This window comes from Sprattus sprattus, assembly GCF_963457725.1.
Source record: "Sprattus sprattus genome assembly, chromosome: 10".
Taxonomy (NCBI): Eukaryota; Metazoa; Chordata; class Actinopteri; order Clupeiformes; family Clupeidae; genus Sprattus; species Sprattus sprattus.
In genome coordinates this window covers 30,623,171-30,695,259 of record NC_137908.1, presented here as the reverse complement: position 1 = coordinate 30,695,259, position 72,089 = coordinate 30,623,171, and the positions used below count along the sequence as shown (strand labels likewise).

General features: G+C 40.6%; 4 protein-coding genes across 5 annotated transcripts in view; 2 read left to right on the top strand and 2 right to left on the bottom strand.

The window, feature by feature from the left end:
• Positions 1–1,496, bottom strand: part of LOC308371340 (red-sensitive opsin-1) — a gene marked incomplete at both ends in the record, with an annotated part of 1,766 nt that extends 270 nt beyond the window's left edge. Inside the window, 5 exons of the mRNA XM_080846201.1 lie at positions 1–156; positions 244–409; positions 506–674; positions 863–1,159; positions 1,394–1,496. The exon at positions 1–156 is cut by the window's left edge and continues 84 nt beyond it. Of these exons, the coding sequence (XP_080702327.1) occupies positions 1–156; positions 244–409; positions 506–674; positions 863–1,159; positions 1,394–1,496 (891 nt within the window). The remainder of the gene's footprint in view (positions 157–243; positions 410–505; positions 675–862; positions 1,160–1,393) is intronic.
• A 1,531-nt stretch (positions 1,497–3,027) lies between these two features.
• LOC308370883 (red-sensitive opsin) lies at positions 3,028–4,664 on the bottom strand (the record flags this gene model as incomplete). The annotated part of the gene is made up of 6 exons (XM_080845616.1): positions 3,028–3,126; positions 3,223–3,462; positions 3,548–3,713; positions 3,808–3,976; positions 4,112–4,408; positions 4,562–4,664. 6 exons carry the CDS (start codon positions 4,662–4,664, stop codon positions 3,028–3,030), a joined length of 1,074 nt encoding a protein of 357 aa, XP_080701742.1.
• Positions 4,665–17,983: 13,319 nt separating this feature from the next.
• LOC308371566 (methyl-CpG-binding protein 2-like) lies at positions 17,984–25,468 on the top strand. 2 transcript variants are annotated; one of them, XM_080846523.1, is made up of 3 exons: positions 17,984–18,016; positions 21,560–21,925; positions 24,167–25,468. In XM_080846523.1, the coding sequence occupies exons 1-3, from the start codon at positions 17,985–17,987 to the stop codon at positions 25,365–25,367; spliced, it is 1,599 nt and encodes a 532-aa protein (XP_080702649.1). In that variant the 5' UTR covers position 17,984; the 3' UTR covers positions 25,368–25,468. The 2 variants fall into 2 exon arrangements, with proteins under 2 accessions (XP_080702649.1, XP_080702648.1); XM_080846522.1 differs by having other exon boundaries at positions 17,984–18,199.
• Positions 25,469–31,958: 6,490 nt separating this feature from the next.
• On the top strand, positions 31,959–63,210 carry hcfc1a (host cell factor C1a). The gene is made up of 28 exons (XM_080846798.1): positions 31,959–32,121; positions 33,441–33,641; positions 38,444–38,592; positions 38,925–39,085; positions 39,251–39,459; positions 42,602–42,686; positions 42,797–42,903; positions 43,056–43,235; positions 43,468–43,815; positions 43,919–44,070; positions 44,239–44,415; positions 46,658–46,882; positions 47,675–47,776; positions 48,256–48,478; positions 48,742–48,881; positions 49,036–49,174; positions 49,416–49,630; positions 49,789–50,638; positions 55,289–55,422; positions 55,535–55,711; positions 56,044–56,314; positions 56,703–57,002; positions 57,206–57,309; positions 58,068–58,205; positions 58,435–58,620; positions 59,197–59,494; positions 60,599–60,659; positions 60,817–63,210. Exons 2-28 carry the CDS (start codon positions 33,446–33,448, stop codon positions 60,851–60,853), a joined length of 5,364 nt encoding a protein of 1,787 aa, XP_080702924.1. The 5' UTR covers positions 31,959–32,121; positions 33,441–33,445; the 3' UTR covers positions 60,854–63,210.
• Positions 63,211–72,089: the final 8,879 nt, after the last annotated feature.

Sequence of the window (72,089 nt, the reverse complement as noted above, 5' to 3'; positions counted from 1 at the left end):
ATGGAATGCATATCCTGGGTTAGCTGCAGCGAAGCAGGCAAAGCATGTGTATGGTCCCCAGCAGACAATGTAAGCAATGATCATGATGACCACCATCCTGGACACCTCTTTCTCAGCCTTCTGTGTTGACTCAGAGTCTTTCTGCTGTGCGGCTACCTGTGGGCAATCAGAGAAAAAAAAAATGTTTTATCACAGTACATTTTTTTTGTTAAAATGGTTGTACAAGGATATTGCATAACCCACAGCGCGAATGGCCAGCCAGACAGCAATGTAGCAGAGGATGATGATTGACAGGGGGAGGAAGCAGCAGGTGGTCATCAGAACAATCATGTAGGACTGGACTCCTGGGTCTTCACTTCCACTGAACACATCAGGTCCACAGGAAGTCTTCAGTCCATGAGGCCAATACCTATAAAGAACAGGCAAAGCAGAGATTATGGTTAAATTGTGAGACGCAGAAAGTTCAAATCATGTCCAATTGCAGAGTAATGATATATTCACATACCTGCTCCAGCCAAAGATGGGAGGAGCGCACCAGACTGCTGCCCACACCCATGAGAATATAATTCCTCCACTGGCCCACTTGGCATCGAACTTGACATTTCCGAAGGGTTTGCACACAACCACCCATCTCTCCCAAGAGATGATAGTCAGGGACCACAGAGCAGCGATACCTGTTGAAAGAACCAATCATGATTAAGACTCCCTGACACATAGAAAGCTTGCAGAAAGAATTGTATTGTGGACTAGAAAATAGTAATTAGCTGTTGTGCATCAGATGTAATTCGATGTATAAACAATCCAATTCAATTCAATTTTATTTATATAGCGCCATAACAAGTCAATTGTCACAGTCCCTTACCGCAGACAGACACAGTGTAGCCCTCGAAAACGCACATAGGGTGTCCCAGGATGAAGTAGCCAAAGAACTGGTTAATCACACTAATGGTGCTGGCTAAAACTGTCTCCCCAAGATCAGCAATAGCCAGATTGACCAAAATCCAGTTGAGAGGGTGGCGGAGCTTCTTGAACTTTGCTGTGGCCACTATCACCAAGCCGTTAGTGAATATAGAGAGAACGACCACAATAAACATCCAAAATGTGGCAAGGTTGTAGCACCACCTTGGGGCAATTTGGTAATTGGGCCCCTCAAAAGGATCTGTTAAAAAAAGAGAAAATACAAAAATCCCACAGTCATATTAATTCAATGTACACTTGACTTGACTTGACTTGATAATGGTACTGATCACTGTCTGGCAAAGTGCTCTGAGCATCTGAATTCAGTGGTCCCTTATTTGTTTTCTGCCAAGAATTCTGATTGAAAGCCAATCATTATTTGTTTAATCATTTTGTATTGTCTAGTTGTGTACTATAGATTAAAGTTGTCCCAAACCTTTAGTGTTGTTGCTGTTGGTGTATGTGAAGGAAGACTCTCTGGTCGTGTCATCGCCTCGTCTTCTGGCAGCGTAAATAGAATTTCCCCACTCTTCTGCCATGTTGAAAGAAGGTATGTATTCACTTCTGTAAAGTACTGTTTGTTGTTCGTCTTCAACTTTACTGTGTCTCCCTGCCTGTGGATGTCCTGCGTCCTCCCAGTTACCGGATTGCTTGTTGGTGTGGGCTAGGTGGCCAACAAACTCAGGTAGCTCTCTTCATGGCATTTTATAGTCGTCAGGTATGGGTCACCCAGATTGACCCGTCAGAAGCCAAGCCTGGGTTTTCACAAAGCGTTACTATTCCACGAATGTCATCCCCCCCCCCCCCCCCCCCTCACCTCACACACACTCACACACACACACACACACACACACAAACTCATGAGCATACTTCCGAAGGCAGTGCCAAGACTTTGCGGTGATATAAGGTTAATCTTGCTTGGATTAGCGGCTCCTTTTGTAGCACCTTTTAGAGGAAATTGCTTCCCCATGTCATGCCAGTGAGAAGAGATTGCAATTGACTTGTCTCAGTAACTTGAGGTTAAGTTGTTTATCTTCGCAACAAATGTCCAAACTGTTCTAAATAGGGCATTACGATGAAGCATTCAGGCAGCCATGATGACTTTTTAACATTGTCTCTTCTTTCTATAAGAGTGAGTGAGGTATGAATTATACCAATGTGATGGATGTCTTGTTTTTTTCCAAAACATAGCTGATTCATTTGAAAATACTGGTAAATGTAAGTGTCTTTGGAAAAAACACCTGCTAAAGGACTAAATGTAACTGTAGATATTGTTCCAAATTGAAAACTGTATTCAATATGAAAACATAGCAAGGTATGATTCCCATAAGAGCTTGAGCATTCACTGTTTAGTTAAATGTGATTACTCAATACTTCTCACAGAACCCTCATAGAATACAAGACAAGTGGTTGTTTTTAATTTGCTGCATGATTTTATTTTCATCAAAAGAAAAATACAGAACCATTTAAATACTGTAGAAATTGTCATCTATGTAATATATTTTTTTTTATTTTTTTTTCTTGCAAATGGCTATTTTAAAAGGATTTATGATCTTTCCGCTAAAAGTTGTAAATGCACAAACACTCACAAAACCTTTTACGTTACAAAGGTTGCAAGCAAGCTTTTCAGTGTTTGTTAAATGAGCATTTTCTTTTCAGAACTGTGAGGCCTTCTTGTCCCACATCTCTGTGAAGGAATAGGGACTCCGATCTTTGGTTGCCTCTTCATGTCACCTTTACAGATATGATGTTGTATGCACCTTTTCTGCATACATTTGATGATGGTAATGCACACTTACGTCCTGTGTCCTTGTTGTGACTGCTGGCTTTAGTAGGACTTGCAGATGACTGAAATCTCAAAAGGCCAATCCATAGAAATGATTGCGGTTTTGAGAGGGTGATGCATTTACACACACTGAACATCATCCATTCTTCTCAATGGACAGCATTTCAGTAAAACAAACAAAAAATATCTTAGACATGGAATACACACTGTACAAAAAGTCCCATTTGATTCCCTTTTCCAGGGGCTCAAGAATTTGATCCAAGCAATGGGGTGAGTTGGAGAATTTATGCTGGTGCCACGGAAGAGACTTCTGTTTTGGATGTGGAAGTTTCAGATCCATCCTCAGCCGCCTTGCCAAAGAGCTGCAGGATACATGTGCGGAACTGAAAGGTAGAAGTAATAAAGTTTGGGTTAGGGTTAGAGAACATTGTAAAACATTGAAATAAAAATGTAGCTTCTTGTGGTTGAACACAGCTCACCTGTCGGTTCATGAAGACATAGATAATAGGGTTGTAGATGGTGGCGCTCTTGGCAAAGTAGGCAGGCATGGCTGCAGCCAAAGGATGGAATGCATATCCTGGGTTAGCTGCAGCGAAGCAGGCAAAGACTGTGTATGGTCCCCAGCAGACACAGTAAGCAATGATCATGACGACCACCATCCTGGACACCTCTTTCTCGGCCTTCTGTGTTGACTCAGAGTCTTTCTGCTGTGCGGCTACCTGTGGGCAATCAGAGAAAAAAATAATGTTTTTTCACAGTAAAAAATGTGTTGAAATGGTTGTTCAAGGATATTGCATAACCTACAGCGCGAATGGCCAGCCAGACAGCAATGTAGCAGAGGATGATGATTGCCAGGGGGAGGAAGCAGCAGGTGACCATCAGAACAATCATGTAGGACTTGACTCCTGGGTCTTCACTTCCACTGAACACATCAGGTCCACAGGAAGTCTTCAGACCATGAGGCCAATACCTATAAAGAACAGGCAAAGCAGAGATTATGGTATAATTGTGAGACACAGAAATCAAATCATGTCCAATTGCAGAGTAATGATATATTCACATACCTGCTCCAGCCAAAGATGGGAGGTGCGCACCAGACCGCTGCCCACACCCATGAGAACACAATTCCTCCAGTGGCCCACTTGGCATCGAACTTGACATTTCCGAAGGGTTTGCACACAACCACCCATCTCTCCCAAGAGATGATAGTCAGGGACCACAGAGCAGCGATACCTGTTGAAAGAATCAATCATGATTAAGACTCCCTGACACATAAAAGGTTGCAGAAAGAATTGTATTGTGGACTAGTAAATAGCAATTAGTTGTTGTGCGTCAGATGTAATCCAATGTACAAACACAGTCCCTTACCGCAGGTAGAAACAGTGTAGCCCTCGAAAACGCACATAGGGTGTCCCAGGATGAAGTAGCCAAAGAACTGGTTAATCACACTAATGGTGCTGGCTAAAACTGTCTCCCCAAGATCAGCAATAGCCAGATTGACCAAAATCCAGTTGAGAGGGTGGCGGAGCTTCTTGAACTTTGCTGTGGCCACTATCACCAAGCCGTTAGTGAATACAGAGAGAATGACCACAACGATCATCCAACATGTAGAGAGATTGTAGCACCACCGTGGCGCAATGTGGTAGTTGGGTCCCTCAAATGGATCTTTGAAAACAGAAGACAATAAACATTCTGAATTCTACTATTGTTTGTTGACTGTTTGATTCAAACTGTCACAGGAGTATGTCCTAGCAGAGAAGTTGCAGAAAGGCCTAGCCATAATGACATGCAATTAGGTACAAATTGTGTGGAACTTACCTCTAGTGTTATTAGAATTTGTGTAGGTGAACATTGCCTCCCTGGTGGAGTCATCTCCCCTTCGCCTTGCAGCAAAAGCCGCTTCGCCCCACTGCTCCGCCATGCTTTCAGGTTGTTTTCCTGCTTGTTTCTGGTGAGTCTAATGTATTTGCTTTGCTAATAGTCCAGTAGTCCTCTTCTGTAGACTGCTCTCTGAAGAATGTGCTGCTGGAGAAGCCTATGGATTTCAAATGTGCAAGATGCTACTTTTATACATTGCATGAGGTCACTTATGGCTTATGGGCAGGTCATGAAAGATGCTTTAAGGGGGGGAAATTGGGTATGGTGTACAGATTCTCAGGCCAATTTAATCTCTAAGTCTCTTAGGCCATCAGAGGCCTTTCATGTGTGTCCCCATTGCCTAGCATTACATTGCCTCTTTTTTTATGTCATCCGGCCTACCTGATTTACCCCATGAGCCGATTTTAAGAACTAACCTACTGTCACTTCTGCTACTTCTGCTGGTATGTTCTCAAACTTTAAAGTTACTTCTACAGGGAGCTGCAAAATAATGGCTGTTGTGATCCTGAAAGTTCATAATTCTCTTGCAATATTTCTCCAGTGGGGACTTCATTAGTTGTGTAGTATTGGCAAGCAACATTCAAGGAGGATACAGCTGACCTCATTAGTTTAGGCTCACAAACATTCATCACATGGGCAGAAATCAAACATACACTCAATACTATATACACTGCAATGATTTGTACTCTCTTTGGACTATTGCTCTGCTAAATAAAACCATACTTGTAGAATAGGCCTTAGAGGCCTACTTGCAAATCACTTGAGCTAAGAGACAGGTATTCATAAAATGTTATGAAAACTTTACTTAGTTTTAAAATCATAAGTTGGAGGCAAAACATGAAATGCAAAATATTTTTTTACAATACAATTTTACAATAAAAATAATAATATAGAGCACAATGTCCTTTGCAGTATCATGTACTCCTATGGAGTGCATAATTGCACATAAACATACAGGTATCTAAAAAAAAACATTGTATGCATTTGGCCTTGTTTTGCAATGCTATGATCTTTGATGTTGTGTTTTGTTATATACGTGGGTTAACTACAGGCAGTTCTAATTGACCAAATCAGCTTATTTAGACTACCGGGGTTCGAGATGCCTAGCCCACAAGAGTCTAATTGAACCTGACAGGGATGCTGTTGCCCTCATCTTAAGCCTGTGGATTGATAGTTCGTTTTAGGGAAAGCAGGATTTATCCAAAAACCCTGATGGGGTTAGTCATAATCTCCCAGTGTAGAGTACTGTGTTGATTTGTACTTGTCTGTCCTTCCATTTCTTTTAATGTCGTGCAAAAGGACACTACCACTGCAAGACGATGGATCCACACGTCCTGGAGATGGAATCCAGGCAATCAGTGAGAACAGTCTGTACATTTTTCCATGACTTACTTAAAATTGAGCGAGACTCTGACAGTACCTCAGTAATCGATAGTGTTATAGTGGGGTTCTAATTGTGCGGTGGTCTTTGTATAACACATTTCCCTTCAAGATCTTTAGCTCAACAGCAACTGAATCATTCCACTGCATGTCTGCATATTTCTCCACAGACTATCAGTTGCTCAGAGTTGGTTATAACTTTATTGATCCGTGAAAAGGGTGTTAGACATAATTTATGCCATTCATTCTATTTGAAAGTGTAATTGGTGTCTGACTCTTGGTAAAAATGATTTAATATATATTTTTTTAAATGTTTAAGTGTACAATATTAATCAGTTTCAGAGATATACATTTTTTTCCTAACAGGACTGGTAATTAATGTATGTGTATGTGTCTGTGTGTGTCAAGGTTCTTTCCCATGTTGATGTAAACAGATGTTGATGTAATAGGTTTCCATATCACTTCTACCTCCCAAACTGCCCTCTCATCTGACCTTTCTGCGGGAGTATGTCTGGAATTCCGCTAGTTCTGAACTATTCATGATTGCCGAAAGTTCACTACTAGCAGAACTCGGATTTGCACCCGAATCTCAGCTATTTATACTGCCCTCCACGGGGCACTGGACACCTGGTATGTTCTGACATGATGCTTTCAAAAGGCTCTATGTTTCGGCCTCATGCTTAATGTTATGATACTCAAACCATGCTATTTGTGTGGAGGGAACAAGGACATATTTTGTATGTGAAAAGTACCTTGTTTTCTTGACACAATTTTTTGGTTTTAATACCTTAGAGTTTAACACAATTGCAATGAATCCACGGATGATGACTGTCTATGAATATTTCTGCCATTCATGCAGTTAATACATGTGTTTCAGGTGCTGGAAAATAATTGCACTGCATATGGATTCAGAACAATTTAACACTGGCATGGTAAGTAACCCCTTAGAATGTGAGTGGTTGTTGAATGTTACATTAGTTGATTTAATGCTGCTGCGTGATTGTGTACTTGATCTATTTGACTATAATTACTGTAGTAATGGATTGATTCACTATTAGAAACATATAAAAAAAACATTAGTGCCTATAGGGAATTAAAATTTTGAAAGAGTGACTTAGTAATTTAATTTAATTATTTATGTGAGCAGCAAATCCTTACAATTACATACTATACATGAAGGTGGTCATTTTTGACCAGTGTAAGTAGTGCACTTCAGGAATGAAAGCTGCAGACTTTCCTTAGTCAGTTACAGTGTATAAATTACAGCGGGTCCAAGAATAATTAAGTTAAAGGTTACAATTACAGCAATTTGTAGCAATTACGAAACCTATTAGACCAAGACTGGGAGTATTCCAATGCTGCTGCAATGCTAGCAACAGTATGCATTTCATTGTTTTCCTTTTGGAAAGAACATTTTATCCAGTATATCACTTTTGGAATCTTTTGGACTCCAGTCTTGTTTTAATCAAACATTTAATCTTTACATTCTAGGCTATGGCAGTATTCTCGTTAATCCATACTTGCTGACTCTAATAAGACTAAACCTTCTATCTCACATAGTTTTCAAATATTTGTGAAGCCTGGAACGTTATTCTAATTAAAGGCCATCTGTGTTTCTTTGTTTACTCTTCAGTGAGTACTAGTGATAAGACATTATTTGAGTGAACACAAACAATGTTTATTGCTTATTATACGGCTCCTCAGAATGTACCAAAAAGATAATCACCTCCGAACTATAAATGATCCCTTACTTTAATAACCAAAGGCTCTGTTGTTCATTCATTTATACTCTTTGTCTCTTTAATCCAGACTTCCTTCTACTGTTCCAGTGTTCAAGAAACCCTAAAGATGCAACTATCTACATATTAACAATAAATTAGCCTTGTACATATCTATATTGTCTATATTATTCTTTTTTTATTTGAACCTTTTATAAAACTTTAATTTGCATGTTATATTACTGTTATTAGTAGATATGATATTGATGTCAAATTATTGTTTTAATAATTTAAAGATTATTCAAATGTATGTGCTGTCTGATGGACTACTTTTGTAATAAAGGTTAAAAGTTTTGAATGATTAAGTTTATTTAGATTCCAACTTAGAATGATGGGCACATTGGTATCAAGCAAATAAAAAATAATATACAGCTCACAACACATTTAATTAGTGAGAGAATGTATCATCTGTTCTTCATTAAAACAATGAATGGTTATGGATGAATACATTATACCTATGTATTCAGGGAAGTGTCATTAGGAATGGGAGCAACTCAGATTTGATACAAAATATTGTTTGTTCTATACCTGTAAACTATAATTTATTTCTAACAAACATTGAACTGTAAAGAAGGAAAAGGAAAACAATGGAGCCACCAATTTTATGATATTGTGTTGACTGGGTGCAGCAAGGGCTAGTCTTCAATTTATAATGGGATTATTAGTTTACCATGTGTGCTTTGATTAAGAGACAGGCCTGACTGACCCTTTAGTATGGGATTAATAGCCTACCATGTGTTATCTGATTTAGAGAGAGTGAATTGTGTTACCTTTAAAATATTATAACTGAACAATTTACGTTTACTCTTATTTATACACTGAACGTTCTGATATGTGAAGAAGACTGCATTTCCACCATTTGTCCAGGAGGGGTGAGCATTGTCATGAATACGCACATCAAAGTTTCACCTCTCAGTTTGTAAAACATCAATAGCTTACTGTGAGGGTAATTGAAGTCATGAAGGGTACCTTCAATAAAATATATGCAGTGGTGGACAGTAACGAAGTACATGTAATTCGTTACTGTACTTAAGTAACATTTCCATGTATCTGTACTTTACTCAAGTACATTTATTTGGTAAGACTTTATACTTTTACTTCACTACATTTAAAGCGAAAATTATTACTTTTCACTTCTTTACATTTACAGAAACACTCGTTCCTTACTCGTTCCTTTTTTATTTTTAATAAAATACCAAAAGGTCAAAGTGTATCGCGACTATAACCAATCAGCGGCAGCGCCCAGCTCGCGATTATCTGCTGAAATTAACAACAGGTGTAGTCCTGATTGAAGAATTGCAAAGTCACGCTGGAGCTGGAAGCACAAGGTGGTGTACGTGCTTGTGGTCATTGAGAGTTCTTACTAAAGATTATTAATATTATTTATCAGGTAAATGGCTGAGGAGCTGACTGCAGCATCATCAGATGAAACAGAAGTTGGTGCCCAACACACCTGGCCTTATTTAGCCGAATTGTTTAAATTAATCGGAAAGAAAAAAGAGTCCTATTACTTCAAGTGTCGCCTCTGCATTAAGAACACTACCCTGTCGGCATTCTGGAACTCGCCATCAAATTTAAAAAAGCACATCGAGGTAAATTCGCCATTACATGACTACTACTAACAGAGTGGTTATAAATATGCCCCGGTTGATTATATTACATTGAAATACATTACATTAACAGGTGCTTTTATCCAATATGCTAGCACCCAAATTATCTGTGGAGATGCTAAGTGCCAGATTAATACAGCCTCCCTCACCAAACGTTAACCGGGGACACAGTCGAATTCATGGCCAAGCGAAGTGAACTTCGCAATTCATTCCTATGAGGAAGAAGGCAAGCACATATGAGCGAAGCGACATTATTCGGCCAAGTTTAATATTAGTTTAAAACAAGTTTAATATTATGAGTTCAGTTTGTTGGTTGGGCTGCTAGTTCTCGAGTTCTCGAGCTAACTTGGCTCTAGAGTTTAAACAGTGGTGAATGTGATTGGTATTTGTTATTTCAGGAATTCTTGAGTCCGTGAGATAAAACTCATTGTAATTCTTAAAATGTGTTTAAAAAATGTGAAATAATTAGATCAAACAATAAAACAAGAACTTATGTATACCACAAAACGTTAATTAATGTTTTTTACAAATATTTTATTATTTTACATCACCTAGTGTGCTGCCTGAACCTAAAAATACCCCAGTCCGAAAGGAAGATTCATGACTTTACAATACTTAAATAATAGTTTTAAATAAAATGAAACAAACACAATAGCTACTATGATCATGTATTTTAAGTAATTATTCAAACTGTATTGAAATTTACTACTTAAAAAATATATTTATGTACTTTTTACGTGATTGAAATTGTGTCCAGAGTTTCTGTCAACACCATAAGATTTTTCTAAAAATGCAAAAAATCAGGCATTATATTGGCCAACTCACTCTAAGGACCCCTTTTCCACTTCCTGTTTGGTGGACATGCCATGAGGCCACTGCTCTGGCTAGTAAATATTTCAAATTTTTTCCTGAATTATCTTCTTTTATAAAACCAGCTATGTCACAACCATAGAGTGTCAACACCGTGGACGATAAAATTCAAGGTTTATGTGATTTTATTAAGAAATAAAAGTTTAATCTAACTTTATTGTTGAGGCCACATGCAGCTAGTGAAAAACAAGATGGCTTCTGCAAAGAAATCACATGTTATGATGGAAAATAGAAGATTTCGTCAACACCGTAATACTCCATTTGACTCCATTTGACTCCATTAGACGTCAACACCATAAGACATTTTGTCTTATGGTGTTGACGACTTACCTTATGGTGTTGACAAAAATGGAGTTAAATGTACCATTTGCCCATTTAATTACATTTTATACATTACTATTGTAGTGTCATTACTTCCTATTTTAATAATATATCTTCTGTGTATTTAACATTTCATGAATATCATAATTTCTGTTTCGTGCGTCAACTCCATAAGATGAGTTTTCTCTTAATTTTTGTTGTTAAAAAGACATTTTATTACATTGTCTCAGATTATCTCAATAAAAACACTGCATTTCCTAAATAAATTTGTAATACCTGTATTTCTGACTCTCATTGTTTGTTTTTGAGAATAAAACATACATTTGTAAATGTATATTTCCCTAGTTATAATAATCGGCAGCTTGATCATATAAATATTTTAAAGTAAATGTATTTGTTTAAAAACATGGATAGAATAACACAACTTAAAATAACCTCCAAAAGTCAAAATACTGCTATGAGTTTATTCAAAATACATTTTTTTAATGTTTCTTGGTGTCTTATGGTGTTGACAAAATCCCAGGCTTGTCCGGCAAACATGACAAAATGGTTAAAAATGTTAAATCTGGGAGATTGTATTTCAACAGCATCAAAAGGCCAACACCTGGGACAACTATGATATATAAATATATTTAGGAAAAATCAACTTTTTATTTTTAGAAATTAAAAACCCATTTCGTCCCTTGTCTCAAGAATCCCTGATTTGTAAAAACTTCCATTTTACTTTTGAATCTCTGATTTTTAGGTCATGAATGAATGCTATTGACTACTCTGTTTATGACAAGTGAAATTAATGGAAAATAAAATAATGAAACTTGAAGGAATGCTTTTTGTGTTGTTGCTTCAAAAACACTTGGTCTTACTTAAAGATAATATAGTTTTGAGTATTTTGGGTTTGATTAGGCAAATGTAAAGCATTGTTTACCTGTTCAAGTAGGGTTTTTGATGTGACAGTTAAAAAAAATAAAATACTTTTACTTTTAATACTTAAGTATTTTTGAAGGCAGATACTTTTGTACTTCTACTCAAGTAAAAAAATGAGGTGAATACTTTTACTTTTACTTGAGTAATATTCAATGCAATGTAACTGTACTTTTACTCAAGTACACAATTGGTTTACTTCGTCCACCACTGGTTTCCAGGGTAGACTGTGCCTGGCATTTTGGTTTGCTCTAAACTAGTGATTGTAAACAGTGTGAAAAAAAGACAAAAAAGAAATACAAAGCAAGCATAAACACAAATATTCATGAAAGTTAAAAAATTAGTATTAAGCAGCATGATTTAAGAATTTAGATAGACAACCACAGTCCCGACCAGAAGTCACTATACAGCACCTGTATAGCAACCCACATATAGGGTGACCCATCGCACATTGCTAATTTTGAACTGAGGACAGTCCAAGGTGAATACACACTAACACTTTTTCTCACTGTCTGTCCGACTACAGTCTGAATTCCCTTTTTGTTCTCTGTGTGCGAGTCCTTCCTTGTTGCACTGATACAAAACATCACATTAATTCTGTCAAGGCATCACTTCCTCAACTATCAAAGCTTAAGCACAAACATAGACATAAGATGTGTATTTAAAACACAGATACTTTTCAACCAAGCTTAAAGTTCTGCTGTTAAAACTGAAGCACTGTGAGATCAGTTTTATACATGATGCAAAGTTTTAAACTTATGGTAATGGGTGGATGGTTGTGTATATGTAGGGTTAAATATTACATGCACATGCAGGCCCTTCTACATGCAACATCATGAACTTTGACGTAAATGTGGTCTAGGAGTTGTTCCGACTACAACATAATAGTCATTGAACAGATCTTATTGTGTAATATGAATGATCATTTGTTCAGCAAAGGAGTTCAGCATCACCTGATCATAACAATCTTGGCCTTCTCAGCCTTCTTGCATGCAGAGTGAGAGGGAAGATCAAAGCTCTGATTTGGTAGTAGAGACTTGTCTCAACCATTCTTAAGCGACTACTTCATTATCCATTTCAATATGTATTTTGACATATTTTTATCAGTTAAGCTTGTCACAGAGTTAAATACATGTCAGAAGGTTTCTGAAACAAAACTTGTTTCTATCTCTTGGAAAAATGCATTCATATCACCAAAGAATATATTTGCTAAAGAGAGATAAGAAAAGAGTAGAACAGAAGAACAAAGACTTGAGGTCTTGCATATAGTTGTCAATCAAGTATATACTGTAAATTCAGTTGAGTTTACTGTAAATAAGACAATAAAGAAAGAAGACCACATGTTATATTTGCATTTGTATTCATCCCTATTGTTAACTTTCACAGAATCTCTGCTGTGTAAAATACATAAAGCAGAACAAAATGCATATGCCCCTTTTTCATCATGTTTATCACGTCAATGATTCTAATGTGCTGTGCCTAAGAAGGGACATATGTGCTCAATGACTTCAGGCCCTTGAGTGGCTGCTGCTCCATTTCCTTAGATGCCAGGCTCCACACACACTGCAGTTTGTCAGGAGAAGGTGGGTGCATAAGATATCATCCTCTATCCCCTCCAACGGGCCTGCACTCATCTGGACAAGGGAAATGGCACTGTAAGAACCATGTTTTTTTTTATTTGTATTATTTCTCCAGGGCCTTCAACTCTATATAGCCCTTCTTCCCATAGTTCCCCCTATTCACCCTCCCATCACTGATAGAAAAGCTGACAAGGATGCAACTGGACCCACACCTTGTGACCTGGATCACAGATGACCTCAGCAGACCACAGTATGTCTGGATGAAGGAATGCACATCAGAGACTGTGGTTAGCAGCACAGGGGCATCACAAGGGACTGTACTTTCCCCTGTCCTCTTCACCCGACACACATTGGTCTTTCAGTTTAACTTGGAGACATGGACATGCAAAAGTGCCTCTGCCATTGTGGGGTGTATCAGGGATGGACAGGAAGGGGAGTCTTGGTGGTAGGCTTTGTTGCATGGTGATGGTCAAACCAACGGCAGCGCCTTACAAAGACCAAGACCAAGGAGATGGTGGTGGACCATTGGGGGTCTGTGCCATTCTCACAACCAGTCCCCATTGGCAGGTTGCTGTCACAGCACTGCTCATCAAACAGACTTAAGAGGTAATTTGTCCCCAGGGTCAATGGGCTCTTCAGCTGTTCCCAATGGGGGCAGATGCGACGAGCACTGGGTCTGATGCTATGCTCTTTGTTTTTTTCTCTATTTTACTGGATATCTCAGCCCTGCACTTCAAGTCACTTTTTTACTGTTATTGCATACTGGCAATCATAGATATGCTTGGCATCTTTTATCCAAAGCGATTTACAAGGAATTTTGCATTTATAGATCAGGAGCAGTTTAGGGGTTCACACTTATACACTTGGTAAGGAGGAGTGGGAAATCGAACTAGCAACCTTCCAACCTCTCGATTACTAAACGACTCCTCTACCTTAAGTCTGCTGTCTCTGTCTCTCATCACAAGGTCTTTGCAATGGTGTTCTCAGCTACGTTGATGACATCAGATACTTAAAAAATATGAGTTATCAGGCAATGTTTACTCAAACAAATACATTCCAATACAATTAAAACGTCTACACTTGCTCAGAAAACGAATACATTTAAAGTTGGGTCAACTAAATACCAGGTTTTAAGTACTAAATACATAATGTTAATAAGTTAGTACAGTTTGGGTTTACAGTGTGGATGCCTACATTTCCTTCAGTATCTATCTATCTCTCTTTTTATCTCTTTCTATCTATCTATCTATCTATCTATCTGTTGTGACAGGTAAGACGAGACTTAGATATATATTTGGCCTGTGCTGCCCTTTTATAGTCAGCAGCCCCACTAACTTTCTTGACGTGCTTTCCTCTTCTATTTTCTCTCTATTTTATAATCTGTCTCTCACCTTTAACTTCTTACCTTATTTCCCCTACTCTGTCAGGGAACTCTACACACACACACGCAAGCACGAATGATTTCCAACCATCTCTTCAGGAACAAATCTTATAAGACCTTGAGTGGTGATCTCTTTAGCTGCCCAGGGCTCAGGGAGCATCTAAGAGGGGTACGGGAGGTGAACTGGCAGTGTGGTGCGTCATTTACTGAAGCTGACTGAATAACCTGCTATACATTAGATATGCTTGGCATCTTTCTTTGACTGAGAATTGCATGTCTATCAATTAAAATAAAATATAAATGAAAATGGCTGCATTTGATGTGTTTTTGTATTCGTTTACTGCAGACATGTGTGTGGACATATTGCCTCCACATGAGCCAAACCCCTGTAATTACCTTAAAGAAGGAGTAAACATACATTGTGTAAGGAATATTGGAACGGAAAGCGCTGGGGTCAAGCCCAGATTGTGACTGGATGACACACTTTCCAGATATACACTTCCCGGATGAGACTCCCGGATGAAAGAGGATGACAGTGACATACAGTAGAATATCATTACAAGAGGATGCTAAGTGCTTCTTATGCTCTTCCGAGACACAAAGTGTTTAATAAAATATGTACTAGGTCACACTACAATTCCTACGTTCCTAATTACGTAACTCTCCTGTGTTGCATTTCTGCATCAGGAAATACTTTTCAAACACGGGCATGTGTGAATTAAACGTTGCACTTGTGTGAATTACTTGTAGCAAACTGATCCCAGGTAAGCCTTCTTTGTATGTTTGTGTGTCAAAATATTTAATTATTACAGACACAATAAACCAATTCTGGATATAGTAATAGGAATGCTTTTTTTCTGCTAAGCCTGTGTTCACCACATCCCTAAAAGAAGCTGAAAATACACACACATACTCATAACTGATATTGACTCTGACACTAACATAGACTAGGTCACACATGCCAGTCATTTTAAAACACATTTGGCTTAAGCGTGAAGTTCAATATGTATTTATCCTGATCATATTTAATTGTTATTTGTATAGGCCTTTATAGCCTTAAATTGTTTTAATTGTAACGGTAGCCAGCGGGTACAATGCGGTTAAGTAAGTACACCTCACTCCCCAACGCTTTAAGAGAGCGACGGACACTAGTACCCGTGGGTTCTAGCCTCCTTGCTAGCACACCCGCTTTCCATGCCCAAGATTTCAAGCTCGAGTCCGGTGTGGGACAGTACTTGTCCACACAATGCAGGTCACATAATGACACAAGTGCAATTGCTGATCACCCTTCATGTTACTGTACGGTGACATTGTAACCACAAATTTATGTGTAGTGTAACTCAGTGCGACATTTCACATAACAATGAATCATACAGCCGCGGAAAAAATTAAGAGACCACTTCAAAATTATCAGTTTCTCTGGTTTTACTATTTATTGGTATGTGTTAAAGTAAAATGTACATTTTTGTTTTTTTCTATAACCTACTGGCAACATTCCTACCAAATTTCAAATAAAAATATTGTCATTTAGATCATTTATTTGCAGAAAAATGACAATTGGTCAAAATAGCAAAAAAGATGCAGTGTCTTCAGATCTCGAATAATGCAAAGAAAACAAGCTCATATTCATTTTTAAGCTACACAATACTAATGCTTTAACTTAGGAAGAGTTCAGAAATCAATATTTGGTGGAATAACCTTGATTTAAAATCACAACTTTCATGTGTCTTGGCATGCTCTCCACCAGTCTTTCACATTGCCGTTGGGTGACTTTATGCTACTCCTGGCGCAAGAATTCAAGCAGCTCGGCTTCTTTTCATGGCTTGTGACCATCCATCTTCCTCTTGATCACATTTCAGAGGTTTTTTATGGGATTCAGGTCTCGAAATTGGGCTGGCCATGACAGGGTCCTGATCTGGTGGTACTCCATCCACACCTTTACTGGCCTGGCTGTGTGGCATGAAGCATTGCCCTACTGGAAAAAACACTTCTCAGAGTTGGGGAACATTGTCAGAGCAAAAGGAAGCAAGTTTTTCTTCCGGGACAGCGTTGTACTTTGCCTGGCTGAGGTTTGTAAAAGACCATAAGGATTGAACCAAAGCGGACTGGAGGGTCTCCTAGTTCGTCTTCTCTGATGAGTCCAATTTTCAGCTTTGCCCAACACATGGTCGTCTGATGGTTAGACGGAGACCTGGAGAGGCCTACAAGCCACAGAGTCTTGCACCTACTGTGAAATTGGACTCATCAGAGAAGAAGATTAGTATTGTGTAGTTTAAAAATGAATATGAGCTTGTTTTCTTTGCATTATTCGAGATCTGAAGACACTGCATCTTTTTTGCTATTTTGACCAATTGTCATTTTTCTGCAAATAAATGATCTAAATGACAATATTTTTATTTGAAATTTGGTAGGAATGTTGCCAGTAGGTTATAGAATAAAACAAAAATGTACATTTTACTTTAACACATTCCAATAAATAGTAAAACCAGAGAAACTGATAATTTTGAAGTGGTCTCTTAATTTTTTCCACGGCTGTATATATCTAGAAAACGGCTATTTATACACAGGGTTAAGGTTCATATAAGTACACTATATCAATGACTGTGTTATTACGCACTGAGTATTGGTTTGTTACGCTTTACTTAATGGTATAAATGCAATAATACAAGGGCAGCATAATATGAAGTGATATCAGGGGAGTCTTCTCAATACAAACTCTCCAGCTCTCAGCCTCTTAAACTTGAGGAGTGGGTGGGAGGACCGTGCTCTCCAGCTCTCAGCCTCTTAAACTTGATGAAGAGGAGTGGGTGGGAGGAAGATTCTTGACCCGTTCTGTCTGTACCTGGTCAGACGGACAGATACTGGACAGAGACATCGCCCCAGAAAGTTCCGCTCTGTGTATAGGCAAGCTTATTTGATGACAATGGCCCTTACAGACTACAAGCTTTAAAGTGTGATATAGGCCTACACAGACACATTGTCGCTTTTGGCCTCATTTATGTTTTCCCCTTTAGTTACAGCTTGCATTAGTTTGCATTAGTTGCAAACAGTTTTAAGCAGTACATGCTGAGGTCAATGGCCATAAAGGCTGTACTGCCACCTGGTGTGCGTGTACCCCAGTCGCTGTCGTTCACTACAGTGAAGTACATTCTACAGTGCGGAGTGTCCTCATTTAGGTAAATAATAGTGGATTTTAGCAGCTGGGGAGTGTGTTTGCTTACTAGGATTGATTTGAAAAATTCAGTTTGATGATATGGTCAAGGACATAGAATTGGTAGGCGTGAAATAAACGTTCCCAAGGGTAAGCCATCAGTGGTGCAATCACACACTGTCCTTGATGTGTGTACACCCAGCAAGATATTTGAGACAGCATTGATGCCAAGTTTCTGCCCTTAGTTATCAATTTCACATTTCTCGCGGGAGTTGTGTGCAGATCTCGCACAACACCAAAACACACAGTATTGGTGGGCGGGACCCGCTGTGTGAATTCCATATTATTTATATAATTAGTGAGTGAAAAAAATGGCCGCCGCGGACAGCGGAGGGAGAAGGCTGTAAGTCTTTATTTAAAATATTAGCCTTGACATGTATCACTCTCGTTTGTCTGTGAGGGTGGAATTCTGTGATGTATAAATGGTCTGTTCTTGTTCTCTGAAAGGCGGAGAGAATAGGCTACGTCATAAGCAGTGTATTTTGCGGTTCATTTGCAAGACTTGTGCGCTCAGCGGAGGTGAGAGGTGCGTATGAGTTTGTGTGCATGTGTCAGTTTCTCGAGGGTCGTGTCAGTTACCACATTAGTTGTTGTACACAGTGCAGGAAAGTATCCTAAACGAGGCATAAACGACCTACTTCGGGTGACTTGACGAAAGGACACATGCTTACACTCTTGGCATCAAGGAAGCCCATCCCCTCGTCTTGCAGATATTGAAAATATGCTAACCACATCAGTCAATAGCCAACGTAATCAGAAAACATATTTAGATACAAACATCTCAGTGTAACGTTGTCCAACGAGTAGCCTATGTTTTACGCCTTAGTTTGTGTTTAGGTTTACTGTTTTGGATAGTTGTTTTTTAATGTGTGTTTTGTCAATGACATACTCTGCATCTTATAATGTTTGGCACTAAAACAATAATCAACGGTCCCTCGGAAGCAACGTCCATATAATTTTCTTTTCAACATAAATTGCAGACTGTCCATTATTTTGCACCATAAACCTCAGCTAGTTGTAGCCTATGTCGTGCGTAGTGTAGCCCATACGCTGTGGATGTAGGGGTGCAAAGAGAGCATGCTTTTCTAAAACGTGTTCTGAGGAGTAAGAATTATCCTTGAGTGAATCAAATCACGCAAATCGTCCATCGTCCGTGCGGTGAAACATTAGCTCCAAACAGTCCTCAGCAGTAAACACACTTTCGACAAGATGACTGCAGGTCTGTATTGGTAGATTATACCGCGCTATGCTACCAACTCTGCCCCATCAACGCTGTTCTTAAAGTACGCCACTGTCAGGATAGCATGCTATCATTCGCAGTAAGGACATGCCTGGTTAATTAAACCAATATAAGTGACTCTTAGGTCGGGAATAGGCTTAACGCTTTCTAATTGGACGGGTGCTGATATATTACCTAATTTCCGATTTGAAACAATATTGACATTGAGTTTGATAAAAAAAAATTATAGGCCTAGGCAGAGACATAACAATCTGTTTGAATGTAGTCTTAAATTACCAAGGCCATGGTCTTGATCAGCCAACATATCACTATATTTCGTCCTAGTCTAGCCTCAGTAATTTTGAGGCATTTAAAAGGCTTATCAACAACAACTTTTTGGGCAACAACAACTTTTTATTTGGGTCTGATTTTGTGGGAATAAATATAACTGTGGCTCTCTTCCACACAGTTCTTGAACATTTTTATATTCTACATGAATGTTTTTACTGGGGTTGTCAGTGAAAACATATTCAAAGATTTCTTTGGAAAAAAATAAAGATGTGGCCATGACATCATGCCTTGTGTCCAGAAGAAGGATGTTGTGGACCATCCCTGTTTGTAAGAAAGAAAAAAAATCTGGAAAAGTGCTCTTCTGTTGTCCCCTAGAATGAGCCTTGTTCTTCCTTTGTAGTTTATTCTTTGGAAATAGGGATGTAGAATAGTTCAGATACGAATTAGGAACAACATTTAGGAACAGCTTAACTTAGATTCCTAGCATAGTTTCATGTGCATTTATATTGCCCTCAAACTACAAGGCTGTGTGTGATGTTGAGGATGTGAATGTTAAGGGTGCATTGTGACACTGCTGAAGGATAGGACTTTTTGTTACTGGTTGAATTTGAATAAACAATAATTTTGTATCTAACCTTTATTTTTCTACAAAATATATTTCTGTTGGTTTGTGTACTCATCCAAGTTAATTTCACTACACTATCTGACTTAAAGCATGCTACATGTGTGGTGGAATTCCACAGGGCATGTGTTTGTGAAAATTAAGTCTTTGTTTGCATTATTTATTATAGTTTTCAGCACGAGGAAGATGAACGATTGAAACAATGTATGGCAGATTGACTCATGCCGGGAAATTGGTTCTCATCTTTATCTGTAGAAATTCAAATTAAATGCTAACTGCAGAGATGATCAGACGCAAGACCAATTTGGATGAGATTTGGATTTCTTTTATGTGCTGATACAATCAAAAATCCTTTCTCCAAGGATCCAGACATTACTGTATGTTTTGTCTCATTCAATTTATGATTATGTTGTCTTGGATTACCAGGGATGTGTACAGTTTATTTAGGTAAAGATTATTAAAATGTGTTTGCAATGGTTTAGGTTATCATTCTCCTGGTAAATTGAGGAATGAGCTACTGCTTATAAAATTGGGTTGCCTCTTCTCTCCATGTTATATTCGTACACAAATACATGTATGTCACCCACAAATGTCAAATAAAATTTGTTTTATTTTGTGTTGATCTGCATATTCCTGCTGTAATATATGTAAATGTTGGATCAATGGATTTAATTAAAATTATATTATTCACCAGGTATAAAAGTTAAAGTTATGAATGTAACCATGTTTCAGTGACTTGGCCACAGTCAGACAGACAAAACTCAGCCTGCTTTTCCCTTGGGATGAGCTTGTGTAATCTACCAGTGTTGTCACCGTGTGACCTTGTGGTGTTTATGAGGTCCTTGTAGCTTTGTATCTCCCAGAAGTTTGACACAGACCTGAAAAATGATGGATACAATGAATTCCCATTTTTTTGGAACAGAACAGATGCCACATATGCCCACAACGACACATATACTAGGTGATCAGCAATGGTAGACCCTGTGAAATTGTCTTAGAACAATAATTCCGTTATTTAAACAATTTGAAAAAAAAAAAAAACTTACAAGGTGCCTCAGCAGAAAATGAATATGCATATTGGCAGTGCAGGAGATATACATATTGACAGTAGCTGACTTGGGCAGTATTGAGGTATGAATACTGTCTAACAGAAACTGAGCTTGTAAAATTGCTATATAGTACAGGATGAAATCCCTGCTTGGCAAGGGGTGCCACTTTCAAAGCATGAATGTTTATGATGGCTGAGGCCATCTGAGTCATCCTAGAGGTTGAACTGCAGGTGGTTGTGGCCACAAATAACACTTTTAATTGAATAGGGGGTCTTGGTCATTTGGTATGCCTTTCTGGATAGGCAGGTCTGGCTGCAGAAGAAGTAGAAAATGTATCCCCATCACGCAAAGGTGAGGTGGGGGTCTGAGAATGGGCTAGAAATTCATGCCCAGTCAATTTTCACTGTGATTTCACTGACCCTGCAAGCTATTTGCAGCCAAAGGTGGCTTTGTGCTCATCTTCCTGCACAACTAGGTGAAAGATTGAAGCTATTATTTTTGCCCCAGTCAAGTAGACCTCAGTGAACTATGCACTCAAAGGTACACAAATACCTAAAGTGACAGGTAGAGAGCCACCAGAAACTCTATAAAAGCTTCTACAGAACCTACACAGATGCTTTCATGTTTCTGGGGAATATTTACCAAGTACCATTTCCCTCTTATTGCAATGACAGTGAACCTTGTATCTTATGACTCTTATGACAGAGAGAAGAAGAGACCAGATCTGGATCAAAAGGTCAGTGTCCCTCCCCCAAAGGAGAAACTCAGCTTGGACCATTGGGATGATGGGCAGTTGAAGTCAGCCTTGTCCTCACAACCACCGCCACATGTCAAGCAGACATGGGTCGACCAGGATGACCCGGCTGGGCCTTGGAGACTTGAGGAGCCACAGGAAGCAAAGGACATCTCTTCCCACTTTAAGTCCACAGTCTCCCCCCAGAAAAGGGAGAATGCCATGAGAGACCGGGGGCCTCTCTATGATGACCCAACACTTCCACAGGGCTGGACCCGCAAACTGAAGCAGCGCAAGTCGGGCCGCTCAGCGGGGAAGTACGACGTCTACCTGATCAAGTGAGTCATCAGAGAACGTCATCAGCGTTTTGGGTGAACTTACCACCTCTATTGCTATGTAATATGAGGAAATCAGAGAATACATTCAGGTGGATTTGGCTGTTACCTTTTCTGTGTATGTTTTGTTCAACATTTAAAAATAGCTCTGTCAGCTTGTCTCACTTACAATGAAAGTGTTTAGTCAAAAAGCTTTTATGTCCCGACACATAAGGAAGTCCTTGTCAGAGAATTTACAAATCCAGTGCCACCTGAATTGTTTTGCAGCTTCTCGAGGTCTGTAGTGAATTTGGTCCTCTCGATCCTAATGGCCAGAGACACCTCACAGATCTTTGCCTGTAACATGAGGGCACTAGTCAGAGCCATATGCAGTGACAATTTTCACTGATGTCAAAGACAGTGGGTTGAGAGGTCACATGTTCCTTATTTTACAGAAATGTTCCTATTTGGAGTTTTTAATCTTCTATTTATTCTATCCTGAGCCCCATTTAATTTCAGATTAAGGCCTTAAAAAAACAGAATGCAGTTATCCATTTTCCTTCTTTGAATATGTTTTCCAAGCTGTGTTACTGTCATGGGCATATAATTAGGCAGGCAATTTATTTTTCTACTTCATTCCATCCACATGGTGAATTAGGTAGTACTCCGAGGCAATTCATTTTTCTTGCCTAATGACTTGTTTCAGTTGTCTGCCATATTCAGACAATCTCACTGCCTAGACAGATGAAAAGTAAAATCTCTGCCACACTTGGGGCCTGATTTACTAACATTGCGACCGCAGCTTAATCTGCGCCTTTGCCAGGCACACATTAACGCACGGTGTTTCCCCGCATTTTTCGTGGTATTTATCAAACCAGATCCGCCCTGGGCAATCATTATTTAGCGCACCGTTAAAAGACGGGAGAAATCGCCTGCAAGTTACTGCCACCATGGAGATTCGAGGAAGAAAAAACTAAGGTTCAGCGAAGAGGAGATAGATATATTGGTTCACGTTCGCTCAATCACTGAACCTGATTCAATGTGCACGCGTTATATTGTTGTTCTGCCCGTCATCACCTACAGCGACATGGGTTCACTACAATATATCCGGAAGATAAAACTGTCATGGACAGATCCAGGGTATTTGGATACCACGTTAGTAATGGTCATGTTGGCATCACATATGACCTGGACATTCATTGAATATGTGTGCTTTTTGTTTCGGTAAATGTGTTCGTGGATTGAAGGTGGGACTGTTTGCATGTGGGTGCAATCAATGGCTCCAATAACGTTCGGAAAGTTTAATTTCAGCTATCGTAGTGGGGAAATGCATATTGACCAGTGCGCCGTAGCAATGCATCGAGTACCTGGGTGAATATTTGGCTGAGTGAAGGCTGAGATATAACAACTGCAGATGCTATAACGGTTTGAAATTATCCGGAGGCCAATATTTGCAAATGTTGCCAGGAGTTTAACAACTGATGGAATGGAATGTGATCGCCGGGTGGAGGGTTCGTCTCTGATCTGGTCCAGTAATTGAAGAATTGCGTGGCTGGTTAACCTGTACCGTCTAATGATTTGTGGTTCGCTTAACTGAAAAAGTGTTATACGAGTTGAAAAAATTATTTCTGTGAGCTGTCTCTGTCTTCTTTCTTCGCCTTGCTCTTATAACTGCTGCCATATCAATGTTTTCAGACTCAATGGAAATGCGCTTCCTGTTTAAGACGTGCTTTTATGAGGCGGAGAATTAGCCCGCAAATTAGAGACGCATGCTCTCCAGGCAGTTTTAGTAAATACCACGTAATACATCATTAGGCACACTTAACTTCTCTCCTCCCATATATTTCCGCTTCACGCCCAAGTTTCCACCCACGTTTCCGTGCCCTCCCACCTGTTTGCGGTTCACACCCACAAAGCGTTAATATGCGCCTCTACTCAAATGCACCTCCTTTGTAAATACCGTTTTATGTTTACGACCGCTATTTTACATCTGAAATGGGCGCAATCCTGTTAGTAAATCAGGCCCTTGGTGTCTTCCTTCAATTATATGACACAGGAACAACTCCAGCTAGCATTTCTTATCAGTACATCGTTTGTAGAATGCTACATCTAATTCTACTTCTGCTACAAGCTGGGGTAATGTTTGTCTTAGTTTTTTTCCAGCATCTGGTCAGGCTAATGTTTTACACAAATGTGGTGACTTAGATTTATTTATTGAAGATTTGTGGCTTACAACCTCAAGTGTTTTTTCCCCTTGTCTTTCAGCTCAGAGGGAAAAGCATTTCGTTCCAAAGTTGAACTCATTGCCTACTTCCAGAAGATCGGAGAGACCGACACAGAGCCCAATGACTTTGACTTCACAGTGACAGGCCGTGGCTGCCCATCTCGGAGAGAGAAGAGGCCTCTGAAAAAGCCCAAGGTGGTGAAGCCTGTTGGCAGGAGGAGAGGGCGTCCGAAAGGGAGTGGCAAACGTAGGCACACCGAGGGCGTGGCTGTAAAACGTGTGGTAGAAGAAAGCCCTGGGAAGCTTTTAGTCAAGATGCCATTAAAGGCTCTCAAAGCTCAAGCTGATGGACCTGCTGGGCTTGCCCAAGTGCCCGTTGCCAAAAAACGCTGTGGACGCAAGAAGAAAATGGAGCCGGATGTACAGGCGGCCCCAAAGAAAAGGGGACGTAAACCCAGAGGAACCATGCCATCAGGGAAATTCAGCAGTCCCAGTATCAGTGTGACACTCCCGGTGACTGTACACATCACTGATGTAAGGCTGAAGGCAGTCAAGGGCAGTTCAGCGAAGTCACTGCAAGAGACAGCTCTGCCCATTAAAAAGCGCAAAATTATGGAGGACCAGACAAACTCCGCAGGACCTGTGTTTTCAGAGAGCAGGAAGAGCGACAAGCTGGTTTTAGGCACAGAGGTCAATATGAATGTACTTACCCAGGAACAAAAGGTGTTACACACTGACACTCAGACCGAGAAACCAAAATCTTCCATGTCCGTGGCAGGTAGGGGTTACATCCCCTGTGTTACTCCTTCTAACAAGTTGAGCGAAAACAACCAAACAGCCCAGCAGCATAAACACCAATATCATCCCGCTCCCCACAATCAACGCTACACTCCTCCTACTCCCGTACCTCCCGTCTCTGTTCACCCAGCCCATACTCAGTGGGCTGGCAAGAGCAGTGAACCCCAAGACTTGAGCAGACCAAGGCCCTACCAGCCCCAGCAGCAGCCACTGGCAAACAGGCAGGCATTCAGACAGGACCATGAGCCCCACCGATTGTTGAGTTCCCAGAATCAAGCTGCAGCCGCCGTTGCCACAGAGCCCAAAACTAAGCACAGAACCGGAGGGAGGGTCGAGGAAGAGGAGGAGGAGATAAAGAATGCAGCCGCTGCTTCGGCAGTGCCCCATCCAAGCCAGGAAGAGACAGTAGAGTCCAGGACCTCAGTCACTGAGCGACTGAGCTGACTCTGACAGTCCAGAAGGAGGTGAGAGAGATGAGGGATGATGCACAGGCATTGTTACAAACTGTATATGGTAGATACATACAGTCATGGACAAAAATATTGGCACCCCTGCACTTCTGTCATATAATGCACCACTACTCCCAGAAAAGTGTTGCAGTTACAAAAGTTTTTGTATTCACATGTTTATTTACTTAGTTTGCATTGGAAAAACACAACAAATCTGAGAAATAATGCCAAATCTGACTTTATTCCACATAAAACTCAAAAAAGGGCCGGACAAAATTATTGGCACCCTCAACTTTATAATGGGTAGAACACCCTTAAAAATAAAGAAATACAAATATCTGAAATCAATTGCTTCCTGTAACCATTAATGAGGTGTCTTACACCTCTCTACTGGAATTTCGGACCACTCTTCTTTTGCCAACTGCTCCAGGTCTCTCACATTTGAAGGGTGCCTTCTCCCAACTACTGATTTGAGATCATGCCCCAGTTGTGCTATGGGATTAAGATCTGGACTCATCTCGGACACTTCAGAACTCTCCAGTGCTTTGTCTTAACCATTTCTGGGTACTTTTTGAAGTGTGCTATGGGTCATTGTCCTGCTGGAAGACCCATGTCCTCTGACGGAGACCCAGCATTCTGACACTGGGCCCTACATTGCGTCCAAAAATGATTTGGTAGTCCTCAGATTTCCTGATGCTATGCACACAGTCAACGCATCAAGTTCCAGAAGCAGCAAAGCAACCCCAAAACATCGGTCCAGCTCCACCATATAAGCCTGTAGGGACCGTGTTCTTTTCTTTGAAGGCCTTATTTCGTTGTCTATAAACTGCTTTACCAAAAAGCTCTACTTTGGTCTCATCTATCTACAGGACGTTCTCCCAGAATGATTTTGGCTTCCCCAAGAAAGTTTTGTCAAACTCAAGTCTAGCTTTTTTATGTCTCTGTGTCAGCAGTGGGGTCCTCTGGGTCTCCTACCATAGCATCCCATTTCATTCAAATGGCGACGGATAGTGCAAGCTGACACCGTTGTACCCTTTGTCTGCAGGGTAGCTTGAATTTATTTGGAAGTTGTTCTAGGTTATTTATCCACCATTCAAACAATCTTTTGTTGCATTCTGTCAACAATTTTTCTCTTCCTTCCACATCCAGGGAGGTTAGTGACAATGCCATGGGCTGTAAACTTGTTGATGACACTGCGCACAGTGGACACAGGAACATTAAGATCTCTGGAGATGGACTTATAGCCTTGAGATTGTCCATGCTTTTCTACAATTTTGGTTCTCAAATCCTTAGACAATTCTTTGCTTTTCTTTCTTTTCCCCATGCTCAGTGCGGTATACACAGACACACAACACAAAGGTTGAGTCAACTTTGCTCCATTTTAACTGATTGCAAATGTGATTTCTATATTACCAGCATCTGTGGCTCGCCATAGGTGAGTTTAAATGAAGATTAAAGGAGCATTTCATGCTTAAAATTCAATTATTTCTTAAGGGTGCCAATCATTTTGTCCGACCCTTTTTGGAGTTTTATGTGGAATAAAGTCAGATTTGGCTTTATTTGTCAGATTTTTGTGTTTTTCCAATGCAAACTAAGTAAATTAACATGTGAATACAAAAGCATTTGTAATTGCAACACTTTTCTGGGAGTATTGGTGCATTATCTGACAGAAGTGCAGGGGTGCCAATATTTTTGTCCATGACTATGTATGTTTATGTGTGTGCATATCTGTAGTGACAAAATCAACAGGCAGCTTTCCCCTTGTGGTTTAGGCTAATAGAACCATAAGTAGTAAGCACTATACATTTACGTTAATGGCTTTGTTAATGTTTGCGCTTTAAAATCAACAATAGTCTTAACCCTTGAAAATTTCAAAGTGCTTTTAAACCCCCTCTCTCAGTTTTTTAGGGGCTGAAAACCTCAAGTGACTTAAATAGGAAATTCTTGACTCTTCCGCAAAAGAAAATGTAATCATTTATTTTCCATCACTGAGTTGCAAAGTATAGACTTGGAGCTGTTTTTGACAATTCTCCATAAAGCCAAACTCAGATTACGTAACACATATGGTTTCCTCTAGTTTAGGGGAAAGGTGTAGTAACTGATGTTTCCGTAATATTGCCCGTCACACATACAGTGCCCTCCACAAATATTGGCACCCCTAGTGAGTATGGGCTGAACAGGCTATAAAAAAAATATGTCTTTGCTGTTAATCCTCTTGGTTTTTCACTCAAAATATTCACAAAAATCTTACATTTTCAGTGAAGTAAAATTATTGAAAAAAAAAAAAACTGTTGACATTAAATAAATATTTTCCCCCAAAACATGTGTGCCACTATTACTGGCACCCCTACAAAAATCTTTAATTAAAATTTAACTGAAGTATATTTCCAGTCATATTTTACATTTTTAAGTTCACCTGTTTGAAAAGGAACTTGTATGAGGTCAACCATGAACCATGAGGTCAACCATGAGGTCAACCATGACTACCAGTTCCACTGGCGTACAAATATGAGGTGACACAGGTCAAATTCCATTAGTCATTCATCACTATGAGAAAGACCCAAATAACACAATGACGATGTGTGACGAAAAGTTGTTGAGCTGCACAAATCAAGAAATGGACACAAGAAAATCTCTTAACTGTTGAAAATACCCATTTCCACTATCATGGAAATAATTAAAAAGTTTAAAGCGACAGGAGATGTTAAGAATCAGCCTGGAAGAGTAAGTGTCTGTACATTGACCCCAGGCACCGTGAGGGGGATTGTTCTACTGGCAAAATAATCTCCAAGGATCGATCCCAGCTGGAGAATTGTAGAGGTTAGTTGAGTCTTGGGGTCAGAAAGTCTCCAAAACTACCATCAGACGCCACCTACATCACCACAAGTTGTTTTGGAGGGTTGTCGGAAGAAAGCCTCTGCTGTCAATCAACAACAAATAAAGCGCCTACAGTTTGCCAAATGTTAGTCAGACTTTCAATGGGACCGAGTTATATGTTCAGATGAGACCAAAATAAAGCTTTTTGGCAACAAACATCAAAGGTGGGTTTGGCGTAGACAGAAAGAGCCATATAGAAGAGCACCCCATACCCAATGTGAAGTATGGTGGCGGATCGTTGATGTTGTGGGGCTGTTTTTCTTCCAAAGGCCCTGGACATCTTGTTAGGATACATGGTATCATGGACTCCATCAAATACCAGCAGATATTAAATGAAAACCTAACAGCCCCCTCCAGTAAGCCTTAAATGGGCTGTGGTTGGACCTTCCAACAGGACAATGATCCTAGGCACACCTCAAAATCAACACAAAAATGGTTCACTAACCACAGAATAAAGGTTTTGCCCTGGCCATCAGAGTCCCCTGACCTAAACCCCATAGAAAATCTGTGGGATGAGCTGTAGCCAAGTCTACAAACGTTGACCTCAGATTCTGAAGGATCTGAAGAGATACTGCATGTAGGAATGGTCTCAGATCCCGTGCCATGTGTTCACTAACCTCTTCACGCATTATAGGAGAAGACTCCGAGCTATTATCTTGGCAATACATTAAGGGGTGCCAATAATTGTGGCACACATGTTTTGGGGAAAAATATTTATTTAATGTCAATGTTTTTTTTTCTTTTAATAATTTTACTTCAATGAAAAGGTAAGATTTTTGTGAATATTTTGAGTGAAAAACCAAGAGGATTAACAGCAAAGACATATTTTTTTGTATAGCCTGTTTAGCTCATATTCACTAGGGGTGCCAATATTTGTGGAGGGCACTGTAAATACCATCAAACGTGCTTTTGATACAAGTGCCTGCTGTATGAAGTGAGACATGCACAGAATACAAACAGAATGATTTATTTATCAATGATTGCATTAATATATTGCAGTAATACAATGGAAAAGTATCATTGTCACCTTGACGAAATGGAGGGGTTATCTGTGTGACACCCCTATACATGTATCAATTCACTAACACCATGACAAGTACATACCAACACCCAAACATTTTCTTAGATGGCGCTCCATGTGTAATTTACATATGTTTGCGGACTAATTACAATGGCTATGTCTATCAAAGTCCAGGAAATAACAAACAGCTGTTTATTGTACAATACTTTACAATGCAGGGTCATTTTATTTGTGGATATTTTTGCACATCATTTATGTATTTAGTTTGCAAGATTGTGATACTTTAAAATGAACATCAAGTGTAGACACATTTCTTGCATCTTCAAAACAAAAGAGCAACAAACTATATGAAACACTCTTATGTAAAAAAGAAACAGAAGAAACAGCCTACCCTCTCTTGTCAAGAGCGATTTTTGTCATAGCACCACGGTTTTGTGCAGCATACTGCATGTTTTGAAAGAGATTGTTATTACAGTCTGCCCATTACAAATGGGTGATATGGATGTACATGTAAAGAAACATCACCCCGACAAAGAAGAAAATAAAGTGCAGATAGACTGCCATATGTGAGTTATAGATAGATGGGTTCTCCATATATTACAATCAGTGTCATGTCTTTAAAAATGCATTCTTAATTAAGTATAATCAAATAAGCACTTTGACTATTAAAAAATATCATACATTGTTAATTAGTTTGCTTCTTAAAGTTTTTGTGAACAAGAAGCTTTACCTTCAGATAAGATGGCAACTACCCTCCACCCATTTTTTTTCCCTTACTGATTTAAGATTAATTTTGTTACATATTTCCCTTTCTTTTGATTTTTCTATCTACCTGGCAGCCACCACAAAGCTCCCATATTGTTAGTAGGAATTTAATAAAGATGACATTTACATTTGGGGGGGGGGGGGGGGGGGGGGCAGTAAACACATTCGGTCAATATATATACAAACAAAATGGATTGAGCTACATGACAATATACATAAGAGTTAATCTAGGCAATCTACCTGTCAAAATCCAGAACATTTTGATCTACATAACTGACAGATAAGGTGAAGACCAAACTAATTATGAAAGGAAAAGGGTGAGTGTAGCTGATAGGTTTGCTCAGTAGCCTCACAACACTGATAAACTCACAACACACTGATAAACTTGTCATGACTGTTTCTTTCACCACAGCACCCTCCTGTTTTTTAAATATTGAATCTCTGTTCAAAACCTCCAAACAAATCATGGTCAGTTCGCCCACACCACATAATTTTCTGAAACCAATCAGTGGCTATACATGGCATGGATTCCTGTCAAGGAATAGTAAATGTTTTTTTTTTTAATTTTTTTTTTTAGATATTCTCAAGTTGTCTAATCATCGCTTAGGCTAGTCTAAATGTTACCAGAGACACTTTTAAACACTTAAACAACCATAATTATACATGTTGTGCCTTGATGTTATCAACAAGTCCTCTAAAAATATATATATATATATATATATATATATTTTTAGACTGAAAACATTGAAGTGTAGTATTGTAGCCCTTAAAACATGTAAAGTCAATGCGTATGAAACAATGCATTATTCATTCTCATACTAAATTTGGGGAAATTGAAAACATTTTTGCATTGGTTGCATGTTGGGCTTGCCTCCTTAATAGTATATGATATTTCATATTATAGCCTTACACAGATAGAATTATTAAAAGAAAATGATTGCACCTTATTAAGTGTTCAGTAACAGGATCCCATTGTCTATTTTGTATATTGTTTTGTGTTTCTCTAGAGATGTCTTATTTTTATAGTGACCATTTTGTAACTGTGTAAATAATGGTTTTGATTGTCAAGTTCTGCTACATGCTTAGAATTTGTCCTTGAGTATTTTATTTTACTGCTCCTTTTGTTGTTTTGTGGCAGATCCTTTCAGTGAACACAAATATAGCCTTTTTTTGGGGAGGGGGGTCCATTGTGGTGATCAACACAATAAGATCACGTCTTGTTTACATAGAAAAAATAAATGCATGCTGATGTTGTCAAGCTCATATTGAAGTGCACTGAACTAATAAATATTGTAGCCCCTGACAATGTGTAATTACATGTGCATGTAACATAGGCTAGAATTGAATAGAAAACAGTACAAATGTTCTTCTTCTTTTTAAATTCTGTCTTTAAATCATTATTTCACTGAATATCAAACATCCATAACTGGTGAACACAGTACTTAGGTATATGATGCAACAGTAGCTAAATGATTAAAGGTTACCAGGTTTTGCTTCGCATAGGTTTTGAAAAGTGCATTGATTTGTTGAAACAGAATGAGGCTAATTTACCACGATTTATATGCATTGGTATTTATAGTTAGGGCCGAAGTAGTGGTATCTTGAATGTGTACAGTTTGCTGATGGAAAAATACAGACTGACCTACATTGTCACAATAGTGCAAACTTTACATGGATACGGCAGCCAATACACACAGACTGAATGAAAACTTTCGCAGTCCTATGTCGCCATCTTTAGTGAGGGACAATACCCACATACTATGTATCTTTCCTATTCTGGTGGATATTCTGGAATAACAAATGTATACATATGTACACTGGAATTCACTTACGGGGGGGAAAAAAGCACTGTGAACGAGCGCTCTCAAACAATCTCGTTATCGCTAAACGTCATGTTTGAAAGAGTCGCCATATTTGTTAGGGCTGAAGGCTCATCGTTCGTAAATACTCCCCTCCAGACTCAAAATATGGCGGCTTCCAGGCAAGCATGAGAGCGGATACTTCTTCGTAAATCGAATGGTCGTGGAATACCGTCTCTAAACTAAACCTGGTAAAATATCTGCTGGAGAATAGTAACTCGAACAAGGTAAATGCATACTGATTTAAAGGAAATTGCTTCCTGTAAACTATGTTTTGTTATGGTGAACGGAGCCGCCATTTTTCTTGAGGGAGCTTGAAAAGTGGGCTGATTTGTCGACAAGATGGCTGCTTCCACTAGACAGCGTGAAAAATCATAACAATTGAAGTAACACGATTTAATTGTACTATTGGTATTTTTGTTGTGATTGTCTAATAACTCAAATAAATATCCTTATCTTGTATGGCATATACCTATCCGTGCATCTAGTTTTAGGCATTACCAGGTAATGAGCTAGCTAGCTAATTTTACGAGTTAATTCAAGCTTTGAATAGCTTCACCATGGGTATTTTGGTAAAAGTGCAGACGTGTGTAATGTTACTTCGCCGATAAATATTAGTTGGCTTGTGCTTGGGTCTTGCTCACACTTTAAAACGTGACTTCTTAAGGAGCACGATTTTATTCCTTGATTGAATCGGTGACAAGATGGCGACTCCCAGGGAAGCATGAAAATAGCTGCCTGCTATAAATGGAGAAAATATGTCATACATAGGTTGCATTTACGTTTCGGTACACCTTCTCTGTCCATTCAATACTCGTTGATAAATATTGTCAATTGATAGCTTAAACCAGATTCCTTCACTTCTATATGACTACATGTAGGTTTGCAGCATAATTCTCGGTATTCTTTTTTTCACGTCGCCATTTTTTAAACTGGCGGAGGAGGTTTATTTGGCTGTTACAAGATGGCGACTCCCATGGAGGAGTACTCTCTGGTTTATGGGGGAGATCAGTGCAAAATGCAATTGCGTTATGCGACATTTTGAGGGTTGACCATAACAGACATTTTTTTTACTGTTGGTAGCAGGGTATGCACGCAAATTTGCAAGTTAGAGGACCTGGGATTTTGTTGCAGACGAACCGGCTTTTTTGTCTTCTTACGGAGCGTCTGTAAAATGGCGGCTCCCATGGATTTTACATTTTCCTGAAATATTTTGACATATTGAATGTGGATGTCGAGAATTCTTGTAGACACATGTGAATAAACACCTTTAATTTGACTTATTTATTACCATTGAGCAACAGCAGATCCTGGTTGAGTTTGACGGGATCCTGTGCTGTTCAATCAGCTCGCTAATTAGCCTGCTAAGTAGGATAGCGTAGCTAACGTTGGTATTGATTTGGCGTAGCTGGCTAGCTCTAGCCTATGGCAGGTTAGCCAGCAAGCTATTTTTGTTAGTATTGACTTTTTCTAACGCTCTATCTAACTGGCTGAAAAGGACTGCAGGTGCCATAAATATTTTGGTTGTACTTCTTTATATACATAGAGGACATGACATCCCCTGGTTCCGCTTTGTCTGGAACCAGCGGTTCAACGCTTCAGCCGCGTTGGAAGCGGGTTCTTGGATGGTCTGGTCCCGTCCCTCGGCCAAGACATGGGCACAGAGCAGTTGCTATTAAGGAGCTTATGGTGGTTTTCGGAGGAGGGAATGAAGGAATCGTCGATGAGCTCCACGTTTATAACACAGGTAAGTGAAGATTTTTTTTTGGGACTCTCTAACCTGACAGGTTAAATCAGGTTAGCTCTCTTGTCGCCTACCTTAAGCTAACTAGCTAGGTAGCATAATGGTATTGTGCTAATACAGCATTCTCAGCGGTTATCCAAGTGGCTAACATGTTAGCGATATTGCATTTTAATTTACGTGTTCATGTGAATATCAGATATATACGCGTATGACTTCAAGTTTTGGCATTCGGAATTATGCTTTTTGTCTCCGTCCTTAACCAAATTGTTGGTAGATAGGCAACCTAGTTAGTTTGCGAGTGAGTTGGCTAGTTTAATTTTTAGCTAGCCAGTTTGCTGTTAACCTGCCTGGCCAAAACCTATGGCCATTTGCCGTTAAGGCAAGCTTTAACTTTTAGAATTGTTTCAACCATGGACATAGACGTCTATGGTTCTTCCTCGCAATCTTGGTTAACTAGGTATGATACGTTAAATACAAGTTGCTGTCTTGCAAATGTGTGGGTAGTGTTGCATTAATGCTGGTTGATAATAGCGTTTTCGGTCTGGTGATGGAAGTAGACATGAGTTTGTTGGCAAGGAGAGCTGCAGAATAACTTGAGACATTTAGCCAAATATTCTCACCAATGCCTGCCGTCTGCTGCGCTCTACTTATGAGGTTTTCATGTTTTCTGTCCACCATCAAAACATAATCTTACTTGTATCCAGCTATGTGGCTAATACCCGGTAGCTAAATTAGCCAAGCTAAACCCCAGCCGTGGAGAGAAATGGCGCCATGAAGCAAATGAAAAATGGCGGAATTGGCGTCACACAATTCTTCCAGCGGCTGGTCTCAACTTTCAAAAACTTGCATCTTTGACAATTGTGATTAGTCGTATTCTTCAACTAGAAGATAAGAAGGTTGCGAGCCGTCAACGTTAATGCTGTAATAACGTCCTTTGTACCGACTGTGGAAAATGGTTGAAGAAATGCATCTTTATGTGGATGTTAAGAGACCATGATCACCATCCACTTTAAAGGCACAATATGCAACAATTATGCTTCAGGATTAGGGTTAGGATAAGCAGTTTAACCTTAAAATAACAGCTTAAAAAAAATTGGGGCGCTACAATGACTTTTAATATGGAGAATTGCGTCCGTGCCAATGGCATAGCAGGGTCGATAGGCATATAACTGCCTTCTGTAGTTTTGCCTGCCGATGCCCGCCGACCTGACTTTGATTACCTTCTGCCGATCTAGTAGGTAGCTTATTTGCCGTCTTGCTTAGTCTTGTGTTGCACATGATTGATGTTTGACTGTGTAAGGACAGTCGTTGAGTAATTAGTTTGTCATAATGTCAGTCAGCACATTTCAAGAGATTTCGTTAGTTTTAGCTGCTAGCATACCTTTAGCGAATAGCTATTAATCCTTAATGCACCTTTAAAAAAAGTGTGCAAGTGACGGTCATCTCTTGATATGCAGCGATTAGCATTTTTGTAAATGACCTCTTCTATTCAATGAAATTCATTTTTGGCGTCGTCTCCGTATACTTTAGACATAATATAGATGTCTTTAATAGGTTTGTTGCTCTCCCCCTTTCAACAGCAAAAAACAACAGATTAACAAAAGTCACTTATCGATAATATGTCACCAATTTCACAGGGTGAGCAGACGCTTACCATAGCCAAAGTCCTAGATAGGCTTATAACGTCTCTGCCACAGCTTGTTTTACCGATGAGGCATCACAAGTGTTCGCACAACAACTAACTTAAGTAAACACAATCATTAAGGCGAGACACTACAGGTGAATAGGGTAAACATCTTAAATAATAGGTATCACCATGAAACTTTCTCAGTTGATTACTCATGTTTAGATGAGAAAAAAATGTATTACAAGTTTTTTGTATTTTAATGTTTGAATATGCAAATTAGGCATTATCATTAAATATGCACTAATTTGCGTAATGTTTAAAATAAAAAATCTGATCATGGGATAAAGCCAGGTTAAAAAATCCTTTTCCCTTTTGTTGGCATATTAGATGGGAACAAAATTAGAGAGGGATTTATGGATATCTCCTTTTGTTTTCCTGTAAATCAGAAAAGACTGTCAATAGCCTTAAAAAAAAAATCGATTTTCGCCATGTTTTTGGGGATATAATGTTATATAATTCAGGCGAGGAATAATATATTTACAAATCCCTCTTTAAATGTCTTCATAATATAGTTGGGTACAAGACTGGAAAGTTTGGTATATATAGGTTGAACTGAAGTGGAGATTTTTTCCTTGGAGTATGACAAAAAACTCATTTTGAGAAAATCGCATTTAAAGATTCCAGGAAGTATCAAGCCATACCACGTGATGCGTCTGAACGCATCACGTTATCAGAAACCACCGCAAACCAATGAAATTGCGTCTTTAGGTTTAAAGCCCCGTTTTTGCTAACATCAATGGTTACTAGGATGCACCGATCCGATATTGGTATCGGTACCGATATTGAAGACATTTCTAGATCGGGTATCGGTGACAATTTAAAAAAAAAAAAAAAAAGATTTTATTTATTTTTTATTTTTTATATGTTTATGTATATAGGTAGTGTATTATGAGTGCACGTTGCTATTAGTAGCGATTAGCATGCTAAGCGGAGATTTAGTTATGTCCTGATGTTGATTCGCTCTAATAAAGATGGGTTCATCCTGTTAAGATTTCGACTGGATGAGCTATGAATGAGATTCATGTTGCCTTGTGTAATGTCCACAATCATATGTATCGAGTAATATTATTTGTTTAATTGATATCGTGTAGCAATAACTCATGTTAAAGTAATTCAGTGCAGTGCTAATTAGTCCCCATTCCCATTGCAGTCACACACTATCAGTGACGTGCGGTGAAGTCAGTACGAGGGTAGGCACTGAGTTATGAAAGCCAGATTACTTTATTTATTGTTTAGGCTAATAGGCTACGTCACAACAGTAGGTACAAGTGCGGCACACAGGCACGGTCGATCGATGTATAAAAAAAAATCCAATCACGATAACATATCGTACTCTCAGTCTCGCACACGCATGCACACACCAGTTAATGTCCATCATCAGAATGCAAACATCTTTATCCGCACAGCGGCCAATTATGTATGTCAGTCAGCAGCAATGAGAACACACACTGCTCAATTGAATATGAAAGCAAATGGCTTGCAGTCGGCATTAATTCAACCCCACACTTATCATTTCAAAATTAAGCTCAAAATAGTTTCTAACTCACCTGACTAGCACAGCCACAATGCCAATCTTTTTTGTCATACCAGTCCGTTTGAAACGACAATTTTTGGTCCCTTTTTCTGCAGAATTTCATTTAGTGTTGGAATAGGCCTCCCTCTTGCTAGTTACTTCTTTTTTCTATTAAAGTCGAGTTTGGAGAAATGTCTAAGTTCCACAATATCGGTAGATACCGCTGTTGTCATTTTTACTTTGATTTTCGCGGGGATTACGCTTAGCTGGTGTAATGACGTCAGCTGCGCAAATGTCCAGTAATATCTCAATTTTAATTGGTCCATGTTTGATACGTAACGTAGATGATTACTGGCATAACATATTTACGTGCAAAGGCACAGTAGAGTTGTGCCTTTCGACGTACATATTAAAGAATACAGAATCTAAGTGCGCATGCGCGACATGAGTTTTTCGCTGCCGTTCAAAATGAATGGACAGTAAAGGCACTGCTTATTCTACCGTTTTTTTGTATTTGTTTATGCGTAACTGATACAATTGTCATCGTAACGTCTAAACAATTGGAATAACGTATGTATTGCATATATAAATCACAAGAATACTCGGTACAAATACAAATACAAGTTTATTAAATACAATTATTTAATAAACATTTTTACGTTTGAATTTTGTCAGGGTAGGCAGTGCCTACCTTGCCTACCCTGACTGCACGTCACTGCACACTATGTAGGATCACATACATCGTCATGTAATGGAAATTGATGAATGCACATTAAAGGGAGATAAAGAATACTGCTTTGGTAATCGTGGGTCTTTTAACAGACTAGAACCAGCAAATACATTAACAGGTCATCATGCTGAGCCTCTACAATGTAACGTAAAAGTTGGCGCTAGCGGATATATGATTGCTAACTTATATGAACACTAGCGCTAGTTAGAACGTACATTATTTGTGATTATTTTTAGCCTATGTTATGAATTGATAGTGATGACTAGACATGATGTCAAGTAGGAAATGAGCAAACAATGCAACAAGATCTCATGTCATGCACTCCTCATTTCTCCCTCAACTGTTCGTTACGAAACACAGTGTGAAAACGACATTGTAGCTCACCAAACGCCTTCCCTGGGTTTTCTACTTGCATCGCTCACACATTATTTTTGGCAGATTTTGCGAAAATCCATTCATTTATTCATAGGGATAGTTTTCTTTGAAACCAGGAAGTGTTAAATGTTAACGGTACAAACTTGCGCTAGACTTGCATACGCTAGGGACAATCAGCAGGGTCAGTTGTCCGTCACACTGTAACTTTTACTGTTGTAGTACAAAAGACAGATTATATCGTTTCTTGTTTTGTTTTTTATATTGCATTGGTATTTTGTCTTCAAAAATCATTCAGAATGTCAGTAAAGAAGCATTTCTCTGCATGAACTATATCTGCTTTGACACACCATCAGGCTTCCTGATGATTCCATTCTCAGGAGATTAATATCTATGACCCTTTCCTGTGTGCATTCATCGCACCACATCATGTAGACAATGAAATCATTCTGGATGGCAGTTATGGGCTGATTAAGCTCATGTTTTCCTTCATTCACCTTCAGCTACCAACCAGTGGTTTATCCCAGCTGTGCGTGGGGACATCCCTCCAGGCTGTGCAGCATACGGCTTTGTGTGCGATGGTACCCGACTGCTGGTGTTCGGAGGGATGGTGGAGTATGGGAAGTACAGCAATGACCTTTATGAGCTGCAGGTAAGATTACCGTCACAACACTTTTAGTTTTCCCCAGGGCCCTTATGCTCAAAGTGGATTTTTAAAAGTTGGTTTCACTGAAGCAGTTATTTATGGATAAGCTTTTACACTACCTTCCAGAGGTTTTTTGAGCAGTTGTTACTAAAAAAGCTCTAGAAATAGAACTGAAGTTGGTCTGTACCAGAGGTTTGATTTACTGCTGAAATCTGAAGCTTATCCATGAGGTAAAAAATTGACATTTTCAAGAGTTATGTTTTGAAAAGGAACATGACAGTTATCCATATGCTAATGTTTTCATGTTTGTAATTGTATTTAACATGTTTGAATCATAGGCCAGTAGATGGGAATGGAAGAAGCTGAAGCCAAAAGCCCCGAAGAATGGGCCCCCACCTTGCCCCCGCCTGGGCCACAGCTTCTCTCTGGTGGGCAACAAGTGCTACCTGTTTGGAGGGCTAGCCAATGACAGCGAAGACCCTAAAAACAACATTCCCAGGTATGCTGTGGCAAAAAATAGGATAGTCTTTGAAATAGTTTGCATTGTTCTGCAAAAAAAGAAAACATTTATTTTGAGCAGAATGGTTTATTAATAATAATAAAAACAGCCCATAGGAACATTATTTATTGAGATGTGTAAGTAAACCTTTCTATGTTCTGCAAGGTATCTTAATGACCTTTACACGCTGGAGCTGCGTCCGGGCTCTTCTGTGGCGGGCTGGGACATCCCCATCACATACGGTGTGCTGCCTCCACCACGGGAGAGCCACACCGCAGTGGTCTACACAGAGAAGGACTCCAAGAAGTCCCGGCTCATCATCTACGGGGGCATGAGTGGCTGCCGCCTGGGAGACTTGTGGACGCTCGACATAGGTGAGGAACGACATGGAGTGGAAATTGACCATGAGTCAAGAATTCTAGTGATTTACGTCTGTGTATGCAACTGATGGAGTGTAATTATTAGCTCCTTTAACTTCAGGTAAACTTAACTAAACTGTAGTTCACCTCAGTTGCACCATTTGGTGGGTCACAAGTAGGGATGGGTTTCGTTTGGGTTTTATCCGATACCGGTGCTAAACCGATACTTTTAAAACGATACCAGTGCCTGAACCGATACTTCTTTTTTTTTAAAGCAAAAAAAACAACAACGATTGACAACATTTAAGAAAGGCTTTTTTTATTGCCAACTTGGGATGGGACTTTACAGGAGATTTCATGTTCGAACATTAATAACGTTATTGAACAATTAATCGACTATTTGCTAAGGCATGACGCACACAACAGGACTGAATTTTCTCAAAAATATCTTTATTAAGGAAATACGCCATTTTGTAATCCATCAAACGGATTTTAACAGATTGGAATTTACGGTCGGATGAATGTTTCTTAAATGATATATTAGAGGAGACGTACTATGGTAAATAAATACAGCGTCACAGTAACTACAGTGAACTTTATCGGCTTTTCTTGTGAAATGGTCCCACACTACACTTCTCTTAGCTCTCTTCATCTTTGCTCGTCTGCTATAGAAAGTCGCGCTCGCGTAAAATACGTTATGTTATGTTACTGTGGGGATGTCAAGAATGAGCTCGAGTCACTGATGGGTTCCAAACTCTTTACTGTTATCGAACACTCAGACAAAGATTAAGGCCCAATCTCAATACTTCCCCTTACCCCTTATCTTTCCCCTTACCCTTGAAGTTGCGCGTTCATGTGAGAGCTAGTGGTGTCTCAATACCCAATTTGATCAAGATTAAGGGGTAAGATTAAGTGGTGTATGGCCCTCGTTTTTAAGCTGATCGGAGAGCTACCTTGCTCCTCCAAGGGCTATCCCAGAGCACACAGCGAAACCAGCTCGGGAATTTAAAAAAAAAAATGGCTGCTTGAAGCGAGGAATATTTTACATGAATAAAGCTATCTACACAACTTTTTATATGTTTATAATGACTCGGTTTGATCTGAAATGTGCTACACGAACTATGCATAGTATTGCAGGTCTTAACTGAAGCTTTCAAACGGTAGTTTTAGGTTACAATTAGCGCGTATGCCACCACTTCATTGGATTATATGGTAGCTTGCTAGGACTAGCCTGACACCATGCATGTGTACAGATAACTTTATTATCCACAAATTACGTTTGATATCTGTGAATGACAGCACTTGCTTTGGAGACATCGATCCGTGCTTTACATGGACCGTCCACAAAACAATTACGACAGTCTAGTTTTGTGCTCTATACAGTCGTATATATATTTGCAACCATAATTGAAACTTTTTTTAAATCGCTAGTTTCATAGCTCATACAGTCACACATGTCTACAGATAACTTATCCGCGAACTCCGTTTGATATCTGTGAATGACAGCACTTGTTTGAAGACATCGACCTGTGCTTTACATGTACCATCCTGTATTATCCAGCGACGCCAAGTGACGTACCCGAAACCGAGTGGCGTCTCATTTCATAGGGGAAAGTTTTCAGCCCTAGGCCCTTACACTTGCAAGTACTAGGGTTAAGACAAAGACAAGACAAAGCAAAAGGTGCAAGGGGAAGAATTGAGATTCGGCCTAACTGTAAATACATCAACAACACATATTTCTCTGACAGGTTAACAGCTGCGGTGTAGCTCTCCCATAATACACCGCGGCATAACGATAACACAAGTCCACGTAGCGGCATCCGAGCTACGCTACATTTATGTTCTGTTCTCATAATGCGTGGGAACGATTATTCATTAGGCTTGGAATTTTATTTGAATGAATTCTTAACGACAATTAATCGATCATCGATTATTCATTACCAACCCATTGCCAAGGCAATGTTTTTTTTCTTCAAATTGAACAATATATTAACTTTTAAAAGTACACTATAAATATAAATACATACAAATCACACACACTCTGTACACACTACAGCTTCAAACTTATTTTGCAAAAATATGAGCATAATTGCCTTTTGAGTCAAAAATGTACTATTTTGTTTGCATTTATTTAATGAAATTTCACCATTTTCTGATTGGTTTATTCCTATCTTTTCTACCTTGTTTAAAGTTAAACTTGTTACCTGAACACACTGAGTACGAGAAAATGTGTACTGCCCCTTTAAGATACTAGGAAAAGTTTTGCGGTCATCTCCGCTTATTTGTCAGTCTGTATGATCTGCCGTTGATTCTCTCCCCTCGTTACACACGCAGTTGCTTTGTTGCATTTGCACATCGTGATGTTTGAATCTTTTTGTGCTAAATATAGCAACACTTTTGCCCGTTTACCTTTTGATTTTTCTCTGTTATAAGCTTGATGGCTAGTTCTGTATGTGCTTGCTCTGTGAAATGCTGCCTGCTCTTCAATTGTTCCTATACAACCGGTACCTACCCGGACCGAAATGTCACGCATATTTTGGTGCTTCCTTTCGATGCCTGAGCCGACTGTCATAAGAATGTTGCTATGATAACATCAATGAGCGTGAGCGTCACAGGAGAGCGTTTACATTGGGAGCTCGGGCAGTTGTATATGTGCCCCACGAAATGTGCCTAGCAACAAAATAATTCATATTGTACTTACGCCACTACCGGTACTACTAGTTAGCTGTCGCTAGTCTTCTACTGGTTTGGAACCAGCCTCCGTGTTTCATGTTTGCAGCCTGAAATGAACCCTGTTTATAAAACAACATTTTACGTAACTTTTGTTGAATTAACTGCATGATTCGTTGCGGTTTTGTATTTCAATCGGCTCAGGCACCGAAAGGAAGCACCGAAATCTGCGTGACATTTCGGTCTGGGTAGGTACTGGTATGGAACCGGTGCCATACTGGTACCGGTTCTCGGTACCCAACCCTTGTCACAAGTCTACACCAGGTGTAGTCTGCAATTCTGGCAGAAGGTTGTTGATATTTGACCTCAACAACCAATCAAATTATGTCCATCCCCTCAATACGGACTGTTAGATAAAACGGGAGAAGTGAGTGGTTCACTAAACAATATCTCTTTTCTCTTTTCACTTTTGCCCAAACCCTGGCAGACACCCTCACCTGGAACAAGCCCTCAGTTACTGGCACAGCTCCCCTCCCACGCAGTCTCCACTCAGCAACTACCATCACAAACAAGTAAGAATCCTCTTGTGGAGATGTCTTCATGAACTTGGCTCTGGTAAATGTTCTTGCTTCTGGTCTTTGACTGGTGGTGTGGTGTGATATTATCTTGTTGTTGTGTGTAGGATGTTTGTTTTTGGAGGCTGGGTGCCCCTGGTCATGGATGATGTGAAAGTGGCTACACATGAAAAGGAGTGGAAGTGTACAAATACACTGGCTAGCCTCAATTTGGGTATGACTCTTACCAGCAGACATTTGTTTATTTCATGACCTCAGTCCTCATATGTCAGCCATATCAGCATTAAAATGTTAAATGTAACTAATTCATGTTGTAGAGTTACAAGTTCTTATTGTTGATGTTAGTATGTCATTATTTGTCCACAGATTCAATGAATTGGGAGAACGTTTTGATGGACACCCTGGAAGACAATGTACCCAGAGCCCGTGCAGGACACTGCTCAGTGGCCATCAACTCTCGACTGTATGTTTGGAGCGGACGAGATGGGTACCGCAAAGCCTGGAACAACCAGGTGTGCTGCAAAGATCTGTGGTACCTTGAGACAGGTGAGTGCTTTTCATTTTTATTTTTTCATTTCCCAGCAGGCGTAGCAAATGTGTGTGTGTGTGTGTGTGTGTGTGTGTGTATAGTAAGTCTAATGTTTTAATTATATCAGTTTGGATTCATATGCTAAATATTTAACTAATTGCTATCTGAAATTGTGTGACTAGCACCATAACCTTTGGTGCTGGTCTTGTCTAAATCTGAAGAAGTTGACCTGATGCGTTTCCACAACAGAGAAGCCACATGCTCCCACGCGCGTGCAGCTGGTCCGTGCCAACACCAATTCCCTGGAAGTGAGCTGGGGCGCAGTTCCCATGGCTGACACCTACCTGCTGCAGCTGCAGAAGTACGACATCCCCACTGCCACGGCGGCCACCTCTCCCTCCCTCAACTCCGCTACCTCTCTGCCCAGCAACTCCCCCAAGAGCCCCGCTCCAGCGTCCGCTGCACCTGCCACCCAGAGCATGCCACAGACGGGCATCAGCCTGGTGCACCAAGCCTCCTCCCCTACAGCACAAGGCCTACCCGTCCTGCCTAACATGCCAGGCAGCCCTCTTGGAGCCTCCACAGCTCGTGGCCCAGGTGTGCATATATATGTTCTGATTCAGGTTCACCATTTGTCTGGCTATAACCATTAGAAGTGTGGTCGGATCAAGGCAAATTAACTGGATTTTGTTTTCTGCAGCCATCCTAAAAGTTGCAGCTCCCCAGGGTGGCACTGGCACCTCCATTGTCACTGTGCGCCAAGCTAACCAAGCTGGAAAATCCCCAGTCACTGTGACATCACTTCCTGCAGGTGTTCGCATGGTTATACCAGCACAAACCACACAAGGAACGGTAAGGCCTACTGGCTTCCTGGATCATTTGGGTTTATTTCTAATTATAAGTAATCAAATTTGTTTCTGTACAACTGTTTGGTGTACTGCCCTACGTGCCTTACTGCCAGACCAATGCTCTTTGTTTGCAGTTCTTTTATGCTTCTCTTTGTGTGTATGTGTGTCCCAGCCAATCGGAAGCAGCCCTCAGATGAGTGGCATGGCAGCTCTAGCTGCTGCTGCTGCTGCAACTCAGAAGATTCCTCCCTCATCCACGGTGCTAAATCTTCCACCTGGGGCCACCATCATGAAAACTGTGGCTGTAACGCCAGGCTCCACCGCAGTTAAAATGGCCTCCCAAGTCATGGTAAATTTGTTATTGCAGAGGCAGTGTCATTATGAAACGTACTCATGGATTAAAGTTTTCCGTCGCTATGACGGATTTCAGTCAACTCGGCTCGCATAAGGCAAAAAATGAGATCGATGCAGATCCGAAGAAAAAAAAAAATAGGGTGGGGGGGGGGGGGGGGGGGGCGCAGAGCTGCCAACATACACGATTTTGGCGTAGCAGACCCCAAATTACGCTGCTACGCTTGACTTGAATATCCTACACATTTCCCAACACATCGATATCATTCTTCTAGCAGGCATCCACGTGCATGGGTTGACATCCAACCAGCCCTAAGCTCACATAAACCGTATTATGATTCGTCCCTTGCACCGGCAACACGCCAATAGGATTTGCCGTACTTAATTTTTTTTAATGCCGTTACCTATGTTGACCAGTGACTAGCGATGAGGTTCGTTCGTGGCTGCACGGACTCTTTCAGTGTCAGATTTACAAATATATGAACCCAATAGAGTAGCTTAAATCACCATTCAATTGGCAGCTTGCACATTGACAACTGGTTGTTTTTCATATTTCATATCAGCATTCTTTACACACACATTGGTAAGGTACATGCAGTTGCTAGCTTGTGATGAACTCGTGTTAATATCTGGATATATGAACTCGTGAATATGAACTGTTTCATACGAAGTTGCATAGGCACCCTGAGGGTTTCTACCAGTTTCCATTATAATTGTACAACCACTTGTTAAATGGCTTCACATAGATATTAAACAATCCTTAGATAAATAATGTGAAATCAACGGAGCAAGGTCTATTCTGATAACAATGTAATGTTAGCTAATGTAGCTAATGTGGGGTGAGAAGCTCCCCCTTGCTAATATTTAGTCTCCGCTGTTCCTCCAAAGCCAAATATATTCTTGGGGTTCCAAAAAGAAATTTGGCTTTGAATGTGAGTAGTCGATCGAGCTATCTTCCGTCCAGTATTTTGAAACAAACATTTTAGCTTCAGCATTGGTCTCCCACCATTATTTATCACTTCACATTTCGATTGAAAGTCCCGTTTTCAAGCTCCCGCACGCCCCCTGCATTGAGGCAGAGATACTGCTTTTTCACTGCGGTTTTATGTCAGATCAGCAAGTCTAAATAACTTCTACACAGAAATACATTAACTATTCTATGGATAGAAAGGGCATATAATAAAAGTCTACAAATATTACAGTGGTAACAGACAATGAGAAAGCAAAAGGCATGCAATCAACCCAGTTAGTGAGGGATTGCGCAATCTGAAATGAGACGCAGCTCGTCGCTGCCTCACCTCGCGTGTCTCCTCTCTGTTTCACCAGGGCATGTGCAAATTCAGCGATTTTGATTATAAAAATGCTTAAAATAATTTGAATCCTAAAGAAATTACATGTATAGCACAGATCAGTTGATAAATATTAATATTTATTTTATATTGACTAATTTTCAGTGCTTAGTGACCATGTGTTTGGGAATTTTTGTGTATATCTGTGTATAATTGTGTGGAACAGTACAGGGAAAAGAGGAAATTATAAACTCAAAATACTGCAGTTATTTTGCAGAAAAACATGTCCTAATATGATCTAGATTGCATCTCAGAGCACGTGAAGTCTCTGGCTTTTGGGGGCCTCTGCGTCCCCCAGACCACCCGCCTAAATATTTTTTTTTCAATGAACTTCAATGATGATGACTAAAAACAATAATAGCCTAATAATAATAATAATAATAATAAAATGAATTGGCTTTAAAGGCTTACAATTAAAGAAACAAAGAAAGAAAGACGAACCGACGTTTATATGACTAGGCTATATTTACAAAAACGTAAGCTATGCAATTGAGCGAACTGATCCGATAGCCATTTATCCTTCTTCTCTCTCGTTTTGTATTCTGTGCAATGAAAATCAAGAAGCAAGTAAAAATCGAGGCTATCCATGTTGTTACTGTCAGTGCATTATGAGCCTATATCTAGGCCTATTTGTTGGAATGTGTAAACCAACGCAAATCAGGTAACTGCAATTTTCATGCAGTCTTTAACGAACATTTACGGAACATGTGTGTTGGCCAAAATAATATTGCAAATGTTGCTTAATATTTTGTTTTCAGTCAGATGATTTTTGTTTGCTTTAATCCCTGCGTACTTGCAGTGGTTAAAATGTCGAAGAGGTGGTGAATTTACGTTTGGATTTCAAATAATTTTTTTGGAAACTTGCTCTGTGGCCACTTCACTCCATTCCAGGTGAGCAACCCCGCCACACGCATGCTGAAGACGGCGGCTGCTCAGGTCGGCACAGCAACCGTCTCCAGCCCCAACACCTCCACGCGCCCCATCATCACTGTGCACAAGTCCGGCACGGTTACTGTGGCACAGCAAGCGCAGGTGGTCACCACGATGGTGGGTGGGGTCACCAAGACCATCACTCTCGTTAAAAGCCCCATCTCTATGGCAGGAGGAGGAACACTGGTAGGTCTCCTGTCTGAAAGCCCTTGGCTGCACTGTCTGTCTAAAGATGTGACTTGCATAAATGATAGTCTAATTCTAACCTGATCCAATGAGATCTCAAATTAAAGGTGCAGAAAGAGGTGTTTTTTGTGGTGTAGAGGGGGACTTCTAAACCATTAATAATCTGTTTCTGAAAGGCAATCGTTTCTGTGTCATGTTTGTAATGGATCTGCTGGAGGCTACTGAAATGTAAAACGAACAGAAACCAAAAAACAAGAAAATGTGTAAAATGCATGGTAGCTTTGGGAAACACTGCAAAGCCTTAGGAGTTAAATCATTATATGCAAGTCCAGAATAGTTGTTGCAGCTTTATTGCTCTAGTGTGCTTGGTTCTGTTTTCTAGTCGTCTTTATTGTTTCTTTTTTACCCTGGTTAAAAATGAGGAATAGCTTTGTGCCTTCTCGTGTAAGTGTCACTTGTCTGCCATGCTATCAGGGTTAAATGCTTGATGGCTCAGGTATATACTGCGCTTGAGCTGCAGGCTGTTTGGTCCAGGGGGTTTGTCCACATCATTATTAATATGCTTCTGCAGCTCATGTGGAACAGCATGGCTGCTACCAGTGATGGAAGTGCTTGAAATCCAATGCATAGTGTTTCAATTCCTTCAGAGAATGCGCAGTTTTACTAATGATTACTAACATTGCTCTGTATTGTTGCTTTGGATAAAAGCATCTGCAGAATGAATCTCCAGTTTTCTTTGCACATGTAAATAAGAAGTACTTGACTCCCTTGCTCTCCCTTCTTAATGTTTAGTTCTCAAACCTGGGGAAGGTGATGTCCGTTGTGCAGACAAAGCCAGGACAGTCTGCATTGACTGGACAGACCTCCACCAACCCACTTCATCAGCTCATACAGGTGTGGGGCCTTTGTGTGCATGAGTTTTGCAGGGTGTCTCTGGACTTCACTGTCGTCGGGACTCTTTCCCACCACCCTGCCGATGCGTTTCCTGTTTGCATCTCTTCTATTTTCACAATGCTTTTTTTTTATTTTATCCAAAGCGACTGGTAAAGGAACGAAGATACATTAGGCATCTAACCAGCTAGAATGAGGTTTAATGCAAACCATTGCCTTGCATGCTTGTCTTAATATATGTTGTTTAAAGCTCAGTTTTAGGTAAGTGAGTTTAGTTTGTTGTGTAGTGGAAGGCATAACTCCATGGTCGTGCAATTTTTTCTCTTGGACTGTCTTGGATGCATCGCACTGTCCAGACACTTCTCAAAAAAATTGGATGATCTGAATCATTTGTATTGTCTTCACAGGGCAGATCTCAAGGGGCAAAATTGGGTACCCCGATGTAGTTATAAAGACATTAATCTGTGTTCTCTGTCCTGCAGTCAAAAGGGGGTCTTCCTGCAGGCACCATTCTGAAGCTGGTAACGTCTGCGGATGGTAAGCCCACCACCATCATCACCACCAGCCAGGCAGGGGTGGGCGGCGCCAAACCCACCATCCTGGGCGTCAGCAGCATGTCGCCCACTACCACCTCCAAGCCAGGCACCACCACCATCATCAAGACCATCCCCATGTCTGCCCTCATGTCCCAGCAAGGGGCCACTGGTAAGCGCCCTCCATACTAAACAACACACTCATCTAAGAATATTAGGTCTTCAGGAACCAGAACTTTTGTTTTTGTGTAAGAAATGAAAAATGTAATGAGTAATTATGTTCTGTAAGAAATGTTGTCAGAAACATTGTGGAAATATAGCAAATCGACTAATATAACAACACCACGTTCCCAATGTATAATTGGAAGACTCATGGAGCGTGTTATCTCCTGCTGTATTTTTCACACACTGTTTGCCTCTGTTCTCTCCATCCAGGTGTGACCAGCAGTGGGGGGATGAAGACCCCCATCCACATAATCACCACCAAGATGATGACCTCTGGCACAGGCACTCCTGGAAAGTTCATCACTGCCATGCCAAAGCTGGGCACTGCAGGGCAGCAGGGCCTTACTCAGGTACCAATACCAAAACTTTGGTGATTGTGCAGCATTTAGTTCCTTCCAAGATAGGACGTCTTGGGAACTTGAACGGCGACAATGGAATTGTAATCAGCATAGTTTTTTTTCTTCATTCTGATCAACACAATTATTTATCTTGGTGGTCTTGTAGGTGGTTTTGAAGGGAGCACCAGGTCAGCCTGGGACAATCCTGAGAACAATGCCCATGAGCGGAGTTCGACTTGTTTCCCCAGTAACTGTATCTGGTGTTAAGCCAAATGTTACTACTTTGGTCGTCAAAGGAACCACAGGTAATTTTTTGATACTGCATATCAACTGTAATTTCTTCAACACTAGGAAAATTATTCATTTTGAATATGCCACTAACAATTTCACTCAACTTACTGTAGAACCTTCGAATAATGAGTACTCTTTTACTCATAATTAAAAACAGACTTATCAAGTAAAAATCTAAATGGTGCATAGGCTAAATACAGTACAAAGTGGCAGAAGCATGTGTTGTTGACTCCATGTCATTGTTTGTTCTGGTAGGGGTTACAACCCTAGGCACAGTCACAGGGACAGTTTCCACAAGCCTGGCAAGTGGAAGCGTCGCCAGTGCCAACGCCTCTCTGGCCACACCCATAACCACACTGGGCACCATCGCCACTCTGTCCAGTCAGGTGATCAACCCAGCGACCATCACTGTGTCCGCAGCACAGACCAACCTCACCACAGCGACTGCCCTTCCCACCACCTCCATACAGGTGAGTTATATCCAAACAGACCTTTTATATTTGTCTTGTTTAGTTTTTTAGATTTGTGTAATGTAGGAATGTTTGTCCCTTTTTCAGAATGACATAACCACATAAAATAACCAGACTGACTTTTTCTTCCCCTCTCCTTTCACCCCCTTCTGCTGTAGTCGGCAGGCCAGCCCACCCAGGTGACTCTTATCACGAGCCCCAGCAGTGTAGAGGCTCAGGTAGGTCAGGACCTGCCCGTGTCCATCCTGTCATCGCCCACGTCCGAGCAGCCCAGCTCCTCCGAGACGACTGGCAGCGAAACCCCCGGCTCAGTCACTCTTGTGTGCTCCAACCCGCCCTGCGAGACGCACGAGACGGGCACCACCAATACTGCCACCACAGCCACCGCCAACATGGCAGGGCCCCAGCGAGTCTGCTCCAACCCTCCCTGCGAGACCCACGAGACGGGCACCACCAACACCGCCACCACGGCGTCCTCTAGCATGGGTGGGGGCACTCAGGTTTGCTCCAACCCGCCTTGCGAGACTCACGAAACGGGCACCACCAACACTGCCACCACGGCGTCCTCTAGCATGGGTGGGGGCACACAGGTTTGCTCCAACCCGCCCTGCGAGACTCACGAGACGGGAACCACCAACACTGCCACCACTGCGTCCTCTAGCATGGGTGTTGCTGGGCAGACGAGCACTGTGCAGAGGGTGTGTTCCAACCCGCCCTGTGAGACTCACGAGACGGGCACCACCAACACGGCCACCACTGCGTCCTCTGGTATGGGTGCTGCCGGGCAGACGGGCAATGTGCAGAGGGTGTGTTCAAACCCGCCCTGTGAGACCCACGAGACGGGCACCACTAACACCGCCACCACTTCGTCCTCTGGCATGGGTGCTGCCGGGCAGATGGGCACTGCGCAGAGGGTTTGTTCCAACCCGCCCTGTGAGACCCACGAGACGGGCACCACCAACACTGCAACCACAGCCACCTGCAACATCGAGACTGGAGAAGGCGCAGGTATGTGGGAAAGGGGTTGTCAGTAATGCATTCACAAGCGAGGGTCAATGGTCAAATGCAGGTTTCCTTTGTTTGACATCTTAGTTTATACATTAGCGTAGCTGCGTTAAATATCGGCACTTTTGTTTAGAAATCGATATAAAGTCTATTTATAGATTAACGTTTGTTATAAACCTACCCAAACCAACGTTTTTTGAGAGAGATTTTTGTTCTTTTATCCTGTACGACTCTTTTAACACTGCAAGAAACCCTATTTCTAAATATTTCTATTCATGTTAAACGTGACGCGTTACATGCAGGGCTTGCCAGTGCGACTGATCTGGTCGCACACGCGACTGGAATTTTGGCCGTGCGACTTGATTTGAAATCACAGTCGCACGCGTGCGCCTATAGAAATAGGCAAAAACTGCGTGTTTCAGGGTGTTTTTTTCCCCCCCACTAATTTTCCAAGAATAACTGATTTTTACTTGACAACAATATTCATTTGGACTATCAACGTTAATGCGTTAATCTATTTTATTATTGTAGACGGGCTTAATGCGATAAAATATTTTAACGCAGGTAACGCAACTTTGTTTACTTTCGGTTTTCACAACACGAAACGTTGCCTGCAGTCATTTAGCAGGAGATAACGAAGCGGTAGTGGAAGATGGGGAGAACTGAGCGGAAAGTTTCTACTTAAGAGGCAAAGTGACGGAACAATCGACCAAACTAAAGTTGTATGGAGCATTTGAAAGCTAAATTTAGCTAGCACAGAAGCAGCTCGTCTTTAAGTGATCACCTTAATGCAAAGCACCTGACAGAAAGCAGTCCCAGGTTAGATGGTCGCCAACCCACACTCCACGACTTCCCTAGGAAAATAACTAGACCAGTCTGTGGCGATATTAGCGGAGAAATTGAGAAGTTTCTTAAGCGAAAGAACTACTACCAAAACTATTAATATTCAGCGTAAATACAACCCTGATTCAATTATATTTGGTTTTGTGAATGGAGGTTGAGCCCAAGCGCAGTGTGTTGAGTGTGTTTTAAAGCTGTCTAATGAGGCGCTCAAATCTGAATCGACATTTTGAGACGCGACATCCAGCGATCACGTACAGATGAAAGGCAGCCAGCTCCTTTTAAAACAAGTTAGATGAGTTGACGGACGTCAGTAAAGCTGCTTTTGTGCTGTTTTTTTGTGCATTATTATTGGAGTGTTATTCTCCAAGAGGACATGCCTTTCTGTGGAGAGCTACCAATTCGAACTACTGCCCTGGAAGTGCTATGTATGTTGATAAAAGATTGCAGCCACAGATTTAAATAATTTTTCCAATTATTTGAATCATTGTATTGAACATTATTTGAACCTATTTGTTTGCATGTCTGACGCATCACCCATTTTAATTAGGCCTATGCTTTATCACTTGATTTGAGTGCATGCCATCTTTTGGGTATATTCTGGTGTTATTTCCTTGCTTGTTTGCTGTGCACAAATAGGCCTAGGCCTAATGCAACTAAGTTCTGTATTTGATTTTATGTTGTTTTTTGGTGCACAATACAATTTTGATGTAAAATCTAGAGTTAGATTTTCTTTTATTAATTTCTAGGCTTCCACCTGTAGCAGGTGCGGATGTTCGCTTATTAATTAGAATTAATGGATTATAGATTAGTTAGCCTAATGGAATATAGATAAACTAAAATAGGTGTAGTGTCTGTTGGGCCCTGACCTGTTACAAATACGAAAAGTCGAAAAGCTTGGGAATCCCTGATCTAAATCACCTAAAATACCATGCAATTCTTTTCCACCTATCAATGTAGGCCTAAGCAAGGTCATGCCTTTCCTTTTATAATCTGTTCAAACATGTTATTCCAGGTTGTTAACATTGATCAATAGTAGTATTACTTGGTTTGGCCGACTTTTTATGGTGGTGCGCCTAGATATTTGCTGGTGCTCCCAATTTTTCTGGGTTAGGAGCACAGTGCTCCTAAGCCAAAAAGTTAGTGTCAAGCCCTGGTTACATGATTTATGTTTTTACTTTCGTCAACTACGAACACTCCCACTTTGTTCCACTTACTGTGTTGGTTTTCGAGATAATAATATGCCTTCCTCTTGCTTTGGCATATAACGGTCTAATTTCTGTACAAGTGCTTTTGTCACAATATGTTTTGAAACGTTAATCTAACTAGTGTTATTTTAGTTTTAACTAACTAAGTTTAACTAAGTTTTAATTTCGGTATTTTATGGGCTTTCTTTGACCTGATTCAGTTGTAGGTGCAGTCTATTCACTTAAACAAGCACAAAACAAACATGGCATGATTTATGTATGTTATGTATTAAAAATGAAGACATTAATATAACTGTATTGTAATTGTACTATTGTTCGTGGAAATACAACAATTTTATCTAATTCAACTTTGTTTTAGTTAAACTGTAAATGCAACTACGGAAGGCGAATTTCCTCACCAAATTGCGTTATTCTCCCGCCGAATTTCTCAACTAGTGCCTTTCATATTGACATAGGTCTAAACCAGGGTTTCTCAACCTATGGGCCGCCGCGGAGCACTATCATTGGGCCGCGAAAATGTTTCCGTTTTTTTTTTTTTTTCCCCCCATTGGTGGGCCGCGGAGCGAGTAACTGATTTTAAATTGAGAACAATATTAATTAAGGACTTCAGAGTTAACGCGTACATCTATGATATTATTGTGGCCGAGATTAATGTGATACAAATTTTGAATGCAGTTAACGCAACTTTGTTTACTTCCGGTGTGCGTTGACACGAAACCGGCGCGTGCCTGCAGTCAGTTAGGCAGAAGCGACTGAGATGGTAGTGAAAGTTGGAGAGAGCTGAGGGATTGTTTGGCGGAAAGTTTCTGTTTAAGAGGCAAAATGACGGAACAATCGACAAATCTAAAGTTGTATGTAGCATTTGTCAGGCTGAATTTAGCTGTCACTGAAGCAACTCGTCTTTTAGTATTCACCTTAATGCAAAGCACCCGACAGAAAGCAACCCCAGGTTAGATGGTCGCCAACCCACACTATTCTTACGATTTACAGTCGAGTGGCAACATTGTGTTTCGCATATTCCTTCCTTGACGGCGAGAGAGCACGAACAATATACCATTAAACAACAGTGTCTAAAATACACGCTGTCTGAAGTGGTTATTCGTAAATGTATAGGATTCGACGGACGTCAGTAACGTTGAATTAGTGTTTGTGTGCGTTATCATTGGAGTGGATATGCTTTTCTGTGGACAGCTACCAACTCAAACGACTGCCCAGGAATGATTGGTGCTATTTGTGTTGATAATAGATTGCAGCCACAGATTAAATTCTTAAATTCTAATCATTATATTGACCTATTTGAACCTATTTGTTTGCATGTCTGAAGCATAACATATTTTAATTAGGCCTAGTTGAGTGGTCTTGTTTGCATGTTCCATCACTTGTTTTGAGTACATGCCATCATTTGGGTCCTGACTTGTTTGTTGTGCACAAATAGGCCTAGGCCTACTGCAATTAAGTTCTCTGTGTGTATTTATGTTGTTTTTAGGTGCACAATACAATTTTGATGCAATATCTAGAGTTAGATTTTCTTTTATTTATTTCTAGGCTTCCACCTGTGGCAGGTGCTGATGTTGCTTTTTCTCACACATAACAATCGCTTATTAATTAGAATTAATGGATTATAGATTCAATTAGCCTAATGGAATATAGATTCGCTAAAAAAAGCGGTGTGTCTGTTGGGCCCCGACCTGTTACAAATACAAAAAGTTGGGCCACGGAGTACAAAAGGTTGGGAACCCCTGGTCTAAACGACCGGTAATCGGATTTGAACTCTGTGAGCATCCATACTTACATTACGTCATGCTAGCTTGTTGGCATTTGAAATGACAGTTTAAAATGACAGTCAAACTTCATTTTGGATAGAACAAATCTGACAGTACAATTTTAAGACCAAATGAAATATTCGTCGCGCCGCTAGTGTTCCACACTATAAGGTACACGCAAAAGTACAACACCATTTCACAAGTTTAAATTAGGTCTCTAGAGTAAATTTTTTTCAAAAGTAAAGCTTAAATGCCATATTTTTGTGGGAGCTTACATTTCTTTCCATAGTCACTCACGAGAGTGAATGTAAACATGAAAACGCTGAATGTGACTAATTGACGCATACCCGTATTTGACGCAGTTCCAAATAATCGACGTAGTCAACTTAAAGCGATGACCAAATGAGATTGATTTTTCATTAGTCTTATGTAGGGGAGGAACAAATAATCGACGTAGTCAACTAAAATCAATGACCAAATGAGATTGATTTTTTTTTTGGCTGACTGAAAGCTGAGGCATGTAAACTAGGTTGCCTAACTTGAGTGAACACAATGGCGATAGCAACACCTTCACAACCAAAAACCTCAAAAATGTGGGCGCATTTCAATTTTAACTTGTTTAACTCGTTTCTATAATCAATAGATTATTCAACTATCAAAATTGGCTTTTGTTGCAGCATTAGTCTTGACCGGTTTTAGTTTGATGTTAGTTGGCATTAAGGGTGGTCAGTTCGAACACTTAGTTAAGCGAACAAATATCTTATTTAACAAATAGAATGTTGGCTTTTCAGATTGTCATTGAGTGTATGACATGTAATCTGACTCTGTGTGTGCTCGTGTAGCCCAACAAAGTGAACAGTCTCCAGAAGCATCCAGCAGCACAGAGGTGCCTGCTACCACGTCCACGGCCACGATATCTAGTCGAGCCGTCACCATGGTTACTCAGTCCACACCCGCACCTGGACCCTCGGTACCTGTAAGTATGCCCCTCACCATGCCTCAGTTGGGCTTGACAGTACAAATGTCTTTGCTAGCATGGCTGCTTATGATTGTGTGACTGAATTTGCCCACTTCTTCTCCCCCTTTAGTCCATCTCGTCCATCACTGAATCTTCGCCAGGTGCAGTACCAGCTGAGCTCACTCAGGACGAGCTGACTGCAGCGGGCAGCTCGGAGGCTGTGCCATCTGAGGAGCCCATGCAGACAGACTGCCCTCCAGAGGGCACCATGCCCATGGAGGAGGGGGATCCTGCACAGGCAGCTGAGGTACCACTGATACACTGCTGGACACATCCTTCGTTTTTCACTTCACAAATTCACTCTGGATGCATTCATAGATATCAGTATGGACGGAATTGTATTGTCAGACCTTTTTTATGTACTTGCGATTCATTATCAGTGTATCCACAAACACTCAACATTTAGCTTTTTTGTGCTTGTTAGCTTTGCTGGCTCTTTGAATATATAGTGTGCTACAGTTCAAATACACGGGCCAATTCTTATTCTTATTTCCTTGTTGTTGGGAGTATCCTCTCCCTGTAATTCCATTTTAAGAGTTCACCTCTCTTCTCACGTCTCTTCCTCTTCCTTATTTCTAGATGGAGGCAGCAGCCGCAGCAGCAGTGTCGTCTCAGGAGACAGAGGCTCTGGGCCTGCCCCCGGAGCTCATGTCAGAGGGCCAGTCCACCACTCTGATGGTGACAGGGCTGACCCCTGAGGAGCTGGCCGTTACCGCTGCAGCAGAGGCTGCCGCTCAGGCCGCCGCCACAGAAGAAGCCCAGGCCTTGGCCATCCAGGAGGCCGCCTCCGAGGAGGCCCAGGCCCTGGCCATCCAGGCAGTGCTGCAGGCTGCCCAGCAGGCTGTCATGAGTGAGTGCTATTTTAATGGTGAGATGAGCAGGCAGGAGTTCCTCAATGGGTATGATGGGCTTGGAGCCTGAAACATGTTCTGTAGACAGAGGGGGCTGTTTGCTTTATTGCGTTCTAAGCCATGCAGGGTCACTTCAGATGAGTTCTGATGACCTGTCAATGGAAGCATTTAGTCTAAATGATATCTACAGGGAAATAGGAAACAAATGTTCAAAAGCAGCGTTTTCATGATTGGGCCACTAAGTCACAATTTTCTCTAGATTCTGGAAATAATACTGAATAGTTGTAATAGTATATCCTGAAGCATAACTGAAGTTTGATCACAAGTTGGTGGCAGGGCATCGGTGTTTTCTTGATGAATGTATTGAATTTTTGTATTTGTCTTCAGGCGAGGGTGGCTCTGAGCAGCAGCACCACACCATCCCCATCGTGCTGACCCCACAGGAGCTGGCTGCACTCGTCCAGCAACAGCATCAACTCCAGGAGGCCCAGGCTGCTGCCCAGCAGCAGCAGCAGCAGCAGCAGCAGCAGCAGCAACAACAACAACAGCAGCAGGCCGCACCCACCGAGGGCCTGGCCCCCGCCGACAGCCTCAACGACCCCGCCTCCGAGAGCAACGGCCATGGTGACATGGCGGCCGCAGTCTCCAGCGCTGTCGCCGGTCTGCTCCCCAGCATGGCTGCCGAGAGTAAGATTAGACCTAATACTCACGTAGTGCTCTCGTAGAGCACGCTTTAGTGGTCACGTCCTCACTCTGACCTGTGGAGATTGACTCCTTTACTTCTCTCTTTTGGCATGCAGTTTTTATTGTTACTGGAGATCAGTTAGGGTGCTGTGCTCTTGAATACCTCACATATTTGTAACAAATACCACTTGTGCCCATGTGTGTAGCGTTGGCACCATCTAACACCTTTGCACCAGTAGCAGTCGCCACTCCAATGAAGATACAGGCAGCAGCAGCAATGGCTGAAGTGGCCAATGGCATTGAGGTCAGGGTGAGTAATCTGAGGCTGATGAAGCCTATCATTGAAGATTGTCAGAAATCATTTTACGTGGTTGCCTTTCACATGTACCTAGTTTAAATAGTGCCAATAGTGTATTGTGAAGGTATGTCATCTCTGTATAGACTGTAGACCCAGTATATATCCAAAATATGTCTGCTATCCCTCTGTTACCAGTAAAAAAATAGCAAGATTCCAAGGCAAGTCTCTTAGCTTTACCGATCAGTGCTTACAAGTGTTCTCACAACAACCTTGAAAACATCTTAAGTAAACACATCGATTGCCTAAGGATTTGATAGCCACAGTGTGGTGAATAAGAAAAATGTGCTTTGGGTGCTAGAGTTGTAATGTTAAGTGTGATAAGAAAATGTGGGGTATGAGTTTTTAACAGCTGTCTGTAACCATGGATACCAGTCCATAATGTTGACTTAGGCAAGCGACACAATGTAGTCCATTCTTTATTTGCTATAGCGTATCCGTAGCAACACATTTACTTTTGCAAGACAAGGCAACAGCTCGTTACAAAAGACAGACTGATAATTACATTTTAACTTACCTAGGTATTCTGCTGCAGATTTTTGCAAAAACCCATTCTTCAGGCATTTTGTTCTTCTTTGGAACCAGGAAGTGTGAATATTAACATTTAAAAACTACAAACTTCAATCTACTTCCATGCTCTATGACCAGTATTTTAATATTGTTTGAGGCTCAAATTCAAAATAACGTGCCATCTGGACCTCCTGGTCTTGCAGAAGCAGAGTGCTCCTCCTGCCCCCATCAGAGTGCCGGTGAAGAAGGAGAACCAGTGGTATGACGTGGGAATTGTCAAGGTGACCAACATGGTCGTGACTCATTATTATGTACCAGGAGATGACGCCGCCTACTCAGAGGTGAGACTCCGTAAAATCTAGTATTTGTTCGTTTTACCTTTGTGGTTGTTGCAGAACTGCCTTGATGTTCATGTGCCACAAGTTTGAAGTTGTTAAAATGCATGTTGCTAGTGAATGTCTTGTAGCAGGATGAGTGAAAGGATTAGGATGGAATTGTGTTTGTGCTTCATTAATCTACTTTTCTCCATAAGCACTGAAGCACAAGCTCATGTACGTATGTGAATTTCAGGATGACTCAGGAGCCATGCCTGACTACACCCAAATGAAGAGGATGGAGTTGCAGCCGGGTACAGCATACAAGTTTCGCGTGGCAGGCGTCAATGCCTGCGGACGTGGGAACTTCTCAGAAATCTCCGCTTTCAAGACCTGCCTGCCTGGCTTCCCAGGGGCACCCTGTGCCATCAAAATCAGCAAGGTGACTGACGTACCAGTGTCTGCTAGGCATTTTGTCGAGCTTTCCATTGTACAGTACCAAACCTTCCACCAGTGGCCAAAAATATATTCTGTCCGTTCCATTTCAAATCCTGTATTGTTCTTAATCAGATTATTAAAACTATGTCCGTTTGCTAGATATCTCATTCCGTTACTGCAGGCAAAAGATTTAAGTAGTCTTCCAGTGACTTATGTGGGGTGTTTTGACAGACAAAATTCTTAGAAATGTGCATGCTTTATTTCAAGCTTTTACAAAATATCACGGCATTGAAGGTATTGCGAAATTCTTACGTGGGATGACTAAATGCCATAGACAATTATAAAACCGCCCGCCCTTTGCTCACACACACACACGTTCCAACACCATACACAAATCAAATTCATGTTTGAGGCAAACTAAAACAAAAAAACTGTACATCTCACCACTGTGATGTAGACCTGATCGTCCTGTCTATTTATTTTTCAAGGTTCATCAGATCAGATCAGTATTATCCCTTTACCTTCTGTACGTTATTCATCAAGAACTAAATCATCTCCTCCATCTACCATTTCTCCCCAGAGCCCAGACGGTGCCCACCTGACGTGGGAGCCCCCGTCGGTCACGTCCGGCAAGATCATCGAGTACTCTGTGTACCTGGCCATCCAGAGCTCGCAGACCACTGAGGCCAAGCCGTCGGCACCAGCCCAGCTGGCTTTCATGCGGGTGTACTGCGGGCCCAGTCCATCCTGCCTGGTGCAGTCCTCTAGCCTATCCAACGCCCACATCGACTACACCACCAAGCCCGCCATCATCTTCCGCATCGCTGCGCGCAATGAGAAGGGCTATGGCCCTGCCACGCAAGTCAGATGGCTCCAAGGTGGGTCGAGTGCACCACTGGTGAAAGTATTAAAAGCTCGGTGTTGAGCGCTTTGTTTGGTACAACGCAATAGTGTAAATCTAATGTATACATTGTTGTTACTGTTACATTTGTTTCCAGATTTATCTGTAGTGTTGCCAGATATATATATACACGATGTGTCCGTATAATTAACAAACCAATTTGTCGAAACTGCAGTACTTATGCAGAATTATATATATATTTATGTATATATATTTGGGGGACAAGCAGCAAGGCGCACATTGTGTTTCTACTTTTTGTTATTATTTGCTGCCAATCGAAGAAACTGCACAATCGCACATTGTTCTTCACTTTTTTGTTCTTTATAGTGTGCTATCAATTCAATTGCAATGTTAAGATGTCCGTCCTAATGCTTTTTTGGGCGCTTATAGGCAGCTTACTGATAGGCCCGCTGTATTATTTCTTTAATATGCAAATTTTCCATTGAAAATAAATGGGGTAAAGTTATATATCTAGTGGCATGTTTAAGTATCGTCGTTTGACTCAGTGGCAGCTGATTTTCCATGACCAGAAAACACAAACTAGAGAGTTGGATTTATTTGTTTGCTCAGTGGCAGCCTGATATGTAGTCTGCTGTAATGTGGTGGTGATTTGAGCTTGAATTGGTAGTAATGATAGACAGCTGAACTGGCACGCTGCTTCCTTGTCATAACATTGCAGTCATTTTCATCCATTTACAGAATACACACATGTGTGCACACAGGTTTAATTATAGCAACGCTTTGATATATGAACCAAACTTGGTACATGGTCTCGGAACCCCATTTTGAGGGACTGCAAACATTTTTGCATCATTTGATCACTAGGGAGTGTTGCAATAAGCCAGGATGTGTTTTGGCTAATAACAGTTGATGTGTTTGCCCTGAAGTATTTTTGTGTCTGGTAAATCCGTGGGAGGTGCTCAGGCCAAGATCATGTCAAACTAATTGGTGACACTGCCATATTGGATTTTATTCAAAGGGTTCAAAGATGTTTCATATTGACATCAAATTTCCATGGCAACTCTGGCCTGTTTGGCCCTGTAGATGTATTTTCGATTTATGCTTTTGTTCTGAATTTCAGAGTCAAGCAAAGATGCCGCAGCCAAGCCGGCCGCTAAAAGAGCAGTGTCCTCTCCAGATGTGTAAGTCTCCACAGATCACTCATCCATCTCTGTACGCATTGTAGCCTCCTATACTTGGCACTACTGTAGCACTAAGGTGGCTGTTTTGCATGTTTGTTTTTTTGTTTGTTTATTGCTTTACAGCACTTATGCGGTGTATGGTCTTTCTCATTTACAGGAAAGCTGGTCCTAAGAAAGCACGGATGGACCAGTGAGGCGATGCTGAGGCCTGTCCCCTTCTCTTCTGTCCCTCCCTGTCCTCTGTCCAGCAGGACTCTCCTCCAGCCCCACCCTCTGCCTCCTCCCCAGCCCATTAGCAACTTTAGGGACTATAGGCACAAACACCACAGAACATTTACTGTACCCAGCCAAGCAGTTTTTTTTGTTTTGTTTTTGTCAGCATTGACCCTTTCATCATTTACCCTTTTCCAGCTGTGAACAAAAGAAATGATCAAATTCATTTTACTTTTGTTTCCTCTTTTTGGTGCTTTTTTCCCCCCCTCTTTTTAAAACATAAGGTTATGTTCCAAAAAAAAAGAAAAAAAGAACCAAAAAAAATTGCCTCTTTCTTCTGCCAAGTCTTCCTCATCTTATTTTTTTTCTGTTTTGGCCTTTCCTCATCCTTTCCTAAATATGCCATTTGCTCCTGGCAGGTTTTGAGTAGGTGAGCTTTTTACAAACAGCATGATAAGGTGATGCCAGCTGGTTTTGGATGAGGAGGGAAATGAGGAACTGCGGCATGGGCAAAGCAGGCAGAGGACTGCAGTGGCAGCAATGGAGTTCATCCGACAACTCGCAACAGAAAGCGAAACAAAGCACTTGTCCTTACACCCTCTATCTCACACACACACACACACACACACACACACACACACACACACACACACGTGTCCCCCACCCCTCTTTCTCTGTGGGAAGGACCTCACTAAGCTCACACTCAAAACACAAAAATAGAGACATCAACACTGAGCATGTGCAGCTCTGGACTCCTAGTCGTGAAGTTGGGGTGCACTGGTGCGAGAACAGACCCGTTTGCGATGTTGCCACCATGAAGCGAACAGAGGAGCAGACAGGAAGAGGATTGGGTAGAGGGACTGACTTGGCAACAACAACTGAGACTTGCAGTATACATTCACATACACGCCACATGCAAACATACAGACTTACACGGAAGAAAAATAGCAAAAACCTCCCAAAAAATTAGAAAGCTATGATGCAGAAGATCTTTGTGTAGTTTATTTTTGTATTTTTACGCTTTTCTCCTGTGTGTATGTGGATGTCTAGTGTGTGTGTATTTTTGGATTATTATTTTTTTTTTATAATTTTTTTTTTTTTTTAAATAAATCCTCTTAGTTGAAAGTCAGTATGGGATAGAGAATGGCGTTGACGGGCTAGAGCAGAAGGACGCCATTTTCAAATCTCAGTTGGATCTGTTCATTGTTATTGTAAGAAAAGAGAAAGGGGTTTTGTACTTTGATTCGACACGTAGATGAAATAGGAATGAAGGGAACTTGGAGTTGGACCCAGGGAAAAGAGGGGTTTTTACCTTTTTTGTTTTCTCACCTTTTGTTTACGGCTCTTTTCAAACGCTTGTTATCACTTTAGTGGACATGTATGCCAAACATGGAATTGTAAAGTATATAATAAACTAAATCTGTAACTCATTTTTGACTGTCCCGCCCCCCCCCCCCCCACACACACACACACACACCTTGATCCTCCTGAACCTGGTGTCCATACTATGCTTTTTAAAATATATATGTATAAATATATACATTACAGGCTCTAAGGCTTCATGAATCCTCCCTCAACTACGTTTTTAGAATTGTAAACAATTTTTAGATTTCCTTTCTTTTGTTCCTTTCTCTTCCTACCCCCTTGCTTACATTGTGAAGGAAAATTATCTGTGAAGCTCTGAAATAAATTTTTACCTACATTCTTTACGGGACTCCATATTTTAGAGACAGCTTAAAAGCAAAGAGTTCACTGAAAGTTTCCATGTAGGCAGGGGTGGGGGTGTAGGAGTGAAGGAGTGAGGTGCCAAGTCTTGGTACTGCATTGTGGATACAGTTGTAACGGAGTTTCTTCACACTATAAAGAAAGTGATGAGACGTTCGGGCCTTTTTATATAATTACCTGTAAGAAGAAGAAAGTTGTTTTTACATGTTGGTCATCTCCTTTTTGTGTTGAAAATATTTCAAACGGAAATATAAAAACTGTCTCCCTCATTAAGCATCTGAATTCATATTGTTTTAATTAATTTTGTAACAGAATTAAAACAATTTAAACTTTTACATTTTGCATTATTACATTTGACAACAGACAAATGGTTTGTGAATAGATATAGTAAACCTTTTGCAGATACCCCTCTTCCTTGTACATACATTTGTTTTAAAAGACATGCATGCAAACCAGTGTTTGTGTTGTCATGCCTTAAACTTTGACCCAATCTGATGAGGATTGAAAAAAATAAAAGATTAATTTTAAGTGCATGTTGGTAGTGCCGTTTGCTGTGGAGATGCTGTTTTCTGTTGATGTAGTTCAGTTTGTCTTTACAGTTGCCAGGGTTGGCAGAACTGGCTCCTCTCAGATGGTCCGGGTTGATCAGTAGTAGATGGATCAAGCTCGACTTTTCACTGATCTGGAACTGGCCATCTGTGTCCAGAGTTGACCTCAAACTGCAGGGAGTGAGGGATTCTTTATTTTTTGGGGGAAATAAACTAAATCATGTTGACAGTGTCGTCTGCTCACATTGTATAGTGACTTTGCGGGAACATGATCTGGCAAAACCTTTAAAGTTCGGTGGGTTCACCGCTTTACCACTGCATTTCATAAGCGTAAAACCTCACCTTACCATAAGATGCCGACATACATTTACATTTCATTCACGAACACCAAGACTTCCAGAAAACAAACTTGCATCCTGAAGTGCCACGCGAGCAGCCAGATTGAATGGTTAGTCTTCGCTGACGTCCTCCTTCACGCTTCCCTCCACTCCTGCTACTCTACCATTGCTCTCTGGACATCTGTGGGGCACACCGTGAAGGCATTAGCAGCATATGTTAAAGTAGTCAACTGTGTCATAAACTTAACCTTGGCTAGCCTACTCTATAGATGGATATTTGGAAAAGTAGGAGTCCTGCCTGAGCCCTAACAGCACAAACTCTCCACTGCAGTATGCTTTAAATCATATGTGTGCTGTATTTCTAGACTTTTGCACTGTTATACAGTGGAATGTTTATTAAATGAAGGCTTCTGGCAGCCAATACTATTTTATCTATCCATAATGTAATATGTTTTGTATTGCTGAGTTTTTAAAAATATAAAAAATGTGACAACGTAACAATGACAATGTAATTATATAATAAGTTGTATTTATCTTCTACAAAGTATCAAACTTCCCTGACACTTACCCTAACACTGCTGCCTCTTTCAAATAGCTGCTCATAAACATGACCACACACACACCTACTCCTATGACTATTTGTTTGTGGTAGCCTACTTGATGGTTAGACTTCTCTCCACCTTTGCCTTCTACTCCTTAACAATTTGAGTACCAAATGAAGTCCTAGCACAAATGTTTGCAACACATACAATTGCTCATGCCATACATGAAATCTATAGACCTCTTCGAAGATGCTTTGTCCTCGAATACAAAGTCATGTCATTTTTAATTAAAACTATTTAGGTTAACCTAAATGTATCCAAGCAACTTGTTTCAACCACCCTAATATAGCTATTCAGCACTCTGTCTATGTACCAAACCTGACTCCTGAAAGGTTACATGAAGATGTACCTAGGCTACTACCAATGAGGACCTACAGAGTCTGTTTGCCTCGATTAAGTTAATGTAATATATACATCTCAACTGTAGTTGTCATATAAATTGTTAACTTCTGCAAAGAGGGAGGAGGTGTGCAAATGTAGTAATGCACTGGGAGTATAAATTAATGAAGTTTGCTAGCCAGCAGCTAGTAAGGCTAACATGTAGCCCTTCAATATAATATTTTTCAAGAAAAGAAATTGTATTTTTTTTATTTGAGAATGCAACAATTTCAAAGAGGCATGGATTGTATATACATACATAAGAAACATAAGAAACATAACATAAGAAAACATTTCTGTGTTTGCAAACGTGTGCGCTCCCACTCCATGATAGTCAAATGGCTTGGGAGTAAAAGGCAGGGCTGGAGAAGTCTAACTATCAAGTGACACACAAGTAAATTGTCATAACAGCTAGAGAGAGTTTTCACAGAAGCAGGACTAAGATTCAGGTGTCAGGATTGATACGGTTTTTGAGTAGGCCTACCTATTTGAAAGAAGCGAAAGTAAGGGTGAGTGTTATGGAAGTCTGACATGTATCAATTATAATCATGTTAAATGACCTAAGCATTGGCTAAACAAACAGGTGTGGCTTTGGTCATATGTATCTACTCGTTTCAGCTGTGTTTCAAGGCATTTGGTAATATGCTACTGTAGGTGAAATTGGTAGCCTACCATTCTTACATTCACACGTACCAGATTATGTAGGTATCTTACCCAGTGAGCAGGCGCCGGGTGAATGTGGGTGCAATTGTCTATGAATTGTGATATTGTCTTCACGAGGGCCACCAAGACATAGCCTACTGGTGCTGTCCTTGCAACAGCAACAATATGTTGGTAATCTCCCCCGATTGGACAGGGATCAACCATTCAACCCAAAGGCCGATCAATTAAGTTGAACACCTAGGGGGCGCCACACAAAGTGTAGTGTTCTCCACAGTGGTCAAAGTAATGATAATCCACAAATCAGTCTCATTAAATATATCAGTCCCATAAAATATGTTATACTATCAATTTGGAACAATGATTAATAATTAAATTAACAACTACAAACAAAGTTACCTTATTAATAGTATGGTTAAAGGTCATTGGAGTTCTGAATAGAAGAGGTTGACAACGTCCATTCTTGTGCAACATTAAATTAACCAGCGTATATAAATCAAAGTATTTATTTACACAATGATAAGAAAATAACACACAATATGTAATCTAGCTAAATGTATCTAACTAATGAATTGCAGGAGTATGTATGTGCAGAGATGGGCAGTATTTCAATTACTTGTATTTTAAATACCTATTTCAACTGCTTTGAGTATTTTGTATTTTGTATTTGATAGGGCCGATAAAAAATGTAATGTAATTTGTAACAAAATACTTTAGAGTGGAGTAATTTTGTATTTAAAATACTCAAAATACTTTCTCCATTGTTAAGGCAGAAGGATTTTTTATTTCTGTCGGATTCTACCACTAGACTGTCTGATCTGTCTCTGAATGTCATGTTGAATCAGGCAACAGTCAAGTCAAGTCTTTTATTGTCAGGCAAAAGTGGCGCTTCAAATGACCCTGCCCCTTTTTGGGGCAAAATGGAAATCGCCCCAGATCTCTCTCATTGACTCTCGTGTTTTCATGTTTCTCAATTTTTTTCACAAAAGAGGGCTGAGTTCCAAAACTTAGATAGCTGTCTTGATCCTTTTCAATTTATCTTCATTAGCACACTAAGCGCTTACATCTGTAGTTCATTTTGTCGCTGATTAGTGTTGTCTCAAATGGAACACTGAGAGACGCAAATGTGCCAGCCGTTTACCCATAAATCTGTGCTCCAGCTTCTCATTGCCGTTGGGTGACTTTATGCTACTCCTGGCGCAAGAATTCAAGCAGCTCGGCTTCTTTTCATGGCTTGTGACCATCCATCTTCCTCTTGATCACATTTCAGAGTTTTTTTTTATGGGATTCAGGTCTCGAAATTGGGCTGGCCATGACAGGGTCCTGATCTGGTGATACTCCATCCACACCTTTACTGGCCTGGCTGTGTGGCATGGAGCATTGCCTTGCTGGAAAAAACACTTCTCAGAGTTGGGGAACATTGTCAGAGCAAAAGGAAGCAAGTTTTTCTTCCGGGACAACGTTGTACTTTGCCTGGCTGAGGTTTGTAAAAGACCATAAGGATTGAACCAAAGCCGACTGGAGGGTCTCCTAGTTCGTCTTCTCTGATGAGTCCAATTTCACAGTAGGTGCAAGACTCTGTGGCTTGTAGGCCTCTCCAGGTCTCCGTCTAACCATCAGACGACCATGTGTTGGGCAAAGCTGAAAATTGGACTCATCAGAGAAGATGAACTAGGAGACCCTCCAGTCCGTTTCACTACAGTGTCAGAAGTTGCCGAATGTATTGCTTCGTTGTATCCACAAACACGAGGGATGTTCAAAGAGGTTGAGGCATTTGTTGAACTTTGCCTACCTGTGTCAGCTGCCCCATCAGAGAGATCATTCTCGGCCCTGAGACGACTGAAAACCTGGACGCGAACTACCATGAGCCAGCGTCGATTGACGCATCTTGCCCTGATGCATGTACACTGTGACATTCTGGACAGACTGGACATACCATCCCTGGTGAGGAGCTTAATCGGCAACACGCCTGAACGCAAGGCCACATTTGGTGCTCTGTAAATCGAGGTAAGTCATGGTTTTAAATCCCAATGCCGCCGAGCATCGCATGGTTATCAGTTATTATAATAATAATAATAATAATAATAATACATACGTTTTATATAGCGCTTTTCTAAATGCTCAAAGACGCTTTAAAAAGTGATGAGACTCCTCATAGCATAAAAAACGTTGGCAGGGAATCTGGAGGGTATTTCTCTGTAGCTGATGTTACATGATAATAGTAGCCTATTCAGTGTGATGTTGATGAAATGGATACAAATACAATATAGTGCTTTGTAAAGTAACGGACGCCCGTCCCTCTCAATTTGGATGAGTAGCTAGGACCACAGCAGCTCGTTAAAAAAGCTCTTGTTTTTCTCTCCTTTCAGAAATCATTCCGATCTGTTCCATGGGATTTCAAGATTTAGATATATTGTAGCTATATATATTGTAGGCTATTAGCCCTTGTTGGAATATTTTGTTGGTCCCCCTGTGTCTCCTGTTTTTCCGGTCAGTGCGTGTGCGTGTGTGCGTGTGTGTGTGCGCGCGAGTGTCTGTCTCCCTCTCCCTCTCTGTGTCAATCAGTTCTGATGTGTTTTGATCGGGGGGAGGTGTCGGGGGGTATTTAGGGCTTCAGATAGATTAGCAATTGATTATGGGAGGGATTAGTAGAGGGGATTGAGAGTAATGAGAAGAGTGATTTATTACGACTAATCAGTTTGTTATTTTTGTAGTGGACACCTCCTGCTGCCCGTGCTTAGTGTACATTTCCCTAGCAAATAAATCCACCGGATTGACCGATACTTCGCCTCCGTCTCCTAACTTCTTCTAGTTTGCATATATTATAAATGTTTCATGCTTTTGTTCTGGTGTATTTTAAATGTCAGTTATTGGTCGCAATCAGCGCTATAGCCTGTAAAGTTTGGAGTCTAAACACTCCTCTGTTATCATATTGCTATGACGTCATATGTTTTAGTAGCGCGCCACAGCCCCCCCTGCACGAAAGAGGTTCCAGCGCGCCTGCTAGCAGGTCTAATGTTAGCTGCGTTGCTAAACTTACATCGTCTCAGTTAGTAGTTCGTGTTTGGCTAACGAGAGATCTTAGAGAGAGTCTTGTCTTTGTTGAGAACAAAGAGAGGTCAAAGGCGTTGCTCCTCGGTCGAATACCGGGAGAGAGGTGAGATGAACCTGGTAAATGCCAGTTGTAGAGAGAGAGAAAGATGTATGATTTCCGAGTGCCTTTAAAGTGAATAGTGCGTCACATTTTTATGACCTTGTTCACAGCCAATGCTGTCTCAATGAAATGCAGATAAGAAAGTCAGAGTGATAAGGGAATTGTGGGTAATGAAGTCTTTTGTGGGACTACACCTACACTACCACACATTTTTTTTTAAATAATAATAATTAAATTAAGAAATGTTAATTTCTCTGTGAATTTAACATGAGGAGTAGGGGTTCTCTTGTCTGGGAAGTCCCGCCTCTTCTTCTGGCCAATTTGATTTTGCCTTCAGAGTCAGTCTGGCAAGGCGGCTACCCATAGATATCTTATATAAAGGCTAGATGTATTACGGCGGACTCTTGAACGACCGCACAGGCAATTTTTAGACAGTATAGCTTCCGGGAGGGATCAGTGGTACGTTAGGTAACATCAGTGATCTTCATAATCGTTTACACTCTTATCTCGCGAAACCCTTGACGGATTTAGTAATGACTTGATTTACAATTGTCATTAACTTGGTTATAATTCTGGATGCTTGAACATGTTGAAATGTGCAGCTTAATTGTGTATCACGGCTATTGTGTATCAGTCATTTTACATCAAATGGCGAGGCATAATTGTTCTTTCTTTTCAATATAACGTAAGTTGCACATAATAAAACTGAAGTTGCACATGATTTCCAATCGGGTTGGTTTGTTAAACATCTTACATTATGATTTCAACAGGAAATTGCTGACTTTATTGCCAATGAAGATGCCAGACTTTTGTGCAGCCTGCTCTATTGAACGTTCCCTTGAAACGAGAACCCGTGGGATCACCTTTATTTTATTATATCAGTAATTTTGCTTTTATAAAGGTGATAATAATAGTATACATTTATCTCCTGTTGCCATTCTGTATGCTGAGTTTTAGTAGCCTAGATATTGATTTTACATAAATAGCTTGTGCATGTGTATTTATTGCACCTATCCCATGTTTATAATTCTTCATAAGTATGCCGTGCCAATATCTTACGTTTACAACAAACCAACCCATTTGAAATTCGGTTGAAAATTGAGCAAATTCTGGTTATTTTAAAAGTATGTACCACTACCAAGACAATGTTAAGGGTGAGTGAGCTATACTGACGCAAAATGGCCGCCATGTGCGGACATTCGACCCCGTCGGCCAGAAACGCTAGTTATTATCTATATATTTGGCTATACTAGTTTAGTTCAGCATTGTAAGGATCCTTGGAGCTAATAACAAACTGGCTATTGGCTACCTGGCGCGCCATTGGCGGATTTAAACTAACAACGACTACATAACAAAAGCGACGGCAAAGAGAGTTTGAAAACATTGGACATGGAGGCCGCCGAAGCACAGCAAAACTTCGATACTGCTCTCGCGGCTGTCTTGGAGGATTTCAAAGGCAAGTTTTCTTTGAAAATAGAACAGAAACTTGCCCTGGAACAATTCATACAGAAAAAAGACGTGTTTGCTTTATTACCGATCGTTGTATCGTTGTATAGTATAGTTGGTCTGATTGGTTAAAGGAGTGTCCAATTGCGTGACTGAAGTGGACCCCCATTGAGTAGTTCGCCAGACCAACTGAGCAAATGAAATGCAGTGAAGGGGCGGGGAATTCCCAGACAAGGGGTTCTCTGTGACATCTACATACCAAACTACCAATCAAAACTGGATAGGCCTACTGTCTCAAAACAGATACATCCACAGGATCCACACGGCACTGAATTCTCACTATTAAGACCTTGGCTCTATTAAATATTTTTAACAGAAGTTTGTAAATGTCTTAAAATGTGGTAACTTTAATATAAAAAAAATTTATAAATCGTTAGTAAAAAGCCTTGCTAAAATCAGATAAATTAGCTACAGTTCAAAACTCAGTTAATCAGACACAGGTGACAATATGTACCAACAGAGGTTGCTGCTGCGCATTCAAATGGAGGCCATGTTGAGCTGTGATCATCTGTGCAGGAAGGATCTGAACAAACCCATCCATACATATGACACATGATTATAATGACAGAGATTCAGGTTACATTTACATTTGTTCTTTTAACAAAGTTAATTCATTCATCAAGCAACATAAATATGAGTATGATGTATAAATAGACATTTTCATAAGTTATATGTAGTTCCCTGGTTATCAAGGCCATTATCTTGATATTACAGTTTTTCACTATTGCTAAAAACCCGTTTTTCAAAACAATAACGGCTTGCACACAGAAAACGGAAAACCTCACACACAAAATGCTAAACCTGACACTCCCTTTGCAAGATGACTCTTTGCTATCAAATCTCTTAACTGTTCACAAAATGGAGCTCGTGTTTTCATTTGGTACACACATCCATATTTTCAAAACACACACACATACATTCATTTAGTACACACAACTAAGCATTTGCTGCACACTACCAAGCATTTACAGCACACAGAAGTGCAAAATTGAAAACACAATCATCGAATCACACCATATGAATGACAATGACTCATTGAGCCCTTTCTCCTTTTGTGAAATGTATCAGTGTAGGCCTACATTTTTCATAGCCAAACATAAAACAGCAATACTGTTGTTCTCACAAACCATATTTACAATTTCAGTCACCTGTTCCACCAAACACTAGATTGTATTGACGTAAAATTGTAAACAAAATGCTTACAGTTTTCCTCAATTGCTTACACACATTTCTTTTTTTACAGTAAAGCATGCCTCGTTTTCTCAAAACTCTAAACACAAATCTCAAAACAACTAACAAAAAATGCAAAACCCTTTATATCTCCTGGAAAATGCTACTTTGCTTTAAAAAAAAGTGTGTTTTCTTCCTCCACAGTGTGGTTCGCCTTCAGTCCTGCAAAATACAAATACTGTGAGCACACTATATTCTATTGATATGCAGTATTACAGTACACAAGGCAAACAGATTTCGTACTTGTTCTCCATCCTGAAGGTTCTAATGAAAAACCATGAAAACATGGTCTACCACAGCGGCCCAAATCTCATTAGAGAGGACCATTCTCCTTCTTCTTTCTCCTCCTCCTCCTCCTCCTCCTCCTCCTTCTTCACCTTGTCCTCATTCTCTTCCTCCTCCTTGTCCTCCTCTTCCTTCTCTCTGTCCTCCTACTCCTCCTCCTTCTTGTCCTCCTCTTCCTTCTCTTTGCCCTCTTCCCTTCTCCTCTCTCTCTTACCCCTCTCCTTCTCTGGTTGTCGATCTTTTCAAAGTTTTCAATAGTTTACCAAACAAAACAGAGGCTCAAGACACTTTTATGGTGCAGTCCTCACTGCAAATTGGTCAAAAGACCTGAAAGTTTAGAGATTTTGCTATTTGTGCCTTGCAGGTTGATGCTTTGAGATTTTACTTGAAAATTGTGTGCAACAACAGAACTTTGTGTACAGTGTTTTGACAACAACGTGATGTGTAATTGACATCAGTGTGTTCACAAGGAAAATCAGAGTCTAATGCAGATAAGGGAGTCTTAAGTATTTCCCTCTTGGGGCGAGCCATTGATACATGATGTGAAGGTTGTGCAGATTGTGCCGAATTTTCTCTTTTTACTTCTTAACAATACTGAAAAACTGTAATTGCCATGGGTAAGTCAAATATGAATACTCATATTTTGGTAGCTGGCCAGCTAGCTGTGGCCTACAAGCTCACCACATGTTTACAAACACTAACAAACAAATCAGAGAGACACATTTACCAGTGGGGACCCATTTGTTGCTATTCCATAAACTACATAGTGCGCCTTTAAAACAGGCAAAATT

Coding starts and splice junctions, on each gene's coding strand:
- LOC308371566 (XM_080846522.1), top strand. CDS start 18,096: ATGGTCTGTTCTTGTTCTCTGAAAGGCGGAGAGAATAGGCTACGTCAT. Junction 18,200..21,559: donor GCGCTCAGCGGAGGTGAGAG/GTGCGTATGAGT, acceptor CTCTTATGACAG/AGAGAAGAAGAGACCAGATC. Junction 21,926..24,166: donor TACGACGTCTACCTGATCAA/GTGAGTCATCAG, acceptor CTTGTCTTTCAG/CTCAGAGGGAAAAGCATTTC.
- hcfc1a (XM_080846798.1), top strand. CDS start 33,446: ATGACATCCCCTGGTTCCGCTTTGTCTGGAACCAGCGGTTCAACGCTT. Junction 43,816..43,918: donor CTCCACAGCTCGTGGCCCAG/GTGTGCATATAT, acceptor TGTTTTCTGCAG/CCATCCTAAAAGTTGCAGCT. Junction 47,777..48,255: donor CACTTCATCAGCTCATACAG/GTGTGGGGCCTT, acceptor TCTGTCCTGCAG/TCAAAAGGGGGTCTTCCTGC.